The sequence below is a fragment of the Pseudochaenichthys georgianus genome, chromosome 19, assembly GCF_902827115.2.
Source record: "Pseudochaenichthys georgianus chromosome 19, fPseGeo1.2, whole genome shotgun sequence".
In the NCBI taxonomy this organism is placed as follows: Eukaryota; Metazoa; Chordata; class Actinopteri; order Perciformes; family Channichthyidae; genus Pseudochaenichthys; species Pseudochaenichthys georgianus.
Window position 1 is genome coordinate 14,819,919 of NC_047521.1, and position 72,089 is coordinate 14,892,007.

At 42.7% G+C, this 72,089-nt stretch overlaps 1 protein-coding gene across 17 annotated transcripts; it reads right to left on the reverse strand.

Annotated features, from left to right (window-relative positions):
* Positions 1-1,017: 1,017 nt before the first annotated feature.
* LOC117464675 (neurexin-1a) lies at positions 1,018-58,786 on the reverse strand. Of its 17 annotated transcripts, none has more exons than XM_034107224.2 (25): positions 58,479-58,785; positions 55,752-57,142; positions 50,208-50,225; positions 49,520-49,549; positions 37,139-37,440; positions 35,766-35,789; positions 33,793-33,954; positions 30,790-30,861; positions 30,199-30,423; positions 29,427-29,574; positions 28,278-28,408; positions 27,005-27,257; positions 23,276-23,479; positions 22,150-22,176; positions 18,650-18,772; positions 17,722-18,103; positions 17,323-17,513; positions 17,018-17,191; positions 14,953-15,072; positions 14,063-14,244; positions 13,163-13,334; positions 12,130-12,219; positions 10,657-10,973; positions 4,341-4,419; positions 1,018-3,700 (listed from the first exon to the last, which is right to left on the reverse strand). In XM_034107224.2, the coding sequence occupies exons 2-25, from the start codon at positions 56,482-56,484 to the stop codon at positions 3,399-3,401; spliced, it is 4,461 nt and encodes a 1,486-aa protein (XP_033963115.1). In that variant the 5' UTR covers positions 56,485-57,142; positions 58,479-58,785; the 3' UTR covers positions 1,018-3,398. The 17 variants fall into 17 exon arrangements, with proteins under 17 accessions (XP_033963115.1, XP_033963114.1, XP_033963116.1 ...); XM_034107223.2 differs by having other exon boundaries at positions 58,470-58,785; XM_034107225.2 differs by lacking the exon at positions 58,479-58,785 and adding an exon at positions 58,360-58,431.
* Positions 58,787-72,089: the final 13,303 nt, after the last annotated feature.

Consider the following 72,089-nt stretch of genomic DNA (forward strand, 5'->3'; position numbering starts at 1 on the left):
TGATGAAGCAGGAGGTGAAAGGGAATAGGAGAAATATGTTGGAGTCTGCAACTTGTCGATATTTTTGCTAGAAACTATAGATAGCCTATAGTTCCACATTTTGAGAAACAAGCTGATTCACTTTCTGGCAGAGTTGGATTTGGAGGTCAGCACCACTCTCACTCTCATACTTAAATATACCGCAGGATCAAGCAGATGTTAGCTTAGCTCTTTCCGAAGTAGGGCTGCAATTGATTATTATTTTATTATAGATGAGTGTACTTTCTTGGATATGAACACTAATGATGATTAAAGGGAGCTGTCATTTCCACCCCTGCGCGAACACAGACATGGTTAATCTTTGTTCAAATATTAAGGTTTACATTTCTAACAGCAAAGAAAAAGCTATGTTTGGTGGGGTTACTTTGAAAATGTATTCCGTTGCAATTGCTAGATAATTCTTAAGAAAATCTAATGAGTAATCTGAGTACCAAAATATAAAAGTAATGTAACCTGACTATTTCCTATTACTTTTGAAGCACTTCAATATTAAATGCACTGCAAGTGAATACAAGAGAAGAATAAATATCACACGTTTTATGTATTTAAAGTTACTTTTTTTTGTATCGTGATTATGTAATCCCGTAATCCCATCACTCCCTAAATCTGAGTAAATTGCAAGTAAATTACTTTCTCAATAAAAGTAAAACTCAGAAATTAAGTGTGTTCTAGAGCTGGGAATTGAAACATTTTAGTTGAAATAAATTAAAAATATTAATGGTTAATAATAATTTTTTGGAGATGCTGTCAGTTTCCTAATTTCAGCAGTGTATCAAACCGGATGGAAATTTCACCAGGAAGTGAAGAAGCATAATTCCTAAAATGATGAACTATTACTTTAAGATTTCCCCCCTAACGCAATATGAGTTACTTTTAGTTTTTCCAAATTAGCCTCTGATCTCATATGGCCTATTTAACAGTCTAGTATTTAGGCCTAGTATTTTTGTCTGCAAGCTAATGGAGGCAAAAACCGACAAACAGAACACAGTCCAGGCTCACTTGGGTAATATTTTATTTACTCATTAATCTTCAAAACTATTTTTCATAATAAATTTCCACTTTATGTTCATCAAAGAACCGTAACAATAAAAATAAAAGTAAATACTGTAGAAAAATTGTACATATAGAAAATAAACATGGTTAATGAACACCTAGATGTAGTATCCCATTGAGACACTGCCTTTGTTTCCGATGGCAACACAACAGAGATAGAGGGGAAAGAAAGCAGTAGACACAGAAGGAACTGGGAGGGTAAATAGCGAAACATACTAAACAAGGGGAAAACAAGAGAAGGGAAGAAAAAGGAGGTCAAGGCCAGTAAAGGAAGGAGAGAATAAGGAAATATGTTAATTTGGACAATATACTTTTATATCTCACAGGCCTTTTTCATATCCTTTCTTTCCATCGTAATTGTGCATGCATCTCACTGGTTGGTTACGCTGCTTGGAAGATCTGGAGGGGCTTGTTCATGTCATGGCACTGTTTGTATTGATATATCGTGGAGCTACAATTCTTGAGCTGTGGAGGGCTCAGACACAGCAAAAGTCCATAAACAGATAATTATACCGCAGCCCAGATCGGAAACCCATCTGTCTGTGTATTGGTCATGTCATGAATAATGATGAATCTGTCAACCGATAGCATGAAGATAAAAGGACGCAAAGAGAAAGAGAGAAAAGGGAGAGCCAGTGAAATCAAAGCAACTCAGGTCGTCATATAGTCAATGGCATCATGAACTGGCCTCTTCTATCTATTAGCAACACATGGTAACATTTACTTTGTTCTGTTTTTGATTATTTTCCTCGGCTGGGTTTTGCTATAAAAAAAGGTGGTTGGTTAGAGCAGGTATAGTGGGCGTGGCCTATAAGACATCAGGCTAGAAAACAGGACGTGGCCTGTGGTGGACGCGCACATCCAGGCGTTGCACTTGAGTTACATTGCAACCCGCAACACCTCCCTTCCCCTCCTCCCACAAACAAACAAACAAACAAACAAACCTACCACCTCTGGACCACCATTTCACTGCACAGCTCAGAGACTCAGGCATGCAGCACACTCGAGATGGTCACACTTTGAACTGAGAGTTGATTCACAGAATAAATCATGGTTGAATCCCACTGACTTAAAATCCGTTTGAAGTGCGTATTTAGGAATACTTCAAGCCAAGGTTGTAAGTTTATGATTGTGGTTTGTCACCTCTGGAGTTTCAACGCGGTATAAATCACACGGAGTAAGATAATTCACGTGCAATAGGAGCCCCCCCTCCCTTCCCCCAAAAGTCTATACTTTGTTCTTCATATTCGCCATTGCCGTAACAATGATCATAATGGTCATTGTCATTTTCACCATTGTCTTCTTGTATAGTCTTCAGTGTCACTCATGAAGATATGGTGGTTCTTTAGCATTGCAGGTATGTGTATGTCTGCAGGTATAGATTGTTTATATTTTCTGTGTGTGCATGTGTGCTCTATGTATGTGTGTGACACTGCAGTCATGCATGACTCGTGTCTGTAGGTAGCATCTGAAGTCTCAAGTATCCTGTCCAGGAAAATAGCTCTCCGCTGATTCCACCTTTGTCATTTAGAGGGCGCTGTAAAACATCAGCACCACAGCCCATCCATTATATTAACGGCACCAGCCCTGCCTCTGTCTATTCACTCATAATTCACCGTCTCTATGGCTACACCCTGATTTCCCTGTCCTGCTGCTTGGGTTGACACTTGGATCGAAAGTGTGCTTGTTTCTTCAGCGTCATCAGTGCTTCATCGAGTCCCGTCTGCTAACAGGGAGGAAGGCCAAGAAACTTGGAAGAGACACTTGGTGCTTGGCTTGGTGCTATTACGTCATCTTTGTTCTGGTGCTCTGCCTCAATGCACTCAGTCTGCCATGTGCTTTACATAAAAGTCTTCCTTGACCTCTCTGAGTCCAAGAGGAGAGGTCCTACTGTGGCAGGCAGGGGAGTGACTGGTCTTTTTATCTGGCTGGCCCAAAATGGTTCTTTACTGGGAGTTGAACTGGTGCTTTTTTAAAACCATTTGGAATGGTCTTTAAGATCATAAAACAAGCCTCTCGCAGAGGCTCTGCTCATTGGTAAATACTGTACAATAAGGGTCCATGCCCTCAGGCCAGTCTGTATGTGTGTGTGTATGTTTGTGCTTAAATGTACGTGTGCTTGAATGTGTTTATCTTTGTGCTTGCCAGCATGTGTGCAGATGTGGTTATTGGAGAGTAAACATTAACATCAGCATGTCTATGTTGGTGTGTATGTGTGCATCATTTTGTTTTGGAGAATATATCTATTTATGTACATATACCGTTATATATAAAGGTGTATGCGTATATGTTGGACGTTTTCCGCCTCAGACGTAGTACTCCTTGTCTTTGTTCTTCTTGTTCTTGGAGATCTTGGCGATCCCCAGCGGTTTGTCCTTGGCGCTGCCATTGGGCTGTGTGGCTGAGTTGCTGATGTAGTTGCGGCTTTCGTCCACGTGGTAGGAGCCCTCGTCGCGGTTACGGTACTTGTACATGGCGTAGAGGAGGATGAGTATGCAGAGGGCCGCGGCTGCCACGATGCCCACCACCATCCCTGTGGTGCTGCTGCTCTCCCGGACCACCTCAGACGGACCCGGGAATACCTTCCCATCCGGCAGAGGGGGGCGGGCTATGACGGGGAGAGGGGAGGCACGCAATGTTACATTACATTTTATGGCACACATTATTAATTTGTACTACATGTAGAGGTGATAAATGGAGGGCTGCCGCAAGAAGATACAATGCATCATCATGATGAATTATTTGACGGACACTTTGCATAATTCTTCATGCTGGCAAGGGAAGGCTGCAGCTTAGAGCCAAAGCAGTTTGCATATTATCACATAATGTGAAAACAGATTATATTACACCGTGTTGAGAGGAGGGCCAGAGCACAGGTGCACATTATATCAGTTTTATTACACACATTTGACATTTTATGACACACAACAGCAGTGAGGGGCTGCAGTGTGGTGATATACAGTATGACACCATGTTAAACAATTGATGGGAATTTTCATGCGAATTCCTCAGGCTGGATGGAGGTAAGGGAGGGGGTAGAAAAGAAAGAAACTGCTACTTAAAGATATGATGAATAATAAGGGATGGTGAAGGGAGGAGCTGAAAGCAAAGTAAAGGATGGAGAGTGTGGAAATGAAAAATTCATTGTAGCGAGCGACCAAGCGGCAGGAAAGCACTGAGCGACAGCGAGAGTAGAGGACAGAAAATAACTCAGAGTCAGTGTGATGTGGGGGTAGGGGGAGTCTCACCTGAACTGGGGTCACAGGGGTCAATGTCTTCATCGTCGCTGGGACACTCAGCGGACGCCACCAGCAGGTCGTCTGCAGACTACAGAGAGATGATACAGAAAAAAAAGCAGGAACATAAACACACGTTTATAGACACAAACAGCCGATGCTCTGCACCCCTTCTGTTTGTTTTCTACATGTGTGACGATCCATCGCCCACCCGTTTCCCCGTTTGCAACAAACACTTTCGCCTGCTAGGCCCCAAGCAATGGCAGGCGGCCAACACCAAAGTACCAAGGAGAGAAGAAGAAAGGAAAAACATTGCATTCTGTTCAGAGCCACCAAGGGACAGTCAGTTATCATCTCACATTCTCTTGGCCCTCCCCCTCTTTGTTTCTCCTCATGCCTCTCTATCTTTCACACCTCCGTGCTTCCCTCTCCATCTGATATTGGCTAGTGCACATAGGTGTTGAACAATGTGCAGTGTGAAGCCAAAGAGAGGAATACAACTCAAGTTTTCATGGAAACTTCCACTTAAGCTCATTCTGGTTCATTGAAATCACATGTATTCAACACTTCTTCATCAGCACCATGTCAATAGCCCCCTTACATTCACTCTCTAACCTACATCGACCAGCTAATATCTCAACAACCACTCGTTCTACGTGCCTTGCTCCCTCTCGATGGATAAGGCGCCCTTCCTCTCCATCCTTGCTCCTCCTGTTGCCATGGCAACTCTAAGTTCAGGCTGTTAAAAATGATGGGGAATAAAAAAAGAGGAGTGTGCACCCTCTGTGGGACCAGGGCATTGATTTGCCATTCCAGCCAGAGTATGAGAAAAAAAGGGGGGGGGGGGGGGATTGAGAGATATATGGACGGATAAAAGGAATTTTAGGGGAATTGGGGAGAAGGAGAAAGAAAAGAAGAGGGGATAGGAGGAGCAGGAGGAAGACTTCAAAGTGCTGCGGTCTTTACTTAACACCGTGCTAATGTGCTCCGCATATTCATGAACTACTGTTAAACATCGCCCGCCTTGACGCTCCGCTATGAGAGATGCGAATGTGTGTGTGTTCAAACACACTGGGCGCTCAGTGCCAGCACTAAATTAAAATTGGATTGTGATGCATTGCAGTAGATGTTAGTAACCCTCAGAATAAAGGAGAGCGCGGCAGAGCTTTAAAAGAGAAGAGCTCTCGAGGCAGATTACAACCAGACCAGAACAGAATCTGAACCAAATCAAAGCACTAAGTGGTCGATGATGTCTTAGCTGAAACCTACAGGCAGTGTTTCAAACAGAAATTCATTACGCTTTCTTCTCTGTCCTTGGTTTCTTCATTCGCTTGCCTCTTGTTTTTGGAAGAACATACAGTGTATTACGTAAGATTAGGGGCGCAAACCACTTAGTGTATTCATCTGAAAAAGCCTGCACTGGCTTTGTGTTGTGTGGTCTCGTTTCTGACAAGTCTACTGTGGTTCAGATTGGCCTGAAACATATATACAGTTATTGATGCTTGACTCTGTCTCTTTCCTCCACTGCCTTTCCAATCAGTTCTGCCTACTGGGCTGTCAAATGCTGGGAGCATGAGCTTAGCCTCTGGAATGCAGCCATTCGATAAACCTCTGTGCTTTTGCCAGGATCCAAAACCAATCAGCCAGTAGGAAACACCCATTTCTGTCACTGATCAATGTCGAGCCCCCATGCTCGAATATTGATCTGAAAGACAGCTATGTTCCCCCGAAAGGAATGTGTTCTGAATCCTAAAATATGCTAAAAAAAGCAGACAAGCAAATATAATAAGGCCCCTCCTCTGATCTGTGGTCAGCTGACCTCCCCCCACCATTCAACCGGCAAGGTGTCAAGGGATTATCGATCCACCTATCACATGGGAAACAATGAACACGAGGCAATCTAGAGACGTGCCAAACACAAATTAAGTTCAAAGTGGATGTACCAAAGAGATATGCCCAAGAATCCACCGCCCCTCACTCTCACCCTCCTTCTTTGTCTCCATCTTTTCACAGTCTATCAATAGAGCATGCTGACATATTAAAGGACACAGATCCACAACGATAAGAAGGGAAAAAATACACACACAGAAGGAAAGAGAGAAGAAGTACAACGAAGAATATCTGCATGCTAAAAGAGCAAAATCTGTACCTGAGCAGCCGAACAGTGCCAACGACCGTCAATGCCTCCCTGACTGCCTAGTTCACACATAGTAGCTGCACTTTGTCCTCACACACTCTTGTAGAAGACTCAACAGATTGTCTGCTACTTTCACAACTGGAAATCCAACACACATGCACACACACAAGCTCTATAACAGCCAAACATGCTCCATTGCTCTACTTCTATTTAGACACATCTACACAGGCACACCAGCGCACACTGAATCAGGCTGAAGTTGGCAGGCTGATGAAGAGATCCTGGCGAGAGAGGAGAGAAGCTAGCTCCACTACTGCAGATGGTGAGATAGACTCATACACCGCCTGCATTAACAGCCTATCACTGGAGCTCAAACACAGAGAGAAAGGGAGGAGGGAGGAGAGAAGAGGGGGGGTGGGGGTTGACGGGTAAATATGGAAAGATATGGAGGGAGAGAGCAAAGGAGAGTGAGAAGAAAGAAAAAGAGAAAAAGTGAGCTATGGGGAGGAGTGAGAAAGTGTCTCCAGGAGATGGATAGCGAGCGGAAGAAAAATGAAAGAGAGAGATGTGGAGAACATAGCATGAAAAAAAAGGACAGGGAGGGAGGATGGGATGTTCAGAGGGCTTGTGGAAGTGTCTGGGTCAGCTGATTCCTGATTCTCTTCCTTGGAGACTCAGGTTTCTTCTATCAGTCTTCCCATAAAACACAGGTACACACACACACACACACACACACACACACACACACACACACACACACACACACACACACACACACACACAATCTTCTTCTCGCTGGTGCTCAGCTGTCATGCATTATTAATCTCTTCCACTTTTCAAAATGCCCAACAAAATACCTCAAACAACAAACTGTGGACTTCAGGAGAAGAGGGACATAACACATTCCTAATGAACAATGTACTGCCGGTACGAGTGAAGCCATGGGGCGATTCAGGCAGATCTGCTTCGAAACACACCAGAACACAAGGCGTGTGTGTGAAATCGATAAATGGCTTTGCCCCGGAGCCCCTTTTTGAAGGCATCCCTTGCTGCCCCTCCTCTGATGCAATGTGCTGCAATTCATGCCTATTGTTCTTAATCCACTTGAGTGTTTGTGTGTGTGCATTTATCTGTGTTCACTTTGTACGTACGTGTGCACTGGTTGAAGCCAGGTTGGTTGCCAGGCAACACTAGGCAGCCTTAGTGGATAAGCAGTAGACTCTTTTATAACGAGACCAGCGCACACACACAGTTTGGGGGCCAGAAGGAGTGATTTGACGAGCTAACACACACGCGCTGCATCATATTGAGCATACATATAGCTCTGACCTAGTTCTCTTACAGTCATATTGACTCCAGTGTGCGACTCCCCTGCATCCCATATGTAGCACTGACATCAGCATGTCGCCAGAGCAGGAAGAGTTTACTTAAAAAAAACATCAACACAGAGCGATTGAGAGGCGAAGGTGTGAAAACGCGCCCGTGCCAACGCTGTCACTCGGCAGCGCTATCCCTCCTGCTCACGCATCCATTATTGATGCCTGAGGCTTAGCTCACAGCTCTCTGCGTTCTATTATTTATGCCTGAAACAGCTGGCGGTTTATACACAGAGGAGCTATTCTCTATGGGAGTCTGGATTGGGAGAGCGAAAGCAAGCAGCAGGTAGTAGTGGGGCTCACTATCTCCATGGCAACTTGTATCATTGGGAGAAAAAAATATATTTTTCAGTGCGGCAGGCAGAGTTTTATAACACAGAAGAAGAACTGCAGTACACAAACGCCCACAAAGAGCCTGGCCACATCGCACTAGTGATCTAAACAAAAAGAGTGTGTGTTGTACCTGCTGATAATGTTTCCTCTGACATTAGCATTGACTACAGTTACATCCACTATAAAAATGCCTCAATCCAAAATGATGTGTTTCTATTGTAGAGTCCCTGTGGCCTCAGTTTACTAGGCGTATATTATGGAAAAGCAATTACAGCCTCCATTAACACAAACATTTCCCCTCCTGTAATTGTAACTCCTGAGAATGAGCTGTAGCACAAGAATGAAGTGTGTATGTGAGCCTTTTATTGATGAGATGTTTTTGGCTCCCCGATAGCTTGCATGTCATAAAGATGATGTTACTGGGCAAATACAAATACTATGTGTAAATTATTTACAAGGAAGAAGACCATTTTTTTTGCATTTGCTGAGAAAAGGCATTGCAATAGAGACATTTTGATTCATTTGAAAGCAGTTTTCTTATTGATAGTTGATTGTTTGGCAGTGTCAGAGTAGACACACATTCTTGCATTCCATAACAGTAACAATTAGACAGAATTGTTTACAAGTGAAGTAAGAAGTGATTAAAGCATTATTTAGTTACTTCACTCCAAAGAGCAAAGCAAACTTACTGATGATATAAAAAAAATGACCATTTAATCTCAACCTCACCTAATGGTTCGACCGCCCCTTTTTACTTGTCCTTGTCACCTTAAACTTGCTTTTAATTATATATTTATAGGGAAATTACAAAGTTAAAAAACAAGTGCACTAGAAGTAACACCATATTTCCTATTAATCATAGGATATATCCACTCAGCATTCTTTAAATAATAATAACCAACCCAAAAGAGTAACCTTAGAACAGAGATAGGTTAATCATTGTGATGTCTAGCTGAATCTTGAGCATTTATCATGATCAACAATGCGCTTAGATCCTGGACTACCTTAAATTCATCTTTTTGATACATACAAAAAAAAAATCTATATCTTTTATTTGTGTTTTTAAAGGTCCCATGACATGGCTATTTCTACTGATCATAATTCCATTGTTGAGGTCTACTAGAATAGATTTACATTGTTCAATGTTCCAAACTCACATTGGTTTCTCATACAGCATCTCTGTAAAGTATGTGAATTCACTCTCTGTCCTAAACGCCTCGTTGGAGCTCCTGCCCCCCCCCTCCCTGTGAGCCCACTGTGCTCTGATTGGTCAGCTCGCCCACTCTGTTCTGATGAGTCCACCACCGTTACAGCGGAACATCAGTGTTTATGTGTCACAATGGTGTTAGCAACCAGAAAATGACACCAGCAATGAAAAACAGATGAGAATGCTGCGTGGGGTCTGGGTGCCGCGTTGGCGGGACGTTGCGGGGCTCGCTGCTGCGCCCTTTGAGGCTCGAGGAGCGGACAGTGTGAGCTGTATTACTGGTTGCTGCGTGGGGTCTGCGAGACAGCGAGACGCCGCGGAACTCAGCCAGGCTGTGAGTGTGTGTGTGTGTGGAGATCCGCGGATGAGAAAAGATAAGGCTGAGTGAGTGTGTGTGTGTGTGTGTGTGTGAGGAGCTCCGCGGATTGGTCCATTTGGACCTGGGTATCGTTACGTCACTATGAAAATGGAAAAAATAAAAATCTCCAACGAGGCGTTCTGGGGCAGCACAGACAGGTCTTTTCTGTGTTAGAGTTTTACTCGCTACAGGGTGCACTTTGAGGGTTTGTGACTTTGCAGACCGTTTACATGCATACAAAGCTACATAACACACAAGGGGACGGACGGGTAATAACTGGAAAAGCATGTCATGGGACTTTTAATGTCCTCTTGTAAAACACCTGAATTCTATACAAAATGTGCGCTATAAACTCGCCTTAAGTGTAGTTTAAAACAATCCCACTCCTCATGACACATCTTGCTTCCCTCAGGCGCTAATCCTCTTACTGAGTTGGAAAAACAACTTATCAAAGCACATTATCACTTTTTCATTACCAATTGTCACACCAAAGGATGATGAAAGTGGGTGATAGGACACATCAATCTGAGGAATAACATACAAGTTTATCTCTGACCACACAAAGCAGGGATTTATTGAGTTTTTCTTTAGGGCTGTCAAAATATCAGATTTGTCTTCAGCCTGAAGAATTTTAGATAGCAATATGATGGGGATATCTATACAAAATGTATCTTCAACTAGTCTTATTGGGCTTTTGTCTCTTTTTTGGAAAATGAATTACACTCAGGATTCAAGTGTATGGAGGTGGAGAGATCATCTGTAATAATAACTGTACAAATGTGTGGTTTAAGAGGTGGTGGGTGTGTAATATTTACACGACACAAATATTTAATTCATCAAATATCCCGGTTTTGTCAATATCAATATGTCCCAACACCCCTATTCTCCATACACACGCTGTAATAATGAGCTCTGACCTGCTGAGTGGCACCCTGTTTCTTGTTGGTGGCTGTGGTGGTTGTGATGTCACTTATGGAGGGGGCGGAGTCAGACCGGTTCCCTCCAGCTGCAGCACTGGACTGCGGCGTGATGGAGGAGGATGGCATGTCTCCGACCAGCCGCGCGCTGCCGTCCACCTTGATGTGCGGGTGCCCCTCGGCGGCCATGTTGAGGATGCGGAGGCCGTTGTAGTAAAGTCCGGAAAGCTGACCCTGGAACATGCCTGCATTGCGCTCTCCTCCACCTCCACCTACACGCACCGTCGTCTGGCTGTTGAAGATGGTCAGCTGGCGACCTACATGGACACACACACGCACGCACGCACACGCACACGCACACGCACACACACACACACACACACACACACACACACACACACACACACACACACACACACACACACACACACACACACACACACACACACACACACACACACACAAACACGCACACCAGGAAGGAAGGAGGACAAAACACACGCGAATACAGTCACACACACATACATACCAGTGGTCACATACGTGCATACATACACACACAAGAGTGTTTGAGTGTTACACAATCCACCACCCCCAAGCCATGGTGAGAGGATGGGATAGATTAAGCATGGCAGAGCAAATTGAAGCCGTGGAGAACCGTGGAGAGAGCTGAGACTGTGAGAGATAAGAGTGGGAACAGAAAACAGAGAAGAAGGAGAAGAGGAAGAAGGGGGGGGGGGGGTGAAGAGACTGAGAAGTCGAGGAGGAGGAGGATGAAGAGGCAGCAGATGAGAGGAGTCAGAGGGTCCCGAGAAGACGGGGCTGACAGATGGTTGCTATGGTGATGGCTGTGCGGCACAACATTGTATTTGAAGGAGCAACAGACAGGCAGACAGAGATCTAGAGAACTGTTGAAACAGCCCTATGAAGCATGCACAGGTTATAAGCTCTAGGACTGCTCACTGTTAAAGGGACTAGAGGCTATTTAAGGAGCTCTGCTGATGTTTAGGAGGAACACTTTTACACTTTTCTTTTTTTCAAAAAGCATTGCTCTATTAGTCATTTCAAATTTACATAATTCTTCCGTGTCACAATACTTTACATATACTTTAATTTACATTTTAGTTTTCAACATATAATCTTTAATAAATGCTTTATTTTTTACAATTTGATAATAAACAGAATTATTTACCAGTCTTAATAAAGCATCTTTTATCAGTACTTTTACTATTTTCTGATTTATTCACATTTATATCTCTCCATCGTCCCTTTAACCTGATATTATCAGATACACACTAACAAGATACGTTCACAGGCACTACAGTTTACACAGTATTACACACTACAGCTGCCCAACTTTTAAATACTAGTTTTATTTTTTAGATGTTAGTTGATGGTGCACAATAACGTATATTCAACTGTCTTGTATTTTTTAAGCTCAAAGTTTTAAGGAATTTTAATCAGGGTTTTTACCTTTGTCGAGTAGCCAATCGTCAACTACTCGACCGAGCCGATAGGGGATTCGCTGTCTGGCGATGGCCAGGCGCTCGTTATCAATGTTGCCTTTAATTTAGAGATGAAAACACAGTAGTAATTACGCACATCCATACGTGGTACAGGAGCTGGATACAAAAAGAACAGCAATGAAAAGAAAGTAATGGTCTGCTCATTGTTAGCATGTCACTGCGTTAAGGTGAGCTTTATGTGCTAAGAGAAGAGAATTTAAATTCATTACGTTTCCAGTGAGCGGACTCTTACTCTCTGTTCATTGGGTTTAATTTAAAGAGACATTTCAGGGGTTAACATCTGAAAGAGCACAGGGAAATAATGTTACAGCTGCCACATACTGTCTATATGACTGTCTGAGTTTAGAGTTACATACAGGAAGAACCCTCACACACACCTCAACACAACTAGCATTTAGCATTTTAACTATCAGCTACCTGAAGCCTCGACCTCATTGCGTTAAAGACTGCTATCCTATATTACCACTTTAAATATAAAAACAAAAACAAATATAAAAACAAAAGGTATGTTCAACAAAATACACTTTTTATTCTTATTTTTTACTCTCTAGTTAACCATTTAAAAAAGTACGACATGATTTTAAATTATTGTTTGTCCAAAGATGCACCAACTGTTATTATTTTCTTTTATGGTGAGAAAAACAACTGACACCCGAATTGAATATTTTCATAAATTACCTTTAACGCTATTTAACAGTCCTAACATGATACATATACAAGCTATTGAAAAAACTATCTTGTTTTATGTTTTAAAAAGTCACGTTTCATTATCAGATCACTCATATTTCATTTCAAACACAATAACATCAAACAAAGTTGCAATTGTATTTCTCAAACTCAGTGTTTGGGTGTAAACATGTATAGGATGTGATTCACCAATCAGGAGCTTGGCTGATTTTCTAAGGTGTAGTTAGCTCTGTCCCGGGACAGGCAGCGCTGTGGTGGGATTGGGGGGTTGGGCTGATGTGGGCGGGGCCTACCTGAGGGATAGCGCTCGATGACTGGCAGGTCGTCCAGTTGAAGGGTTGCATTGCCTCCACTGCGAGTGAATCGAATTATGTGATACTTTCCATCGTTGACAAACTTGGAGCTTTCCTCGATGTTGATGTCATCAGTGCCGACATTAAACACTACTCTAATGTTGCCTTTGTCCTGAGGAGGAGAGACACGGAAAGGGATATCGTTTCTTTGTTGGTTTTTCAGGACTCGGTTTATTGTGTTTAATAAATCCTAAAAATATGTGCTCCCACTTGTTGCCTGTGAACTTGTGTTAAAGGGGACCTCCGGGATTACTACTGCATATGTAAAACAAGTTGTATAAAACATTTGGATGCTCAAGAGCACTCAGAGGATTGCCTCAAGTGTTGCACGAGTCAGCGTTAGTTTGGATGGAAGAGAAAAAGCTTGAAAATCTGAAATAAAACTGGGGGTGGATTAAGAACACGGGATGTCTGTAACCCGCTGCTCATCTCAGCTTTAGGCTGTTGGTCAAAGGCTAAACTAGCCTGTTTAGCAGAACACTCCTGAATCTTTGATTCTGCAGCGGAGTTGCATTGTTTGAAATATTTTAATTTTTTATCTCTGGTTTTGCTGCATTTGTTTCGACCGTTCCCCCACTTTTTAAAAAACTGTCCAATGTGAGTCCAATTATATTATTGGAATACATTCCTGTTTCTCCGGTGCCCTTTAATTTCTTTAGACAGCCATTTTTTCCAGATCCCTCTTGTAAAGAAGATAATGGTTCTCAATGAAGAATGTATGATTAGTATATACATTGATATCAGGGAAGAGCAACATGTAAATCAACTTTAATGATTCATAAGTATGAAAAGAAACATTCTTCTTTGGGATTGTATTTGAATGCAGGGGTGTGCACTTACTATCTGCAGCTGAAGGTAGTCTCCGAGACCAGACGCGCTGTCAACCCGCAGCAGAGTGGCGTGTTTCTGTTGTGTGCTGAACCCCAGGGCCAGGCGGTCTGCTCTGGTGCTGGGACGCTCATTAGGGGGCCACGTGTAAACCACCACGCCTCCATCACGGCCAAAGATATAAGTGGTCCCAGCTGTCCCACACGGATAATTATGTTTATATGCACGCATGTGGATATGCCATACACCGTTCTATCTGGCATCAGATTGTACTGCAGATGGCATCTATGCTTTTTCTCTGCTAAATGTTTAATACACAAGTAATAATACAACTGAAATGTCAGTTGACTGGCCCTTAACACTTATCTGGTTCCTCGTACATTCTGAGAAAGTATATCCCAGAATACTTGGTAACGTTACTGCAGGAGGCTGACTGCAAAATGTAACTCATAACAATAACAGCATTCAATGGTACAGTAGGACTCGCTGCAGGGTGACTCAATAATCATCAAGTGTGTTCCTCGAAAGGCCGCTGAGGATAATGTGTTAATCGTATAACGAGGGCATTATTACAGAGAATTACAATAACCAAACTGGACATTTAGCAGGTGCTGTTTTTGTGCCACTTATGAATCAACAGTTGACAGTGCCCTCACCTGGTGGCTCTGATATCATGCACACAAAAACATGTTTGATTCAGCGTTTCCAACCAAATCTTGTGATTGCATAGATTTGAGACATGCAGTTAAACATTAAGGTGTGTTTTCTGCAGTTTAGAGACATTTAGGGTGAGGATTGACGCATAGTGTTGCTATAGATTCTACAAAATGTGTTTATTTAACATTCTTAGTGCAGCCGTCCACACCGAGTGCTGAGGGAGATCATGGAAAGCAGAGACTCACCATCATTGCATAGCGGCCCAGCATACGACGTCATGCTGCAGTCGCAGGTGAAGCCCTCCCACTGCTGCAAACAAACTCCCTGATTTGAACAAGAGTCTTCTTGACATGTAGTGCTGGGACCTGCAGTGACAGAGAGGTGGTGGGGGGGGGGGGAGTTGCAAAAGTCAGGATACATACTTTTATGATTTTGTCTGGAGCCCATTGTTTTTTCACAACAGTATGCCAGTACTGTCTGGTTATTTTTTAGACCGCATTTCCTTGAAACATTTTGGGTAGACTGTTGTTGTGCTGCAATGATGTTATGATTAGTAGCGTTAGTAGGAGATCTTTATGAGACTACGATATGGTGGATAGGCTCCCATTCTTTACACTGACAAAATATGCTTGATCATGATTATAAACTGAACCGAAACCGAACTGGAATCTGTGTTATGAGGTGATAAGAGCCAAAAATGTGGAGAGCATGCAGGAGGTGAGCCTGGATGAGTGGGGCAAGGACAGGAGGAGCGGTTAAACATAAGAAGGCAGAGTTATGTTTAAAGGCCTTCATCTCAATACTCTCTCTTCAGCAGTCGGTCCCCGTTTACTCCACGCCTGGTGTTCAAAACACACAGGAGGACAATGACTACATTTACATGCCCACTATTGTTACACTTTATTCTGAATTTGGCAATACTCACAATTCCACAAGTGATATATGGTTTGAACATACGGAATAAGGCCTTTTCTGAATGTAGCATTATCAGATTAAGAAATATGTGATATTATTCAGGTTTTACGAGCCTTCTTTGTGAAGTGAATACAATTCATTCAGAATATGCATCCTTATTGTGGTTTTAACTTTAGTTATGTTCATTTTATAATGAAAAAACATGCCAGAAAGAGAAGCCCCATTTCTATTCGGAATGAAAAACACACCTACTTTTAAACATCATCGAAGACTAGAATATGAACAGGTTTTTAAATATTCCTAAATAATCGCTACCTCGTCAAAAAGGTGGCTGATGTAATGAAAGAGGGAATGTTTGCACAGTAAAATAAGTATGCCCCCAATGGAAAAATACAGAAACAATCCTATTTAGATGCCTGCAATGCTAATATGAGTTAATTATTTATTTTCATTAGCCATTTAAATTGCTTAATAGGAATATTGTCTATTTCAGAATAAGGGCATAAAATGAATATTTAGTGCATGTAAACGCAGTTAAAGCTCTAAACGTAGTTCTCTTCTGATGTATTTTTAACATGAGGCGTGGAGGAAAGGGTGTGAAATGATTCACAAATGGAGTATTGAAGGTTAGGTTGGGAGTCAGTAGGAGGGTTAGACAGCATGCTTCTAAGCAACCCGGGTGGTGGAGCTGTGTCGACTCAGGTCGGGCGGTGGTGATGTCACTACTGTGATGAAGTCACTACGGTGGCTAGGAGAGGACAGGTCACCTTTGACCTTTGACTCTGGATCACTGGGATCCACACAAGACTGGACACCACTGGGTAGTTTCAACACACACACACACACACACACACACACACACACACACACACACACACACACACACACACACACACACACACACACACACACACACACACACACACACACACACACACACACACACACACACACACACACACACACACACACACACACACACACACACACACACACACACACACACACACACACACACACACACTAGGTTTTTTCCACTCTCATACACGTGTCTCACATGATCACACAAAGCGATATACCTTGCAAGTCAGCTTTCATCAATGTAACTTTTGTCAGCCAAACAAAAAAGCAAACAAGCAAATTAAGTTAGATGGTTAGTCAATGCACACAGATGCCTGTTGAAAGAGTGGAAGAAAGAGAAAACACAATGTGCAGAAAGATTGAGGAGGAGATGAGAACCAAAAGAGTAACATTTACATAGAATAGACCAAAAGCTGGGTTAGTGGGTTATCCAAATCACACAGAGCATGAGGTAAATGGAAAAAGAAAGAAAAAGCAGGAGGGACACGGGACCGGGACAGATCTACGGTTGTGATTTCTGAGTTTGCACCTCACCTTCACAGCCTCTCTCCACTTGTCCAATGGTTGCAAGTGCATCAGCCAAAAGGTCAGGGAGTCGGCCATTTAGATCAACTGTTGCTAGGCAACCCTGGAAGCCCTCGCGGGAGTGGACCAGCTTCGGCAGTTCTCGGTACATCTCTTTGGAGACGCCCCCGATGTACAGGTCACCTGGGGATGATCAAAACAATGAATCAATATATAAAACATGTGTTATTTATAACAGAGAAAAACTGTGTATGTATAAGTACATGTCAGCTCCTGTTGTTGAGGTGTTATCACTGCTTGCATTTGTTGCATACCCTTTAAGTCGAGGTTCTTGGCACCCATGGTGGTCTGCGTGGTGACTTTGGTGTCAATCTTGACTGTGTGGAGATTGTTAGTGTCTCTGGAGATGTGTACGTTGTGCCAGTGGTTATCATTTAGAGGACTGTTAGAGTTGCCCTTGATCAGGTGTGCTCCATTGCCCAGGTCAGAAATGTAGTGTAGGTAGCTAGAAAGGGAACCAAAAAGAAGAGAGGAAAGAAAAAAGACAAATTAATCATATTCATAATGAAGAACAACACAGGGTCATACACTTCAGGGCATCTGTCTTCAAGAACCGTAATTAATTAATTAATTAATTACCATTAGCACATATTTAACTGCATATTAATAATTTCCTTTGCAAGACATTGAGTAATGTAAATACCACAGCTCACCCTTTAACTAGCTCTATCACAATGAAGTCGTTGCCGTCTCCCCTGTTGTAGAGGACCAGGCCGTCGGGGGACGTGGTCTTGAACTGCATGAAGACGTGCATGGAGTAGTAGGCCTGCAGCGTGGGCAACGTGACGAAGCTGGAGCGGGAGCGGAAGGTGACGGGGTCAGCCACGATGCTCTTATAGCCAATAACAGCGTTGAGCTCGCAGTAGTCGATGTCGCCGTTCTTGCACAGGTCAATGTAGGGCATGCCGTTCAGTGTCAGGCCCTGAAGGTGGCCGATGAAATTGGAAGGCACGGCAGGCATGAAGCGCTTCTCCGTCACAATACCCGTCTCCACATTGTGGAACTCCAACTGGGTGTGGTCGCCCGCCATCTGACCTGGTGGCGGGTAAACTTCAGAGGTGAGGGCTACGGACACTTGGGTTTCAAGTGGAACTGTTCCAACAATAAAGCTAATTCTCATCCTATTATTTAAACAGTTGAACTAACAGTGATCACAAACTAATTTCAACTGCGAACTTTCCCAAAAAGTATATAGAAAGTATTCATGCAGATTGCATATCTTTTGTGAATATTGCAAGATCATAATCATTGGTAGAACTTTATTTCCCACAATGATCGCTGTGTAGTCGTAAAATGTTCAGAAGCAGACAAAGTATGGTCCATACGACACCTTATTCTATACTAGTGTTTTGATGTACAGTTATGATTAAAAGTCATTATTCAGAATAATTAACTTACACAGGTACAGAAGTTGTCTACTTTTTTTTATAAATCCCTTAATATTGGTCTTTTAGCATAACATACAATTAAAATCAACCACGAATGTGTCAGATAGAACATTTGTATACAAAATACAAGCAGATGAGATTAATTTTATGGTGAAAATCTAAAAGGGATAAAAGGTAATGCTGCTGTGGTTACCTTCGACAGGCTGCAGGTCGTCTACGGTGAGTTTCAGGCCCTTGCCACGCCGGACTACTCTCACCGTGTGCCACTCATTATCATTGAGGCCCAAGCCCGCAAAGATGGTCTCTGGACCTTTACCTACACATAGCCCAGAGCACCGTTAACATAATGCACACAGAGGTGGAGAGAGACAAATAGAGACAGGCAGAGCAGGTAGAAATCCAGAGACAGAGACAGAAGAAGAAGCCAGGCAAGTTGAATTCAAATTTCAGGACAGGAAGGGAGGAAATGGAGGGAAATAGCTGAGGAAAGGGTGAACCATACATATCCTGGGGAGACGAAAAACCTCTGTGTCAAAACAAAGATAGACAGACAGGTGACTTTGCAGATACAGCAGGATGGATGATGTGACACAGATACACAGAAAGATTAACATACATTGATGCCTAAGATGGAGACTGAGTCACACAGGCCTACACTGAGAAAATCCATCTTTGGACACATCACACAGCAATGATGACCACCTACTTCCTACACATGCAGAGACAGCACATGTGCACCCCCATGACTCCTTAACTGCCCTTGCACATTTAACATATAATTGCCTGTGTCCATATGCAGGGTCTTCCCTTTGTTTCTTCACAAGACTGCACTACCGCAACATGACTCATGATGGCACTAGACACACAGCGGATCAGCGGAGAGCTCTCCAAGGTGCTGATGTGCAGCAGGATGGAAGAAGCTGAGCTGTCCTCTCATGATGTCTCTCTCTCTGCATCTACCAGCTCAGATCTTCACATAGTCCACTGGACACAGCTGACAGACTCACTGTCCCTAAAACCTGGGTGTCCCCTAGATCCTGCTCACTACAAGCACCCCACCAATCTTGAACACACACACACACACACACACACACACACACACACACACACACACACACACACACACACACACACACACACACACACACACACACACACACACACACACACACACACACACACACACACACACACACACACACACACACACACACACACACACACACACACACACACACACTCCATCTTCCTCCAAGCCCTGTTGATTTGAGTCAGCCTGCTTGTGGTGACCTATAGGAGGTAATGATGGGGGAGGTGAGAAGTCAACTGACCCGAACGGATTCTGCTGCAGAAAATGTCAAGCTTGCTTTCATCACTCATGGAGGCAGGCAGGGGCGCACACACACACACACACACACACACACACACACACACACACACACACACACACACACACACACACACACACACACACACACACACACACACACACACACACACACACACACACACACACACACACACACACACACACACACACACACACACACACACACACACACACACACACACACACACACATATAGGTAGAGAAATAAAGGGAGGCTCGCTGACATGCAAACAAAATACGAAAAGTCAATTAAAATACTTCAATGTGTGTGTATTTGCAAAGCTAAAATAGTGTGTTCAGAGAGGACACAGGGTTCCCCTGAGGAGACTCAGCTGTGCTCTGGGCATGAGCCTCTCATCCTTTTACCATGGATCACTGCCTAACACTGAGTGAAGGAGAGAATATGTGCATGTGTGTGTGACTTAATAAGTGTGTGTGTGTGTATTTTTGCATATGTAGCCAAATAATCAAAGAGCAGAACGCAGTGAGAGTGAGGCAGTGATCTGTGTCAACTGGGAACAGGAAGAGGCAAAAATACATGCGGATAAACACACACACACACACGCGCGCGCACGCACACACACACACACACACACACCACACACACACACACACACACACACACACACACACACACACACACACACACACACACACACACACACACACACACACACACACACACACACACACACACACACACACACACACACACACACACACACACACAGCACCTATTTTGGGTCAGTGCTAACAGTGCGTTCAGCTGCATGTTGGGCTTGGTTTAATGTAAAGCGAGTAGTGGTGGCTGTGGCGGGCAGCAGACAGTCTGAACAGTGCTCTGTGATGTGAAAAAAGAAAAAAGAAAAGTGACAAAAGGGAGTTGTTTGTAGCAATGCAAATGCAATTCAAATCAAAAGACACAAGCTAGTGGAGATTATAAGAGCGGGATAATGAAAACAAAACGACTAAAAGCGTTTCATATTTCATTAGCTCCCAATAACAAATGGCTTTTCTGCTGGATAAGCCTTGAATCTCTCCCATGCCGAGGCTTTTATTTGACTGCTGAGTGGACTCTTCCAATGGTGCCTGGCTGTTTAATATTTGTATATCAAATGTTTAATTTATTGTATGCACACGGTGTGCCAGAAAAGTGGCTGCCTACTTAAATGTTCATTGAGACAACCGGTCTAAAATTGGCCGACAGACATGCGGGATAACAACAGTGCTGTGTGGCTAATAGGGTTTCTATGGCAACTGCAGTCGTCCATTTCACCACCTCTTTGCCGTCACAGAGCATTCGTCTCTCTCCCTCCCTCTCCCTCGCTTTCTCTGTGGTCGTGACAGAGAGTAACTCCACGTGAGGGAATTAAACTTCATCAGGGATTCAGCTCCACTCACAGCAGCATGAACAGAAATCATACACACTCGTTCTCACACAGGATAACACACCTAAACAAACACACACACACAGATGGGCAATGAAGAGAATACAAAATGCAAAGGCACTCACACACAAGCACACCCTAAATACTCTAAATGAAACATTACCCCAAAGTCCCTCATGTACAGTTGAGAAAGAAAACAACAAGCAAACAAAGAAAGCAACCAGACAGCCGTTGGGATGAAGGTGCGTTGGGGAGAAACAGAGCGATAACGTCTTTTGTCTCCAGCATGAAGGAGAAGTAATTACCCCGCAGCTCTAAGTTACATTCATCCAGCAGCTACGCTTCCCAGCGTACCTAATTTTACCTGAACACCTCACCCCTCCCTTCCTCCCCCACCGTCCTCTCTTCCGTCTATCCTTTTTTGCTAAAATGGCCGACCTGGAAAACCCTGGCCCTCAGCAAAAATCGCTCCACTCCTGTGGTGTAGCTGAACATGCACAAACACGCATATGTGCACCTCCGCCTGTCCAACACACACACACGCACACACACACACACACACACACACACACACACACACACACACACACCACACACACACACACACACACACACACACACACACACACACACACACACACACACACACACACACACACACACACACACACACACACACACACACACACACACACACACACACACACACACACACACACACACACACACACACACACATATGCACACACACAGGGTACAAAGACATGTTGAATAACGGATTACGATCAGATGGACTAAAACACAGAGTGGGTGAAAAATGGTCAGACAGACACATTAACAAAACACACACACATTGTCACACACACTCAGGAGGAAAAGGAAGGGGGAGGTTAGGTGAGATGGAGGATCACTTACTGGCTGTACAGTTTATCCTGATACAGTCTGGAGGGAGAGCAGAGCAGAGGGTTAATGCTGCACACACACACATGTTCCCCACGCCCTGGGGACGCACACATCGACACACCCTGCACGCCACGCATTATATACAAACTGCTGAGAAAACACACACTCTCCTTTGTCACAAGACCTCAAGCTTGACAGTGTATTTTCTTACAAAATGGAGTTGCAAAACGCAATTTTAGAGCCAATAAAGTGTGAAAATTAAAATCTTCACATTTAAACTGTTACATATTACAAGGAGAGCGGTGTGTCCCAGCACGAGCAGCGTGCTCATTGGCTGCTCTGGCCTGAGCGACAGTTTCAGTCACCAATCAAAAGCACCAGGAGACTGAGATGGGTCATGTGTGTCAGTTTGTCTGATGACATCGAACACATCCCATAATTGTTGTCGCCCATCCAGAGCACAAATCTCCGTGAATGGTCGGAAGATTTAGCCCCACTATTAGAGGGCTTTTTATTTTACCCATGATGCATTGGTGTGTCGAGTGGCGTCAACCACAGAAGAGACGTGGCTGCAGACAACCAGAGACCAACACATGCACCCCTCTGTTAGTGTATGTGTGTGTTAGCATGAGTGTGTTTGAACTCATGTGAAAGTGCTTGGCTGGTCGGAAGAGTGTTTAAAAGTCGCAATTAAGTGTGGGGTGTATTATTTAAGTGTGTGTGTGTGTAGTTTGTGAGTCTTTGTATTGATTGTTGAAGGGATGCACAGGTCCACTGGGAGTGAGCAGAGAATGCAGCTTTAGGCTTGACCCTCTGTTCAACACAAAAACAATACTGCTAACCTTTAACTGTTTATTGTGTTTGTGTAGGCTTTATATACACCATTAAGTACATATACATTTTAAAATGTTACTGCAGAAAAAACAGTGAAATCCTTGAATACAAGATATTTGCAACATAATTATCTGAATGACTTATCAAGAAGAGTGCTACTCACAAGGGACAATATATTATTTATCAACATTTAATGACATTCCTATGCAAGAAAAAGCCAAGAGGCCAGTTTTAGCTGCATTCCTCTGTGTGGAAATCAAAACAATGTTGGAGATTGTACATGTTTGTGTGCACGTGTGTGTACCTAGGTTGACAGTGAGTCGGACACGGCCCCCATCCAGCTCCAGACGAAGGGTGTCTGCGGAGTTACGGGATGTGGTTGCCATGAGAACCCCGTAGGCCCGCTGGGAGCGAAAGCGTAGCGAGACGTCCTCCGCCTCGGTGTGCATCGCCACGGGCAACTGCACCTTCATAAACTTACTGCCGTCGTACGACAGGATGGTCGCATCTGTGCAAGACGGGGGGGGGGGGGGGGGGGGGGGGGACAAGAAACGAGTGAGAGAGGAAGAAGGCAGAGGAAGACGGAGACGGTGATGGAGAAGAGTGAGGTGGGTGGACACATTCAAAAGAAACAGTAACAGATTGACAGGGAGAAAACACACAAGGTGGGAGGAGACAAAGGGTTGAGTGAATCAGATTTAAAACATGACAAAGTATGTTGCAGTGTGCCTACACTCCCTTGTTCCCCCGCCGGCCACGTCATGTTCAAACTCAAAAGCAGCTTCAAAATTACTCCATCACTTAATTCATCATCACTCCCTCATGAAAAGGGATGTAAAAATAGCTGCAGCTGGTTGGCCGGTTGAATCAGAATGCATGGCGGTGAGTGTGTTAGCCTCCGCCGCTGACATCCCAGACCCTGGAGTCATAATGTAACAGGCTCAGGTGATCCCGCTTTAATGTCTTTTGCATACTCATTTACATATTGATAATCTTCTCTCCATGCTACCTGCTGGGGCCAATCCCCAACCGCTAAACTGTTTACCTCTGAGAACCCTGTTTTTTATTGGCCAATTACATACACAGCTAAACACACTCTCCGTGTCTCTATCTCTCGTTCTTCTTCCCTTCTTCTTATATCTCTCTATTGCATTCCTCCTTTGCTTTCTCTCCCTTTTGCTCTCCCTGTTTCCGTGGGAGACGGTTAGAGCCAAGGCAAAAACAAGAGAACAGGAAGAGAGGGAGGCCTCATGAATACTGATGAGCTGAGAAGGAGGGAAAGAGGGAGATAGTGTGCGTGTGTGTGTGTGTGTGTGTGTGTGCGTGCATGTCAGAATAAGTGAGTGAATTTAAGTGTGAACAGAGGAGGGTTTAGTAAAGTGAGAGCAGGGGGAGAGAAAATAGGGACGGAGCAAGACAGATATAAAGGAGGGGGGAAAGGGGAAGAGCTCTTGGCTAAAATGCAAATGAACCCTCATTAACTTGAGGAAAAAAGGAGGTGGTTGGCCTGTTATATCACAGATAACATGACTAGCAGACACACACACACACACACACACACACACACACACACACACACACACACACACACACACACACACACACACACACACACACACACACACACACACACACACACACACACACCACACACACACACACACACACACACACACACACACACACAACACACACACACACACACATTTTCCGATAAGGGAGACAGCTGACTACATTTTCCTCACCGCAGCACCTGACTCACAAACAGGAAAATAGAGCAGGGGGGTTGGTGAGAAGAAAGTATGGAAGCCCATTAATGCCAACAAAAATAAACTGTGTTGCAATCCGTCCCATTTTCTGACACCTGTAGCTCACACCAGATCTGCCTTTCAAACTGAATAAGTAAGATAATACGATATTATGAATGTTTTTGTTGGTAATGACCCCGTTTGAATAAATAGAATCACAATATATTATTACCTCCCCTCCCTGTGTTACTCAACTCCATATATTATTATTCAAAACAATTATTTATTACTTTTAATTCAATCATTTAGATTTATGAGCTTATAATTTTGACTGATAAGTTTTGACTGAGTATCTTGTAATTTTGACTTTCCTTATTGTATTTTTTATTTTTGTTTATCAATCCAAAAGGTGAGTTGTTTGAGAGCTAAATTAAATAAAAACTTTAAGAAGTTTTGTTCATTCCAGCTGTAGATTGACTTAGAAAGGAGGGTCAAAATATGAAGATTTGATTATACTGGGTTTTAAAAACATTGTAAAAATGCGTTTTGAAAGATTATAGAAATATATTGGCCTTTTGGTGGTGACAAATTAAGACCAAACCCTTTGAAGAGTTAAGATAACATTCTTAACATTGTATCTATTGTGTTCTCTTCCTGCCAGGAGTTGGCTTTCATACATAAAGCAGGACAGCACAAAAAAAATGAAGCGTGAACAGCTAGTGAGCAGGAGGAAAGAGCTGAAATGTGTTAAGGGGTGTGCAAATGTGTCGCTAGAAATATGTGTGTGACTGCTCGACAAAATAAAAATTCATCTTGGAGCCAGAGCGTGGCGACCATCTTTGTTCATTAAAGAAAAGAGAGTGGGAACAAAGGCGAGAGTGAGAGAATGAGGGAGGGAGAAAAAGGGAGGCAGAAACCGCAGGTAGAAGGCGTAAACACGGCCAATCACTCTCTCCATCTGCTTCTCCATCTGTGCTTCCTTTAATCCACTGAACCACCAGTTAGTGACCCCTCAGCGCACACAGAGAGGGATGAAAAAAGACATAGAGGAAAGGGAGATGGAGCTAAGAGAAGGAGAGGCAGTGCATCGCCACGATAAACCTACACTGCGGCGGTTTGTCCTCAGAATTAAAACATTTTCATATCAACACCTTGCAGAAAGTGTACGTGTGTGCTTATATCTCCTGTAAGATGATAGGACATCACTTGAGACGCGTCAGCAGTTGTAGCACAAACAGCATTTCTTCTCTTCTTCTTGTCTGACTCCATCTTCGCTTCTTTCAACAAGCCTCTATCAGTCCCTCTGCCAATCTTTCCCACTTTCCACATCTCTCCCTCGCCCTGAATTCATACCTTTTCTCATAACTCTCTCTCTCTGTCGGATTTTCTACTCCCATCTCCCATTCCTCCTCACCTGCTGTCATATGGCGGTTCAGGACCGGTGCTTCCACCCTCCTCTGTCACAGCTCCTGCTCCCTGCACAGTTCCTCTCCCATCGATTCCCACTCCCTACATCCATAGAAGTCCAATAGTCCTGTCTGCAGCTCTGCATCCTCCTCTTCTCCTTCACCCCCTTTTCATCTTCTCCTTCCCCTGTCTGCAACTTACTACCCTCACTCTTACGCTTTGCTTTTAATAAAAGATAAACATAAAAGGTTATTGTCTTTTGTTGTTTTGCAAGCAGACTCATTTTCTATCACCACCTACTTCCTACATTCCATCCTCTTTTTATTTTGTACCTTCCTATTCTCCATCACCAGGGAGGAAGAGGAGGGTAAATTCACCTGAACTCAATCTGCAAGGCTTTTCATTTGGACAGTTTAGCCACATTTTTATGTGCCATAAATCTTTAAGACGGTACTTCTTGAGCGCACATCAGAGTAAGTACTATCAAGGTGATGTGATTTGTTAGGATAGACCTTTACAAGGAAAAAAGTCTTGCTTAAATGTGTAATTATTTAAAGGTTAATCTCCCGATATAACTGGTGATTTAAAAATATATTTTAAGTGATTGATGGTTGTTATTTCTGACATTAAACTTTCCACGCCATACAATCTGTCTTCTGTCACTCATCTCTCTGGCATCACTCAGTGTTCTCAAACCAAAAGGTAAATGACAATGTCAGTATGACTTTTGCATCGTGACGTATTATGACTTTTCCCACAAAACCTTGCTGTTTGGTGACTGCAATTAGCCAGTGAAAATGTGGCATTAGAATTGTTGCCAAATTACAGTACAGGCTGCCACAGTGTTATTCTTGTCCTCTTCACCGCGTCATTCTCACCTCTCTCGCAGGAGCGTCCCAGGTACCCCGTCCCGGAGCAGTCGCACACGTAGCGGTTCCAGCCCTCCCTGCAGATGCCGTTGTGCTGACAGGGGTTGGACATGCACTGTTTGGGCTGCTCTCGGGAGCACGAGGGCTTCACCCCCACCGCCCTCTGTGCCTCGGCCAACCTCCGGATGTCTTTACTCTGCCCGTCCACAAACAGATCTCTGATGCAGCCCACGTAACCGTAGTTCAACAGAGCCGTCCACACCTGAGGAGGGAGGACGCCAGGGGTTGAGGTTTTTCACAAGAAGACATTTGACCACATCTGGCAATATTTAGTGAGGAACTGCTGTATGTTTAGTTTTAAAAAGCTTGTTCAAAGCACAGTTAAAAAGTTGAAAATTCCAGCTATTTTTTGGCTTATAAAGTACACACGTTCACCCTCACACACATTTTTAAGATTAATATGTATAAATGAGTGTGAAATTATTGCTTTTCCTCATATCTTCCTTAAACAGTGAAATTATGAAATAGAAAGCTAACACTTATCTGAACTTTGAGCTACTTTATTTAAATGGCGACTTTTATATTTATTATTTAAATTTAGTTTTTTTATATCTCTTTGAGTCTAAGTATTGTTAGTGACAAAAGGTTAACAACATATACTTGAAAGGCTTGCAATCAATGACTACTCCAATCTAAACCATATATCATGAAAGGATTTACATTTAATAAGCAGGGTCAAGGAAGCTAACACCACTGACTGGATAACTTTTTTCATTACTAAATATTTGGGCGATTATTCACTAAATTAAATAGATGCTTTAAATTTGTGTTTAATACAATTATTGAAGAGAGTACAAATATGCATATCATCATTTTCGTGAGTTCAAGATAACATCAACAACTCAATATACTCAATTCACCATAATGTAATCCAATCCAATCCACTTTATTTATATAGCACATATTAAAAACAGAGGGTTTCACCGAAGTGCTTCACAGCAGACATAACATTATAATAAAATATAATATTACAATAATAGATAAAAGGCACACATAAGAATAGATAAAAAGGCATACATTAGAATAGATAAAAGGCACATGCTGTAAGGGCTATGGACAGACAAATAAAAGCATAACAATCGATAAAACATAGCTTAAACTGACTCGAAAGCGAGGGAAAAGAGGTGGGTCTTGTAAGACTAAAAGCATTCAACTCCACCTTTTCAGAAGCTATAAGCAGAAACTTTGAGGGTAAATTACAACAGCACACACAAACACACACCTCTGTAGGGAAGATGAGTCCAGCGCGGTCTTCAGGTAGCCCCCCGAGGTACAAAGTCTCGTCCAGATCCAGGATCTCACTGTCTCCCGGGGCCGTGTACGCTGTCCTCACACTGTTCACCGAGATAGTTCCTGGAGTCACAGCGAGGCATAAGAACAACATCAGTAAATAGTTATGACCTCCAATGCGAACATCCTCATCACAATCACCACCACCAACATAATGACTACCATTATAATCTTCATCTTCATCATCATCCTCATCATCCTCATCTTCGTCGTCGTCGTCATCATCATCATCATCACCATCATCATCATCATCATCATCATCATCATCATCATCATCATCATCACCACCACCACCACCACCACCACCATAATGACTACCATTATAATCTTCATCATCATCATCATCATCATCATCATCATCATCATCATCATCATCATCATCATCATCATCATCATCATCATCATCATCATCATCCCTTGTACTCCTACTTACTTCTATAATCAGAAGAAATATAAAAACTACACAGGCCACAGTAAGCTCCTTTAAGAACATGCTGATTTAAAAGTGCTACTGTATGTCCAACATTTTGTTACAAATAAATCATTAAAACGTTATTATTTAGACATTAGGACAGTTAAAGTAAACAAATGAGGTCCCAATAGAGAAGATTGGCAGCCTCTACTCTGGGTTTCTAGATTGTAATTAATACTGGCATAACAACTATCATTATATTGTGTTAGGACAACAAACTAAATCCTGTGATTGTACTGCATGTCAGAACTGAGATCAAACATAGGAAGAGACAACAGAAGGCATTGCATGAGTATGTGTAATGCATCCCCCCACGTTAAGTATAGGTTTTATGTCAAAAGTGGTCAGAACTTTTCAAAACTTTAAGTTGACTACAGAAAGACAGATGCTGCCAATTGCTATAATTAGTCTCAGTATATTGGTGATTATATAAACATATTATAAAAATGGACAGAGCAATTTTATATAGATTTTTGCCTACACAGCACCCTTACAACCCAGTTAGATCTAAATACAGACAGCATCCGAATGGCCTTGCTCTCGCCAACGCGCTATCCTCCCCCCCCTCCTTATCGCCCGCCGTGGTCAGGGTTAGAGCGGTGAAAGTACCTGAGCGTCCGTCCCTCTGGAAGTCCACATGATACCACTCTCCGTCGTTGACCTTTCTGTCCATTGCCCTGGTCTTGGTGGTTCCTGAGCCCATGTCCAGCAGCAAGTACAAGTGCCCGTCCAGCATTTCAATGGCGAAAAAATCCACCTGCAAGTGAACAAGACACAGTATTAGTATTCTGTCAAAAGCAGGGATGTTGATGGCTGGCAATAAAAATGCAAATTATAGCTGCAAGTTACAATAAGGCAATGGACTCCGGTTTAATCATTTACATTCAGGTTCTTTGTTGAATGCCAAATTAAGTGAAGAAAAGTAAACTTGTTTAAAAACTATATTAGACATCAAGGGAATGGGAAGTTAAGGACTCTTTAGAGTCGTAGCAGGGACAATCAGGAATTCAGTGGTTTCTAGAAGAGGAAGATGAAAAGCAAAATGTCTGACAGCCAGCTTGGATTTTAACAGCCACATTTAACAATAATGGGCAATCATTTATAATTGTACATATTTTTATGGTTCCCAGGAGTTGTATCCTAAAAACATTTATGATTAATTAATTTGATCCATGTACACATAAATCACATTTTGTATTTGTTAATAGATTGTTGAAGATACCTGCATAACCATTTGTGATTATAGTGATAGTTGGCATAGTAAGACAAAAGTAATACCTGGTAAACATCAGCATTTAGCTAAAAGCAAAGCCTCACTATGTCAATGGTGTAGATTTAGACGGTGTGTTTTAAAAAAATATATACTGTATAATATTTTCACCTTGAGTGTAGGAGGCGTGCGTGGGTCTTTGCGTTCCTGCTGTCGGGGTTTGCCGTGGCTGAAAAGCATCAACCCGTTTGGCTCTGTGGTCCTGAAGTCGAACGAGATGGATCCCGCCTTCTTCGCTGACCACTTGCTCAGTGCCACGAAAGACTCAGGGGTGTCAAAGGTCACGGGGTCCAGCGTAGCCACACTCTCACACTTAAAGGACACCACCCCACTAACCTGGGACCAGAAAAGACAGTTAAGGGGTTTAAGCATTTAAAGCTGGGTTGTTAAACTGATGTCTTGTGAACATCAGGATCAGGTTCCTTTGTAGCCTGGGAATAAAGCCAGTTTTTCTCAAGCCGTGAACATGACAACCTGCCAAACATATAACACCATTTTCTTAAAATTAATACAGTATAAGTCCCACAGTGCCTTTCAGGAGCTTCTGAAAAAAAGATGTCTCTGTATAAGAGGATAATGTGTCTGCTTAAGTTGTACATTGTGTTGAAAGTAAGGCAAGGCAAGACAAGGCAAGTTTATTTATATAGCACCTTTCAACACAAGGCAATTCAAAGTGCTTTGTACATACATGAAAGTACATACCTTCATCTTTGGGTCTCCCTGTTTAGCCAGTTTCGACAGCTCCAACCGTACGTCGTTGTTCTTGTACACCACCTGGAGCGGGACAAATAAAACGATACATTAATTCAGGATGAAGACTTTTTCTTCACCTCTGGTCAATCGATGAACCCTACAGTGTAAATATTGCAGCACAGAATTACTATTGTAATCTTTCTTTGTTTAATTGAAGCTAGCAAAAATACGCATTGATTGACCTTTCCAGAGGTCACAAAAAGAAGAGAATGCTGAAAAGATAAAGAGGGAACAAGGCACTTTATATAAGGCCAGAAATCCATGAATCTTTAAGTCGGGAAAGGTATAACTGTTCTGTTCTTTTTTTATGAAAATGACAACCTTAAGAGCAGCGAGCCACTCATCTTTTGATAACACATTTTTCCCCGCCACTTGAAAGATTGCCTTTACTTTCTCTCTTCTTTCCTTCTCTGTTTCACTCTTTCTCCTCCCTTACACAGAACGCTCTCTGACTGAGTGTAAAAAGAGCCTGCTAGTGCTGAGCATTTTGATGTTGAGAGAGACAAGCACACAGGCTCTGCTTTATTTATCCAGACCTCTTTTTTGACTTGTGAGCATCTCAGTAATATTAAGAAAAATATTCCTCCGTATGACTTTTCTTGACCTCTGTTCTTGTTTATCATGCACTTTTGTTGTGCGTAGTGCGTAGGGCAAGGGAGGGTGGATCTGCAATAAAAGTGCTGCAAGTGTGCAAAACGGTGTTAGCGTGCGGGCACCCGCATCAAATGCACAAAATGGTTGCAGCCGTGATCGTTCATGTGTGTGATTCACTGCATACATCTTAATTTGCTCACACGGATGATCATATCATCGTATTAAATATGTAAATGTGCCAGTGGAGGGTTCACTCTGACAGCGGCAGCCTCGTTTAACCGCCATCAGTCATAATGAAGCAACACAGAGCGCATTCACCACTGATACAGATAGCTCTCTGTTTGGCACATCATCTGTCGGCTTGTTTGCTTGTTTGTTTATGCCTCTGTGTGAGTCTGTTCCAATGAAAGAGAAACTCAGACATGGTGTGACTATAATGGATGTTAGGATGTATTTAGGGGTTATGTGTTTTAGGTGCTGTATATGCATCTGTATATTTATTTCTGCTCGACTATTTCTGTCTGTGTGTGTTTTGGTGGGTATATTCGTGCATGCACACAACAACCTAAGTTTGCGATTATGTGTGTAGTGAGTTTTGGTTTTTGCAGTGTGTGTTGCGGCCCATTTCAAGCACAGCGGATGGATGGAGCGTCTCTGTGGCGTAGCTAATTAGCATTTTTGCGCTTAGTGCTGTATCTACTCCCTCAGCGACGCTGATCACTGATTCTCTCTGATGCTGGGAAGGGTGTGTGTGTTTGTGTGTGTCTGGGAATGTTTGTATGAGTCTGCCAAATGGCAGCATTTTCTGTGTGTGTGCGCTTCATAAGATAATGTGTGTGTATTATGTTTGAATGATATGTTACAGAAAGGGAAGGCCGGAAGAGAGAAAGAAAGTTATTTTTACTGAAAACCTAGGTGTATACATTAAGCTGTGCAGCTTGTAATTGTAGAGTGTATAATTGTTTGTATTGTTTAATATTCAGTAAAATTATATTGTGAAGAAATTATTATGTGGAGATAAAATTCTCCTTTAACACTAGAACCGCGAGGGGTCGCTGTATACCTAAAACCGCCAACGGGTCAAATGTACCCACTAATAGAATACATTGATTTTCCAGGTACAATGTTCTTTTATTTAGTGTGAGTGATGAAACTTATACCAATGGAATCTGTGGACTCTCAGCTTTCATATGCTATCTAGTGTGCAGATAGCATGAAGTATAACATATCGCTAACAGTGTCTCTCTACCTATCTATCTATAACTATCTATCTATCTCTATCCATCTATAACTATCTATCGATCAACAACTATCTATCTCTCTATCTATCTCCATCTTATCTCTAAGGAACCGCAGTAAACAACAGGCGTTGCTATAGCAACGCGTCATGTTTATGTTTTCGCGCGAGATCAATAGCGCGAGAATCACTGCATTTTCTATAAGGTAAATATTACCCGCTAGCGCTGATGGGTATAAATGGCAATTTGTTGGGCATTTTTTTCAATCTGACTTCATATTGACCATTTTTAACACCAGAGGGTGCTACATAACACACTTTCAGGAAAAGTCACGGACTGGGAGACTTGAATATTTTATTGAAAAAAAAGTTAGATACAATCAAGAAACAGATGCGGGTAAAATGTACCCGTTGGCGGTTCTAGTGTTAATTAAGTCTAAATGAATCATTCTTCGCAAATTGTAGTTATAAACAAGCATTACTTATTAAATAAGTCGTTGTACATGTTTTGTTTAATACAAAGCAATTGGGCTATTTTATTTGTGTTTATGCAAACATCTTGATACTGAAAGAAATATCTCATTAACCCAATTGTGCCAATTGAATTTACTTCAGTAAACATCAGAAAATATATTCAAAATCGGTCAAAACGTTTGTCTGAAGAGTGACTTTGTTTAATTAAACTATATTTATTGTTTGGGAACATGGGACTACTGTTTCTTATGAATGTTTCATTATATCTTTCTTAAAGAAAACAGTAGTCCCATGAGCCCAAATACAAGATTATGTTATGATAAGAAAGAAGCTGGTTCAGACGTTACAAGGAGCACAATCAAGTATTAAATCAAACATAGGTACACGTATGCACAAAATAATCAAATGGAAGACATCACATAAACACAGAATTGTACCAATACTTGCCTAAATGATGTCTGTGGCAGATTTAATTAAGTTTGACCAATCAGAACAGGAGATGTGGCATTGTTCCTTATGATAATAATAATAATCATAATAATAATAGTCTCATGCACAAATGGGTTAATACCATGTCATATCAATAGTAAGAGCATGTCAAACGTGTTATATACTACACACATAAGTGATTCATGCATACATCCCACCTCTTTGAGACAGCCCATGAAGTTATTGCTGACTGGAGAACCTGGCAGGTCAGCAGTGCTGGGGCTCCCCCCCACGTAGAAGAAGTCGTCGGAGCCCAGCATGGTGTAATCCTCCTGGGTGTAGCCAGTGGTGGTCAGGATGCCGTCCACAGAGATGGTCACCTACACAACAAAGCACAGGGAAAGGACACGCTATATACTCACACCAAATAGCAGCGCTAAGTGCTAGTTAGGCGCTGACCAGCCAAATTAGCCCCCGTTACTCTGGTAACCAGTGTGTATGCATTGTGCTTGGGAGAAGGCCTGATTGGTTTGGGGTATTGGCTAGTTGTGCTGTCAGGACTTTGTTTTGGTGTGGATCAGTGCTATCTGTGGGGTGTAAATGAGTCGTGCTGCCTCTCGCCTTTGCTGGTACATTAGAAATATGTTTCCAAATGCCACTTTTAGTTATACACTCTGAAGCTTCATCTACCACTTGTGCACTATGAATGGATTCAGACTACTTGGTCTGACTGCTTCTGCCTGTCTAAGTCTATTGTGCAGAATGATAACTAGGTGTGTTATTCATACAGATTCACTGATACTCAAAGCTTCAGACTGTGACTCTTCACACAAACTACAAAGCCAATCAGCTACTCCGTCCCTGCATTGTTCTGACTTTACAAAAACTTCTATGTCCGCTAATTCAACTTTTACATTATTAGTGTCCCTCCTTATATCTCTGCCTCAAGCAGGAGATGCAGATGTGCCTCCTAATACACTAACAACAGCTTTCCTTAATGCCCCACTTAAGTGGACCTGACGCTGGTGTTCTTATAAATTAACCAGCCTATTCTGCTGTATAACAGCCTGTATGGGGCTTTTAGCTAGCACTGGTTCCCAACCCTGTCACACTGAAGTCACAGTTAGTGGTATGTTATGTTATCACCCTGATATTCTACAGTACATTACTGACCATGTCCAACTGCCCATACAGATGAGCACTTTACTTTACCACTAATGTAAGTTCTCTCTCACTTATCATTGCCGGACAAAGTTGCCCAGCCAGGCAGGTGTTAGTAAAGTCTCCGCAGGCTTCTTCTTGCTTTGCAGTAGGTGTTAGTACTATTTATTTGTTAGTAGTTGTTAGTTGTTGCACTGCTTGCAGCCACAGTAGTGCTACTTGTATCAGGCCAAGCTGTGTTGGGTTACTGAGGTTAGGGTTAATGATGTTAATGCTGTTAGTAGTTGTGATGATGTTATGTTGTTGTGTTGTTAGGGTGAGTTGTGATCATGGTGTTAGTTAGTTTGTGGTTTGGGGGGTGGGGTTTATTAGATCAGCAAGTTTGAATGATATGACACATGGACGAACACACACATATTAATGTACACACACGCACAGGTGTTAGATGGGTTATGGCTCATTCCACACGTACGCACACACACATAAAGCATGCGGCGTGTTCCTCTCTCTGCATGCAACCACTGGAAAAGAGGACACAGTATGTAAGGAAATCAAATCGAGGACATGATGAATCAGAAGCACTATGAAGAACATGCTGTGGCAGAGTGGAGGACGTACAATCCAAAGAAGAAAAGAGGGGGGGTGGAGGGATCTCTCTATCCATTTATGGATCAATCAGAGAGGGGAAGGGTTTCTGAGTCACGCCATGCAGGAAGGTGGGCTCGCCATTTGCGTGCAGGTTAAATATGAGCCAATCAGTACACGTCTACATGTCAGTCACAGATTGATGGGGTGACAAAAACGGTAGAGAAGGGGGGGGGGGGGGCGGGGCGGGGGAAGGAATATAAAGAAAAAGAAGTGGTTGGCAAGGAGGGGGGGGCGGGGCTTTCTTAAGCGTAAAAGATTACCAACCGCATTTATCCTTTTATTGGTTTAGTTTTGTCTATGGTTCAAAAGGAAATAGACACGGGGCAAACCCAAACTAAGAAACAATTAGAATGATATCTACCGAACAATGGAGTTTGTTTACCATAGCGTGTCCAATGCCTGAGTGCTTTGTAGGAAAGGGGGAGAAAGGAAAGCAAAAAACTGTGAACAGTACAACTTTCGGGAAGAAAAAAAGGAAAGCTAGAAGGCCTCTGGTGAGGTTAGAAGGTTGGTTGGAGCGGTTTCGCTAGGAGAAGGGCACAGGTTAGGTTAGTAGTATGAATCATTCCATGGATGGTGGTTAGTTTCACTAGCAGGTTAGTAAAGTTAGTAAAGTTAGTAATACAAACAGGCAAACGGTAGAGGCAGGGCACAGGTGGGTTACAAGCACTTGAGTGCTAGTGACCCTCGACGTTCTCTAGTTCACTCTGTCTCTCATTCGCTCACAGACACACACACACACACACACACACACACACACACACACACACACACACACACACACACACACACACACACACACACACACACATCCACACGCACACACACACACACACACACACACACACACACACATCCACACGCACACACACACACACACACACACACACACACACACACACACACACACACACACACACACACACACACACCACACACACACACACACACACACACACACACACACACACACACACACACACACACACACACACACACACACACACACACACAATTGAAAAAGCACTCACCTAGAGCTGAAAGCAGTGCTGGGCTGGTGGTTAACCCACTGTAAACTAAGACCAAAACCTCAGGTATTTTCTTCCTACCACAGCATCACTGCAGATGGACAACAGACCACTGACCGTAGCTTCTACATTGATTAGTTTCCTGCTGCGGACTAAGGTCTTTTCTGCTGCCCCTGAAACATCTGCAGCAGTCACTGTGGTTCACCAAAGTCAAACACACACTGAAACTATTCAAAAATGGATTTAAAAATAAACACTGCCACTGTCAATCACTTTTCAGTTAACAATTATATCTACAAATAAACAAATGATCGTCTATAACATTTTGAAAAATAATCAAAAATGCCCATCAGTTTGCCAGAGCTCAAGGTGATGTATTAAAATACTTAAGTCTTTCAAACACCAAAATATATTTAAATTACAATAAATAAAACAGTAAATCCTCACAATTGACAAGCTAAAACAAGCAAATGTTAGGCATTTTGGTTTAATAAAGGGATTTTAACTGCTGCCAATTAATTTATATTGATCTCTAATCATTTAATCACTAACTGAAATCCAGTCAAGCTTCCATCCATTCGTTAATCTACCATGTTTTTGTCCCTCCCTAAGACCCTTCAAGTCTGTCTTCCTCAAGGTTAACAATATGGTAACTACTCTCATATCTCCTCGCTTCTCCTCCTGATCGCTTGGTCTCTCTCTCCTCCACCTCCTGTTGTCTGGTTACCTGTCTCAGGTTGCGGGTGACCTTGACGTCGTGCCAGGAGTTGTCGTTGAACTTGCCGTTGACGGGCTCCACCAAGGCCTCGAAGGCCCCGGAGCCGAGGTTGATGACGAGTGACACGGCCCCGTTCTTCAGAGCTAGGTTGACGTAGTCGGCCGATTTGCCGGTGTGCAGCATCAGGCCGTTGCGCTGCAGAGTCTTGAAGGAAAGCGTGATTTCATCGCTGCTCGACTGGATGGGGTTGGGTGAAAGGTCGTAGCAGAAGAACTCGGAGCCCTTGAAGGTTGCAACGTAATCCTCTCGAGCTGGGTCAGAAAGGTGGAAGAGGGAGGGAGGAAGAAAAGAGAAGTGTGGACTTTTGTTAAACATTATCACAATGATTACTACAAATCCCAAGCTACCTCGCTTCTTTCCACACCGCTCTTCACAATATGCTCAAAGATGATAACATGGAGGTTGTTCAGCGAGTAAAACAAAGCTCTGCCTGGTAAAATTTGATTTTGGATGTGCAACATAAAACTTTTTGTTCAAGATGACGAGAAAAACGTTGTTATTGTCAAGCAAAGCCTCATTGACGCCAGCACTTGGAAGAGACACTTCCTTCCATACCTCTAATCGTACATGGAGTGGTGTGTAAACAAGCTTTGATCACTCATGTGGGTTGGAGATTAAACAGTGTGGCTGAGAGAGAGACAGTCGTGAGTCTGTAGTGTTCCAAACTCGTTATAAAACCTGCCATCCTCCCTTTTGAGAGAACAGCTGTGCTGGCAGTCTGAAGTGATGTGGTCTTGTTTGACAACATGGCTCAATCCGTGATATTCGTCAAAAGCCAGAGTGTGTGTGTCTACGTTTGCAAATGGTTAGGAAGGTTTGGAGAAGGTGAAGATGGAAACAGCAGCCTGTGAGCAGTGCGGCAGGCGAAGCGAGCAGAATTGTCCAATTAGAATTCAGAATAACAAGCAGCCAATGGCGACTTACCTTGCACACCCTCACTGACCCCCAAGGACATGAGACCAAGGTTTTGCAATCCATCATCCTTAAGCTCACACTCTCTTATCTACTCTCTCACACCTACTCACAGCCATAAACGCAAGCCAGCAGAGGAATAAATATGCACACCTACACACACATCTGCGGAGAAAATGATCGTACTATTGTGCCGGCATACACAAGCAGGGGCGACATTATCCGTCTCCTTCACACCCATCCCCCCCCCAAAGCATCAACCTTCCTCCGCATCCGCTCTAGCTTTCTTCTCAACACCATCCCTGTATCTCTCACAACTCTCTTTAAGCTTCACGCAAACATTCCTCTCCGCTCATCTCGTTGGCCTCTTTTTCTCCGCTCTGTGGAGCCTCTGGCGTAACCACCGACTTTTAGTTGACGATAATGAGGAGAACAGAGGGGGGAATTCTACACACACACTAGGTCAGGCTGGAGCAAGACAGACACTCGGAGAGGGAGTGGTGGGTTGCCACCTAATGAAGAGACTGAAGTGTAATAGGTTATTAAGGTAGTGAGAGGCACAGAGAATGGTGTTAAAATGGAATTGGCGGCACTCAAGTGAATATAACATGGAGAGAATAATGAGGAAAAAGTGAAGAATAAATCACAATCCAAAGAGCAATTGTCGCCGCCAATTGTCTTTCTTCGCTACGAAAAAACCCCGACGTGTGAATGCCAATATTCGGTATGAGTGAGAAACAACAAGTTGTATGCCAGCATGTGTGTGAGCTCCCCCTGGTGAGTGTGATTTCTTCCCTCCCAGCATGTTAATTAAGAGTGTGTGTGTAAAGAAAATGTGTGCAGCTTGCGTTCCAACACGTGAATGTGTGCGGACAAGTATATGCTCCTTATATGTGTATGAAATGTGCGGGGGTGTGGGTGGGTGCTGGTCTCTGTAAATATTGGTGTGTTGCTGTCAGAAAAGCTATTACCAACTCAGGGCCTCGGGCTAGTCTTTACTGAGGAGCGAGAGCGGGGAGGAGGAGGAGGGACACACAGACACACACTATACAGAAAGAAAAGCCACAAATGCTCACACATTTACACAATCCCACTGACACACACAAGCAGACAAATGTAGATGAGGTGGCGGAGAGAGGGTGCGGGAGCCACGTTGTTCACAATGAGAACACACACAGCCGTCCGGCAGCATTCTCGCGGTAATTTACAGAGGTGCCATTAGGTTTCAGTGCGGTGCTCCACTATTCTGTTGCTAATTTACAGACATGTCATTAGAGCAGACAGGAGCACATAAAGCATCTGCATCGATCTGGACGATCTGGCCCGCAACAACAACGCTCGTACACGCACACAAATCAGGCAGGCAAATGTATATTGGATGACACAAACACAATGATGAACATGTGTTGCGAACGCATGTATTCAGAGCATACGGACATAACTAAACGCACCCACACACACGAACTGAAACACTCTCAAGTGGGCAGGTTGGAGTGGATCTGTTGTAGCTCAGATTAATGGAGTGAGTCAGTATTAGCTCAGAGTAAACAGTGAGACAGACACTGACATACACACCACATGTCACACTTCATCCTGTGGAGAGCACTGTCGATCAACGCAGGGAAACAGGACGATGAAGGAATACAGAGAAAGGAAAAGGAGGGCAGAGGAAAGGACATTTCTCAAGCTAGAATATTTATTTTCCTTGGAAGATTTTTAAGCACTATTAGAATACTGTTTATATATATCAACTTTCCTATAGTTGTTAGCTAATGTTTTTTGTGAGCTTGATGTGTGGTTGCATGGTTAAGTCTGACTGTACAAATGATTCAATGCTCTTGATATTAATGGCACTTTGCAAGTAAAGGAAAGGAAAAAGGCTTCTTTCAATATATTCATGATCTAATTTTTGTTTTGTAGATTTCTTCTTGGTATTGATTTATTGTTGGTTGTTTGACTTTTTATGTTTTTTAACCTTGAACAGTGTTTTCCTATACATTGGTCTTGTGGTTATATGTATGTATGCAAGGTCTGACTGGAACTGTTAAATCAGGATTGGTAATTTGACAGATGATTTACTGACAACACCCTTAAGATTAATTGATTGAGAAAGTTGTTTTTTATTTAAAAAGAAATACCAGACATTTCAAAGCTCAATCATCTGCTATATGAAGTTTTGATATTCTCTTATATTTATAACATTGTAAATTGAATACAAGGATTTTGGCCTGTAATTTGGTGTTCTGGTCAATTCTGATGGGCATTTTGTTCACTATATCCTGACATTTCATAGACTTAACAATTAATCGAGCAATTGAAAAAACGATTAACAGTTTAAATACTGATAGTAATCTTTGGTTGCAGCCTTATCTGGCTGAAAATGTTTTTCTTTTTCTCTGCTCTCCCTTGGAAAACAGATCTTGATCTTACTGAGACTATCTGATTGAATTAAGTTACTAAAGGAAAGGACAAGATAGAGAGGGGAGCAGGAATAAAGGAAGGGGGAGGGGGCATAGGAAGTGGTTTACAAAATAACCGAGGACCTAGTATGGAGGCTATAGTGGGAACAGGAAAAAGGATGTAAGATGGAGGATGATTGGCATTGGACTTTGGAGGCTGTCATTAAACCAGTTTTATAATGAATAAAGCAGCATGTGGGGAGGGAGGGAGTGAGGGGGAGAGAAAGAGAGGAACACTGATCTGGTGGTAGCTGCTACTGGGACCAGCTGCAACTGCTCCGATCAAACACACATCACTTGGATTTATCTGTGTGTTTGTGTGCGTAAGGCGAGTGTCTGTGTGTCATATGTCTTTGTCTTTCCTCCTCAACATTTCACACACTAATTTCTCATTTCCATGGCAACCCCGTGTTACAGGGGCTATAGCAAATGTGTCCGTGCATGTGCGTTTCGGAGGGAGAGGGGAAGAGTGATGGGGAAGGAGGGCGAGAGAGAGAGAGAGTGATTGAGTGAACAGTACATTATCATGGACAGCTGTACTGAATCAAAATGGCGGATGGAGGCTGGGAGCACATCAGGGGAGCCTATATTATACGGCACCTGATGGAAGGAGCAGGGTGGAAAAGATGCAGGGTAGAGAAAAAGGGGAAAGACGCAAAGAAAGGGTTTTGAGAGAAGAAGGAATACATAAAGGGAGACGCAGAGACTCATTGAGATGGGCGACACAAAATGGAAGAGAAAGAGGTAGAGGGGTAGAAAGAGAGACAAGGAAAGGGAGTGGCATAGAGCGAGGGATGGATGGCTAGAGAGAACGAAAGGGAGAAAAATGCAGGTGTATCTAAATCCTAGTGTAGCAAGCCTCAATCATGGCAGCCCTGTCATTCTGGAGATAGCACACTGCAATTCCCCTGCACCTCGTTTTTAGCCCACCATGCAGTTCTGCTATCAGTTCCTCTCAGACTGTGCACACACACATGCACGCTTGCACACACACACACACACACACACACACACACACACACACACACACACACACACACACCACACACACACACACACACACACACACACACACACACACACACACACACACACACACACACACACACACACACACACACACACACACACACACACACACACACACACACACACACACACATGACCAGTCTAAAAATGTATGCAAATGTATGCTAACATATGCATAGTCTCTATATTAAGTTAAAGTGTGAAAATCCATACAGGCAAGTTCACCAAAGGCTATGACGGCCGTTTCCATCTTTATTCAGTGATATACAGCAACTGGCTCTAAAACGGATTGGGCTATCACATCGCAGCCAAGGGAGCAATGCTGTAGAGGAGGATATTACTGTCAGGACACAAGTGACAGATTCGCTGTCTGCAGCGTTGAGCTCTTATTCCTCTTTTTGTTGTATGGGTCGGTAAATTGAAAGGATTCATCTCCCACAAGAGATATACAGTTAAGCCCCATGCCCCCGGTATCGGGGGCAAAACGCAACATCTTGCAAGAAACAGCGTCTGAGGGCTTCTTAACATTTAACAAACTATGAAAGTGTCATACCCACTTAACGGGAAGAAACTCAGCTATCAGACAATATTAACCATTTTTAGCTAAACGAAACACAAGGGTAATAACAAAGGCTCTGAATTAGCCCCGAGCGAAAAAATGCTAACGCACTTAGCACAGAACTCACGGTAACCCCATTACTTATCGGATCTGCACAAACAAGATATCGATTAGCAAACTGAGATTCCACAGATTCCAGAAATATAAGTATCATCACTGAGCGATCAGAACTCGCGACAGGGGAAGCAAACCCAGACATCACACAACGTAGCTTTACGGAGCAAACACGGGAGAAATGTCTTACCTTTTGCTGTTTCTGATCAAAAGTTTTGTTCAATGGCATTACAACGATAAAAACGCTGCTGAAGGTTAATCCATAGGTTAATCCAATGTGTCTGAAGTTATTACTGATAATCCATCTTCATATTTATGTCAATAACGGAGTTTTCATATATAGCTGCTATGATAGCTACCAGAGTGTATGACAGCTTCCGGTTTTGGCATTCTGGCTACGCATCACTCATTCACCAATGGGTAATGTTTAGATGGATTTTAGGAACCTCCTTCTTGATTCTATTGGCTCTAACGGTTAAAAAGAGGTGTCAATCATCAAAATCAACCGAGGGGGGCCAGAGATATTGAAAATCCACCCAAATGACCCCAGAAGTGGTTTTTTTTTGTTGCTAAACCTCTCTAAAAAGGTCAAATGTCACTTGTTTTGCATCAATCTTGATACAGGGTACTTATATGTTATAGTTTGGATTCCTAAAGCTTTTAGTCTACTATCCCATCATTCAAGGGTGGTTTTCACTATAAGTAATGTTTTTTCTTTGGACGGACACTATCATTTACATTTTTTTACTATGTTCAATCAGAATTTACTTTAAAATAAAATAAAAATGTTATATTGATTCTGACTCTTCTACATCCAACTCACAGGTTTATCATTGCTTTGAGAAAAAAGATTATTAATGTACCCCTATTAGAAGTGAAGTTATAGTCATTTGTTCTGGGAATGTCATTTTCGAGCCTGAGGCCTTAAAAACAGGTTCAGGGCTTAACTGGTTAAAAACACAGCTCTGACCATTATTTTTAAGATCTATTCATCTACGTACAGGTTAATTGGTTAATTGTTTTGTCTATAACTAACAGCAAACAAGCAAGTCGCTAAATGTTTTGTCACTTGAAAGATATTGAATTTATAATAGTTTTACAGAAGGAAGCTATCTTCCACTGTTGAGAAGCTGTAGCCATCAAATTATACACATTTTTCATATAAAATGACTCACCAAATTATTGGTTTCAACATAAAATGGTAAAAAAGAAAGGAGAAACTTGGAAGAATTTAATATGATTACAAAAATATACAGTCTAAAGGAGCACTTTTGCTTAGTAAATACTAAAATACATTAAGGTTAACATTTGTTTTTGAGCAGAAATGGTCTTTCCTAAGTGAATTTTCTTGAGACTCAAACGGAACATAATAACATTTAATTTGTTAATCCCTTTGAATTTCGTTTTGAAAAAGCAAAACAATGAACAGCACCCTTTGCCATTATGATCAATCTTTTATTACTTGTGCTTTTTTGTTTCTTTCATATCCTCATCTCTCTCTCTCTGTCTGTAGCTTGCATTTGGCCTCCTCTCTGGTACCCAGGGAAACCAGCTTGTTTCCATGACAATGTCTGCAGGCAGAACAGTGTATTTGTCTTAAGCTGGATAAGATCAGAGTCGGTTTCATCTGTGTTAGACACACACACACACACACACACACACACACACACACACACACACACACACACACACACACACACACACACACACACACACACACACACACACACACACACACACACACACACACACACACACACACACACACACACACACACACACACACACACACACACACACACACACACACACACACACACACACACACACACACACACACACACACACACACAAGACCATGCATCATACATACAGTGTGCCGAAATTAGGCACACTAAAAAATGTGCATACAGACAGTTAAATACACCCACACAATAAATAGCGTTGCTCCGATTTGCATGCATGTAAATCCACACACACACATACTGCGCCCTCACACAAACACAGCTAATTAAACCCCTTACAGCAGGCAGCAGGTTGTTAACAAATAACAGGAGCATAAAGACCTCTTTTCATAAAGGTAATGTAATGGGTTTTTAATGAATGCTGTGGCTATTTCAGTTGTTGTAGTTATTCCAGACAAGCACCACAAGTTAATGACTGTTTGTGTGTGCAACGCCTGTGAGTGTGAGTGTGTGCTTTCCTGTTCATGTGTTTGTTCTTGTTTTGGCAAACAGCAAATAAATGAACTTCAAATGCCAGATGGGGTACTGAAGTGAATCGCCAATTGGGCCACTACCCTCAGCACCCTCACAGACATAGCGCAGAAAGTGCTGGAACAGGTAGATAATTGGAGCACCGACGTGCCTGTTTTCTTTCCTTTTCTTTTCTATAAAGGGAGTGTGTGCAGGAATAAGGTATCTGCATCACTCATGAATTTTGGCTGATGCGAGACTGTGTCAAGTCGGGGAGCCCAATGAGAGATGCAGCGCCCCTGCTGAGAAACGCTGCAGTCTTATCTCCCTTCCTGTCTCCCTCTGCGTCTCCGACCTTCTCTTTCCACCTCTCTTTCCCCACTTTCTGAATGCGCTCCCATCTTTCCTCACCATCACTTTTCTACACTCTTTTCACCCTATCCTGCCCACCCCTCCCTTACACAGATGCAGCGAGCCTCCGCTCTATCTTTTTCCTTCATCCTTGGTAAACGGGGAGTCCGTTTGATGTCTTTATTTTTAGGTGTTAAAAGGGTGCATCAGCTTTGTGTTCCTCCTATTAACGTTGTGGTGAATGCGCGAATATGTTAATGCTTAGTTGCAAACTGGATGGTAATTGCGTACAATTACCAGTAAATGTATACATTTACTGGTGGGATTGCTTTACATTCCCCATGGTGAGTTCTGTAACTGTGCATCTCTCTGATAATGTGGGGTCTGTATGTGGTGCTGTGAATTTCATTACAAGAGCTGCATAGGTGTTAAGCATTAATGAGTGTTGTAGTACAGACTGTAATGGGTGTTAGTAGCAGAGAGCACAGGCAGGATTAGTCCCATTACATGGAAAGTGTATATGTAGACAAATTGTGCATTTTGCAGTTAAAAACTTTCTTGCAATTACTTTTATCACTGCTAATGGCCAGAGGGGGCACAACTTAGTTTTAACAGTTGTTTTTTTTAATTCACAGCTGATGATGCCATCAGTGGCCAAATTCATGCCAGTCACTCGGGCAGGCAGCCAATCACCAAACACTTGACTTTTAACACCAAGCGGCTCTCTCTCACCTCGACTGCAGTGCTGCTCACTTGCCCATCTTGCTAAACTATGAAAGCATTAAAGCTACAGTGGATAATGTGTGTCGCAAAAATATCTTTCATTGACAAATATGCAGTACAGTATATTACAGTATTATTTAATTAAAGTTGTAGATGATTTTGTATATTTTTGGTGTTTTTCTTACAACAATGAAATATGAATAAAGTCCCCTTTATATCCTATTTTTTTGGCTGGCATTAGGAAATATTGAATTTTTTTTCGAAACAATTACATTTTATAGTTAATTATTTATTAAAACGGTTTATTTTATCTAATTTCTGATGTTGATTTGGGCACTACACCACTTACTATCATAGTAATGGAAAATCTTTTCCAGTTTAGTTTCAGTGCCTGTATTATATTCTCCTATAGTGTGATGTATTATTAGGTAATGATGAGTAAGAGGGAGGAAACATGATGTACTTTGCTGGTACTGACTGGTTCCTCTTTTCTTGGCGTCTGCTAGCACTCCCAGTCCCACATATGGTGGAGTCAGCACAGAGCCCGCCCTTTTTTTATGTGTGTGTTTGTGTGTGTGTGTGTGTGTTTATGAGAAAAGCACGCAAATGTGTATGTTCTGGATGAAAGAAGGGTGAGGGGAAGGGACAAAAACAAAAGAGGCAATTATAAAGAGATCCAAACAGTGTGACACTGAACATGTGTGTGTATGGAGTGTGCGTCCATCTGTGTGTTTTTGCCATAAGACAATGTGTTAAAATGTGCCGCTTTGATTGCCGACGCTTTATGAGTCACAAATGATGACTCACAATCCACCTCCCTTTAACATACACTCATGCACCCGCACAAAACACGCAAACATACGGGAACACACGCACCTCGTTCTCCGTCCTGCCTTCTTCCACTGACCGTGAAGAATGTGTGCAGGCAGCCTTACTCATGCATATTTACACTGAACACACACTCACTCACCTACTCAGCGGGCACTCTCTAAAGGTTATTGCGCGTGAGTGTGTGTGAGTGTCTGTTTGTCCGTCGGTTCACGTAAGCGCAAGTGTAAAGGTCACTTCAAGCGAGGCGGACCACTTGTCTATGCCACAGATTATTGGATTGATATCGAGAACTCTTGGACATGCAGACAAACCACCGTTATTAACCGGACAACCTCGCCTCAAGGCTAAAAACATATAAATAAATACCATAAACGAGCATTGCTGCCAATTCCAAGAGCCACTCCTCAATCCTATTCAGAACCTACAATCGCTCATTCACCCAGCCAGGACCCTTCACGCTCTATTCTTGGCCAGACAGAGAGAACAGAAAGGGCAAAATCTGCTACCATCCAGATTATTGCTGCTCAATACTTTTCAAAAAAAGCACAACAAAAATCCATTTCCCCCTCTTCCTTTGACTGCTCCATACTTATGGAAATCCAATTTGGTTCCCTCTTTTCTTTCTTCCCTCCACAATTCGTGCATTTCCACCCTCTCAAAGTGATTAGTGATCTGTGGGTATCGTTTCCAGGGAGAATGATAGCTGTGTTTTATGGAGGAGGGGAAAGGTCCAGGGCTCCTCATCAGGGCTGATGTCCCTTGCAGAATGACGGGGCTGGGAGGGCAGACGGGAGCACCGCTGTCCCTTTGCAGATACAGCCAGTTGCTCTACATCACAGGAGAGAAGACGACTCTCTTTATCTCTCCCTCGCTTCCTCTTTCCCTCTCCACTCCCGCTATCATTCATTCCTTTAGCTCTTCTCTCACAGGCAGGCACAGTCGCTTTTTCTCAATTTCTCCAGCACACACACACACACACACACACACACACACACACACACACACACACACACACACACACACACACACACACACACACACACACACAAGCAGACACACAGGCCATATATCTTTCTACGGCCCCCCTCCCCACACCCAATCCACCCCCTCAAAGAAACTAATTTCAGCTTTGCGGGCTCCTCAAAAAGCCTCTTTACGCTGAGCTAACCCAAGCTAGGCTTCATCTGCGCCATTTGACAGCCTTTACTCCTTAGTATGCAGAGCAAAAACACACTCGCTTAAACACACAGTTTCTGAAACAGACTTCAAAGGTTTGAAAAATATATAAAATAATCAGCTACAGCGATACATTCAGCATATCACAATCCAAACATCCGTAATAGTGAGAGCATCCACTATACACAAATATACTGAATACATTGTGTATTAATGTCAGAACATGTTAATACATGTCGGTCCTTAAGTAGGTGATTTAAAATGCTGAGCATAAGCCAGATGAAGCAATTACATTTTCCCTGCCACCTGGATGATTCATGCCAGACATTTTAAAAGGCAGAAACTTCGCTGTAGCATTCTACTTAGCAATCAAAACACAACAAAAATGCTCAGGAAGAAATATACTTGTCAGAGTAGAGATGTCTAACTGTGATAGATGAATGAAGGCATCATTTTTGCTCTATTCAAGATATTTCCATCCACAAGCCTGGATGAGGTTTCATTAAATAGGAATGGCGAATACATGGCTGTCACAATGGGAGACAGCCGCCATCAGGTCCTCTCTCATCCAATCAAAGAGCACAATAGACGCAGATCAGCCAGTCACGGTCAGGCCTGTCTTTTATGTGGGTCAATCAGTGTATTCATCAGCGTCATGCGGAGCCGACCGATCCAGCAGCACCTACCTTCACAGATTTTCAAAAGCACCATAGGCCGGAGCTCAGCCGCGTTCACACGCACACTTTAGTATGAGCACGCTCACACACACAGCTTACCTTACCAAAAATGAAACATTCCAATTCAATGGCAACCGAAAAATGAGAACTTGAAGCGGAACCACTCTAAAGGTCAGCATTACTATACATACAGGAGCCTGTCAATGAATTCAATTTCAACACCACCCACCACAGCCCATTAGCCATACATGGAAAAATAAATCAAGGGGTGGGGGTACCTCTGAGTTTTCCTAAAATCACAGAGGGTGGTGTCCCAAATAGTGAGAAAGAAGGGCAGGAAGGAAGAAGAAAAAAGGGGGAGAAAAAGGGCAAGAAAAGAGAGTTGAAATTTTGAGCGTGTTGATCGGTGAACAATTTTCAATAGGTAGAACAGTGTTACTTTTTCGGAGGGTGTGAATAACACTGGACACACCGGGGGTTGAGGCAGTGATTTAAAACACAGGAAGATCGGTTGAAAATCACATATGCTCGCCAATGAGCAGAAGCCCATGTGAAGACCAGCGACAGCAAAGTGAGACATGCTGGAAGCCGATTAAAAAGCCATGGATGAATGTGGAGTGTTCCTCTGAAAACTGCCACAGTCAATGATTCAAACCATGATGTAAAAACACACATGCACATGTATGTATACATCACACACACTAAAACACTCCCATTCTCTCAATCAAACTCTTACATACACATGAGAGAAAATGAAATGAGGTGGAAGAGTAAAGACCAATTTCAAACCATCCATGGAAGTCAGTCGGTCAGTCGGCCCTGAGCTCCATTTCCATGACCTGGAGCCTTGCCAAGTCTAACCCAGCAAAGCACCGTCGAGCCACAGCCAATCGAAAGCCTCCGTCCCCCATCAGCAGCCATGGTTATATTATATATCCCAGCAGAAGCTGCTCTCAGGCTCATCACTCTCTTCACAAATCAAACCAATTATTTTTTTAAGGGCTATATTTAATTTATTATTATATAATTGCTCCACTTGCAAATGCCCAAATCATCTATTTCAGTTTAAATTAAAACTAAATTTCCTGATGAGACCAAATGGGACCGTTTTATAAAGGAAGAAATCTCAATTGCAGAAAAGAAACTGACCTTAGTTCAGTGCCTAGAGAGACAACTTCCTCCCGTTCCAGGTGGTGATGAAGTGGGGGGGGGGGATACAGGGAGTTGTGAGTGTGGGGGTGAGGAGGTAGGGGGGTGATGGTATAGCAGAGGACAACAGGAAGTGAGGTAAGAGGATGCCATACCTTGGTCGCCAATCATCAGGTGTGCCAGACCTTAAAGGAAGACAAGAGCACAGTCAGCACAGCAAAGGATCATGGGGCGTGAAGTGTGTGTGTGTTTGTGCATATGTGTTGTTGTCATACAGGAGTTTGTCAATGACATGCTGGTGAAGGCTAGATTTTTCTGTGCAAAAGTGTCTGTGCATGTGTTGCTCGTTCTCTAAATTATTCCAAATGTCTAAAAAGAAGCTTGCATTGAAAACACTTACTCATCCTAGGCTGCGTTCCTACGCACTAACAGGTACGCACACAGGTCTGCACAGTGCTGCTCGTATACAGTATGTGTGTGTGTGCCTACAGTATGTCTCCATAACCTTGAGGCAAGAGCCACTTCAGATGAATGCACATGGGATGTGGAACTTACCAGATGTCAGCATCCAATCTCTACATACCCACTCAGACTTACATACATTTACGCTGTCTACCGTGATCTGTATTCCCACAATAGAGGATTTAATGAGCACATGAAGGCCAGAAAGAAGAAAGTAAAGGACAAGACTGCCATGAAAAAGATATAAATGGGAGAAAGAAAAGATGACAACAGAGAAATAAATCTAAGAAAAAATGAAAAAGAGGAAGAGGTGTTTGAAAAAGTAAAAATAATGACAGACAGATCGACAGAGAAAGTCAGATCGATAGAAGTGCAACCTACCTGGAGTGTAGCTGTGCTCTGGGTAGGTGTTGCGGCCGGGCGAGGAAAGAGAGAGACAGACATTCATTAACATGCATGCTAAGCCCTTGGGTTACCATGGCTACTTACTGTACATGCACACCTGTCCAGGGTTACCGTGGTAACACACATGCAAAGTCCACGCAAACGTCACAATGAATACCATGCTGCACTGGTAGCCAACACAGAGGTTTGTCTGAATATAAACAGCACAATCTCTCTGTCGGATTCCACATGTGTACATATGATTTTTTTTTAAAAGGGGGTCACACACATACCCACCCACACTTGTAGATACAGAGGGTGGAGGGGGTGTGGGCGAATATATACTCTCCTACCTGTATGTTTCGATTCAAGAGCCGTTTACCCCAGAACTTACCTTGCAGGCCGCTTCCTCTCCCTAGAGCCCCCCGACAGATAGCATGCAACACACACACCGCGCGCATTCAGTCCCACAACCTCTCTCTCACTCTCTCCATCTTTCTCACACGCACGCACACGCACACACACACACACACACACACACACACACACACACACACACACACACACACACACACCACACACACACACACACACACACACACACACACACACACACACACACACACACACACACACACACACACACACACACACACACACACACACACACGCACGCACTAACATTGAATATGGCAGTATTAATGATGTGAAATAGCAGGAAAATATCAAATATGTAGGGGTAGATTAGCAGTGCAGGAAGACAAGGGGCATGCATGGTTCAATACTGGGACACAGTGTGTGTGTATGCGCATGTGTGTGTATGTTTGTGAAATTGCGCGTGAGTGTGTGCTCATCTGAGTGTTTCTGTGCCTCTGCCCTTGTGCTAGTGGCATGGCAGAAACAGGTGGAGCCATTAGCATGCTAACAGCAATTTGCCCTCAAGGACAATGCAAGCCAGGCCAGGCCTAACAAGCCCGGTTCACTCTGCCTTCACTGGAGGGCAGAATGGCTTGACAGTTATTACATTTATGCATAGGCCTGCCCACAATATCTTCACTACATCTACAAAATCATATTATTTTTCTCAAAAACTGATATATAAGATATTGATGTTCTTTAAAACACAACCCTTTCCTGATAAGGAATACTGCTATGGAATATGTTCAATACTGTCAATCTGGGGATAAAGAATGCTTACGCTATATATTTTTTTGCTTATACTAAACATTTATTATAATTGAACCATGGAGATATTGTGTAACTGTAAACGTGAACGGAAACTAGCGCTGCCACAGTCAAATAACTAATGTATTGGTCCTAACACAGTCCTAATGATCCCTTATTTCCTCTAGCAAAACATACTCATTCTGTGTAAAAGATCAACAACCGACTTTTCTTCCCTCTCATATTCAGAGGGTTATAATTTCATCTCAAAGCTTTATTGTGCAGTGAGGTTGACGGCTTCAAAAAACATAATAATTTCAAGGTTCCATATAAAAGATAACCTTATACAAACCCTGCCTCGCTGACAAAAGAAGTGCGCAGTACTCATGACTCATAACTGATACCTATTACCAAAGAGACAGCTATGTTCCAGTACATACATTCATTTTAATCACTGAATATTACTACTTTTTTCTTCATTCAAAGAGGGATTTTTACCATCGCTCTTATTGCGTTCTCTCTTGCCATCAACTCAATTTCTTTAAGACACAATCTTTCTCTTCTCCAGAGTGCTTTAGTGCACCTGAAGAGAGGTTTCTGACGTACGATTAATTGGGATCCTCACTGGTAATGTTATGCGTGAATATTATTAGCTCAGCCTGCAGATCGTGTGGTTGGATATTTCCCACTGACTGAGCCCTCAACTTGTCAGACCAAAATGAACAGCAGTACATGAGGCTAATTTAAAAAATAAAGCATTATATACAAAAACACAGCACTCCAAAAAAAAGTAAACCCTCCACTAAGGATACACCATCTGCTCTATTCTCCACTTAAGACCTCTCTGTAAGTCTGAACTATTTTCAAGTTTGATGATTCAGAGAGGTCTGTGAAAGGACCCAGGCATCGGAAATAATCTCAAGATGTTGTTGCACTCTGTCCGTGGTTTATTTTTTGTTAACTGGCTCCATTTACTGCTGTTTATTTCTGTCTGGAAAGCTTCGTGTTCACTGGAAAAGTGAAGAGATATGATGAAGTATGAAGTAACCTTTTAAAACCAGCCATTAAGCTACTTTCAATTTCCACCATCATCTAACGTTATACTCTAAAACCCTGCAGCAATTTCTACCCAAACTGTGAATATCAGCCAGCCCTGATAATGCCGTATGATTTCACATTATAGCAAATGACTAATACTAAATACAGCACTTCTCACCCCGTGTACATCCATCCAAGCACACCTCATAACTGGAAACACTTTATGAGATTACTATTACTGACAACGGCCACTACTACAAAGGGAAAAATATATATTTTTGCCCACACTTACTCACAATTGAAAGGTGATTCCTAGGAACATATATATAAAACACAGACCAATAAATATCCTTTTGTCAAGCAGCAAATTGCCAGTCCAAAGCAGTTATTGTAACTAGAGAGAGCTTTTATATAAAATGTCTGCACCTCTTTATTTGCCTGGAGAGCTGCACCGCTGCGAGGTGCCTCAGTGCTGATGTGACTCATGGTTGTGCTGCAGTCTGCACACTACCAATGTGTTTCTCCAGGTGTTTGCATGTTTGTGCTACATGTGTGTGTGCAGGTGTGTAACCAGAGGCAAAAAAACAGCAAACTGGATTAGACCGGCTCGGATCACTCGGAACTCTGAGGGCAGCACAGAGTTTCTGCAGAGCTGATCACAGATTCACCTGTCACTACACGAAGAAGAGAGCACTAGGGCTGCAGAATTTTTATTTAATTTTTTGATTTATCGTTTAATAATTTAATGTAATCAGTTAATCTTTAAGTCTATAAAATGCCTTTTCTTGTCAGAACAACAGCCAGCCTATAAAGTTGAAACATTTACAAAAATACAGTATGTAAAGCCACAGCTGTTTACTTGCTTTACAAGTCATTTTAAATGTAAGACTGCAATGAATTTCATCATGAAATCATTTTCTAGAATAATTGACTAATCATTTGGTCTCTAAAAGGGAGATTTTAATGCCTGTTCTTTAGTCTTAAAAGATTTGTTTAAATGTCTTATTTTGTCAGTACAAATCCCAAAGATATTCAGTTTGATTTTTAGTTTTCAGTTTAAAGAAAAGAGTGAAATATTTGACAGATCTTCTTTCATGGAAGATCATTCTAACCATAAATTGATTGACAAAATAAAAATAAATAGTTTTCTGTCGACTCATTAAGTCATTGTTTGAAAGAAATGATTACTTTCATCATCCGCAGATTATTTTCTCGACTTATGTTTAAGAATTTTGCACAGCCCAAAGTGATGTGATCAGTTAGCTTGTTTTATTCAACATTCTGTCCAAAACTCGTAGAAATATAATGTACTATCATATGTAATTTGACAATACACATTGAAAAACTGGATTGAACAGTTACTTATTTTTGAATTTCTCTCTGACTAATTCTACTTAAATCATAATTATCTCTCAGTTAATTCCAGCACTAGTGAGCATAATCAACCAGCTACCCTCCCCACCTGCTTGAATACTTAACACTAGAGGTTAAGTATAAGTAAGTACAGCCATTATAGCCCTGAGGATGCCTGTCATACATAAACATACAAACACACATACTCCTTACCACACACATGTATAAATACAGCCGATTTGTGTCAAACATGATGCCTGAAGTCACTACAAGCTGAGGCAGCTGTCGGCAGCTGCAGGCAGCTCTAGGCAGCAAGGAGCTAAGGAATGGGGGTAGGGAGGAAGGACGTAAGAGCAATGACGGAGAAACACTGCTGGCATGAGGTCTCCCTATTAGTCCTGTCTCCATGGTTACCTAGGCCATCCCAGTGTCCACTAAATGCTAGGGTGTGATACAGTGGGTAGCTAAAGGGAGGTGTGATGCTGACAGTGGTGCTGGGTGGAGTGTGAGGTCAGGTCGGTGACAAACGGTGACAAGCGCATATACGGCAAGGCCAGTCTTTGGCAGATGCATTTGTGTCATTTAAAAATGTAAATCGCTGAGGCGAAAGCTGGAAGGTATCTCTGGCGTCGAAAAGAAAAAAGAATAGGAATGGGGAGCGCTATCGATTAAGAATGCAGATTGGCTCTGAATGAACTGAAGCGAATCTGATGACACACACAACTTAGTGGGGGAGATGAAAGCATTTGCAGTACTGCCCATAACAAGGTGGCTGAGTTCATTAAACAGCTGTTTCATTTTTCTAATGGCCAACATTACAGTGCCCTCTATAATGGAACTTGTATTGACTACAGGCTTGTTTGACATTATTAAAGGAGGGCGTTCTTGTAGAGTTGAGACATTAAAATATTAGTGAAACAGCATTTATCTTCTGCCACTTCAACATAAAAGTTTGTTTACTTTCAAAGTTCTTTATATTTATAAAGTACTACTGACAAGACATGTTTTCCTCTTTAATACTGCATAAGAACACACACACACACACACACACACACACACACACACACACACACACACACACACACACACACACACACACACACACACACACACACACACACACACACACACACACACACACACACACACACACACACACACACACACACACACACACACACACACACACACACACACACACACACACACACACACACACACACACACACACACACACACACACACACACACACACACACACACACAGGGCATCTTATCAGGCTGCACGCTGTCCAAGTTATTGGCAGGCCATATATTGTATACACTTCATTTCACCCTATGTATTGTACCTGTGAAGGCCATCTTGAATCAATGCAAATCCATTAACACAAGCAGCCAGGTGTCAGCCATGTAACGACCACCGATTTCCAGCCTCTTAGCCTAGTTCCAATTAAAGTCTTTCAACACGAGCCAACAACCACATCCATACAGGATCCATATGGTTATTGTGTTTTGCCAAACACACCAACTGAGCCCATCAAGGCCTTGACACGACCAGCCAGGTTTAAAGTGATTTTCGGGTAACTTGTCTCAAATCTCCAGACTCTTGAGCTTGATGGTCTGACTGCAACAGCTGTTGTCAAGCACTCAGCCCCAGCTCAACTAAAAGGACTGCACTTGTTGTAAAGAGGCTTCGTTATAGAGGTTCATACTAAATTAGGAGTCATTGGCAGCCATGAAAGATCAATATCAAACATATTCAGTATGCATCTTTTGCACTGTGAAGGCTGCAGGTCCATACGCACCAATTGAAAGGCAGCTGTGAATAGTGCTTCAGTGTAGATGTCTACACTGAAGGACTTTTTGAGTTGGAAGCATAATTTTGATATGGATCCACAAATGTAAGTGTGTGTATGTCTGTGTGCTATTGTGTTAATGTAAAGGATGAGATGTACATATGATGGGTCACATGGTTCTGGGCCTTACCTTCGCTGCAGTCGTTCCCTTGAAAACCGGTGTCGGAGCAGTCGCAGACGGCCTGGTCGTTGACCACGCTGCACACCCCTCCGTTCTGGCACTGGTGGTCCGGCCCACAGCCAGCTGTTACTGTGACGCCCCCTGAGCTCTCCAACGTCGATTGTGTGCCGTTGATGCTCACCCCCGTGATCCAGCCACGAAAGGGGGGGTGTTCCCGTACCGAAGGGGATGTGAGGCGCAGCGGCGAGGAGTGTAGCTCTGGCGTCACGCCGCCTATGTAGGTGTGGCTGAATACGGTCATGTCTCTTCTCTTGCTCTTCACTTCCGCCCAACCCTCAAGTCGTCCGTCCACCTCCAAAGAGGTGTTCCTCCAGTCCCTCTTGACACGCACTGCGTGCCAGTGCCCATCACTCACAGCCACACCTGATTGCAGTTCTGCTGGCTCAGCACAGAAGATTGAGAATCGCAGGCGGAGGTGGCCGTGGAGAAGCAACAGTTCAAGAAAGTCACAGAAGCCCTCATCATCCAGGTAGAGCAGCAGGCCCTCCTGGTTGTGAGTCCGCAGGCTGAAGCTCAGCACACTCTCGCAGCAGGCGTTCCACACCGGAAACCGCCCCCACTGGCTGGACACGCCTCCAAACTCCAGGGCTTCCCCATGGGCCTGGCCCCCCACGCTGCACAGGCACAGCCCCAGGAAGAGCAGGGGGGCTGCCGCCCACACACACACCGCCATGACACTCATACACACACTCGCGCTCGCACTCACACACACACTGGAGGAGATAGAGGCTAGAGCTGGGGTGTTCCCTCTAGCCTACAGCTCATTGTGACAACTGCAGGGCACTTGGTGGAACCCTTTCTTTGTGGCTCAGGTGCACCCTGCTTTTGTGGTAGTGCTCTTCACAGAGCGAGGCTTCTATATGATACAGCCCCGGTGGGGAAAGGGGTCAAACAGCAGCTCCCTCTGTCCTTTCAGCACTCTTGTCGAATCTTCTTCTGCCTTGGTCTGATGTTTGTGTGTTCTCTGATACGTTCAATGCCTCCTCTCCATTCACTCTTTCATTCTTCACTTCTGACATATGAGATTCCAGGAGTGTGTATCTGTGTGTTCATCTGTGTGAGTGTTAAATAAGTGAAAAATGTGAATTCCATCTTTGTGCCCAAGATAGGGCCTTATCCCCCATGAAGCCAACTCCCCACGGAGTATGATAGTGTGAGTGTGGGTGTGTGGCTCACACATTGGTAATGAAGAGAAATGACGCCGTCATAGCTGAACTTCACCCCTCCTCTCTATCCTAGTAGGGCAAGAATAAAAGAGTGTGTGGGCAAATATCTGTGTGAGTGTGTTTGCGTGAGGTATGTGCGTATTTCACTGCCACGTCATCACTCTCTCCAGCGACCTACAGAGAGAACAGAGACGGCACAATCAACCAGGGGCACACACATGCAAAAAACACGCACGCAAGCACGCACACACGCACACACACGTAAACAATTATGCACACTCTCTCACACACACAAAATACGAGCCTGCTATTATTCTCAAATTACCCTCTCCTGCATTTTTGCTCACACACACACACACACACACACACACACACACACACACACACACACACACACACACACACACACACACACACACACACACACACACACACACGCACGCACGCACACACACACACACACACACAGACATCACATTGTTTCCTTACAAATGTAACAGGCCCAGATCATGAGTGTTTATGAAAATAACTAACAAACACAATAGCATCAAGGATTTGGAATAAACAAGTACAGTAGGCACACACAGAGACATGCACAAAAAGCACCTCCTCAGTAGATCTCCCATCATGCCGCAGGAGATTTGTATAAGGTGGCATACCTGCGACCGCCTTATCATGATGAGAACATGTTTTTTTTATCACTTTCGAAACTTGACGTAGACAGTATATGAAGTGCCAACGAAACCGAGTGTGCTTATTTTAAGTTATTTATTAAATGATTGTATCGGAGTTATTAATGTTAATAGCGGTGGCCACCTTGCGCCTCTGTCAACGAATCTGTTCACAAAGAGCGGGAGCAGCACCGCGCGCTGCGGCGGATGACTCGCCTCGCGTTATCGAATTAACGTCTCCGGAGCTCATTTCCAACAACTGAACACATTCTCACCCAACATAACAAACATGGGTTGCAATGTACACACACACACACACACACACACACACACACACACACACACACACACACACACACACACACACACACACACACACACACACACACACACACACACACACACACACGCACACACACATGCACGCGCGCGCGCACTCACAAACAAACATACACACAGTTGGCTACACGTAGCCTAGTTTATTCTCCGCGAACCTTTGGAAGACGAAAAGCGGCAACATCACGGTTATTGATAGACGGGGTGAATGAATGCGGTTGAAATATCGATTGTCGATTTGCGGCCATAGCTCCTCTCCATTTTTTCTCCCCCGCGCCCGCTCCTTCACTACACTGGGGTTCAGTTTCATCACCTGCGCGCCCTAGCATTTAACTACAGCTCAGCTAAGCGGTAACACGGTAATTACTCCTTTTTATCACTCACTGTGTTAATCTACATCCCAACCTGTAACGGTGATGTGACAGCCCCGCCCGGTTAATGAACAGCGGATTCCCTCAATGCAGGCACATATCTAGGTTAGAAAGCCGACCTACCTCACGCACATCTGGTGGTTCCGTGACAACAGTGCTGCGCGCGACCCATCGATTTCCCTTTCCATCTGAGAAGGATTTCAAAGGCGCGAGAGAGTGGAGAGCATCGGCGCGCCTGGTGGTAGATAGAGCCGGTCTACCGAACAGGGACAAAATTATCACAGGCTCGCCTCCAGGCGACAAGGTGCTATTGCTCTCCCCCTCGCTTGCGCTCTCTCTCTCCCTCCCCCTCTCTCTCTTTCTAGCTCTCCTTCCTTATCTCTCTCTCTCTCTCTCTCTCTCTCTCTCTCTCTCTGTTTGACTCAATGTCTCTCTCTCTCCGTCCTCTTGAGAGGGAAAAGGTGCAGTCTGATGCTCTTCGCGAGACTCGGCAGAGGGAAAGTCACGTGGACGCAAGAGAGAGAGAGAAGGAGTGTGTGTGTGTGTGTGTGTGTGTGTGCGTGTGTGTGTGTGTGTGTGTGTGTGTGTGTGTGTGTGTGTGTGTGTGTGTGTGTGTGTGTGTGTGTGTGTGTGTGTGGTAGAGGGGATGGGCGGGGCTGCGCGCTGCTGCAGCACCTTGCACAGCGCGCATTTACCGCCCGCACGAAACAGAAACGCAATTACCGGAGGCAGAAAATAAGGCGAGAACCGGGGTAGAACCAAATGATTAAATCCGTGAGTGACAGTGACGATGGCCGTTACCAGTGCTTCAGGAGCGTCTGCAAGCAAGTCAGCGATTCAATGAAGTGTGTAGGGGGTGAAATGAAAAGGAAAACAGACATCCATCTGTTTCTGTTTCTCCCAGTTACACTCATACAGAACACACGCCTAATTCATATGAACAGACGAATACCCCGCACATAACTAAACACAACGAAGATTGTCACTGTACTTATGCCCATATACGCTTTATATGTTGGACAAAAAACAAACAATCAATGAAATCCCAATTTTACAAATACAATTGTATAACAAACTTTTCAGCAACCGTTTGGGGAAAGCTTTTTGCAGTTTCACCTTACATTGCCCACACTATCAATTTCATAATAAAATGTTTTTTTCCCAGTTTGGTAAGAAAAACCTTAACTTGCCTGCACTGAGCACTGACCTCAGCTCTAACCAGCACATTTGGGATAAACTGGGATGCCAATTGAGAGCTGAGTGGAATCTGCAGCCAGATTCGAAAATCTCTTGGATAGCCTTGATCGTTTAAAAGAGTAGCGGCTGTTATAGCAACACATTCATGCCCAAGGTTTCTGAAATGTGTTCAACAATTACATGATGCCAGTGAAATGGTTGAGCATTCACACACTTTTAGCCATATAATGAATGAGATACCACCGAGGTTTACCTGTAATTTGGTCAGATATGAAGATTATTCCATGAAAGATTATTATTTTTAATGTATATTTAAAAATATATATTAATATTAGGAGATAAAATGAACATTTGCATAGATATACAGTACAAGCTAAATAGTTGTTTATTTAACAGTGAAGGGTTAATACTATTAGTAAAAAATAATATAATATATACAAATAATAAGAACAAATAAATGTAAAGTAAATAATAATAACGCATTTAAAATATGTTATGTATTTGATTGTTGTGCCCTAGACTACAATTGCTTGAGGCATCAGGACAAACAGATATTGTTCAGGTGTATACTTTTGTGTATAAAGCGTGTTTACATTGCTACATGTACAAATATGCTAAAAATAATCCCACAATCCAATGCAAAATCATCAGCAAACACACACAGAGAAACACACAGGTTTTTCTTTTCAGCCTGGGATACAGCTGTGAGGAGCCCAGCTCAGAGGTGCCCTCCCTGGGCTCCCTGGGACAGCTGCTGCTGCTTTTTCTTTCTCTCTCTCAATCTGTATGTCTGTCTCTGACGAGCAAGCACATCAGAGTTCACTCTGCTTTATTCTGCATTAACACTCACTTTGGACTAGTGGAAGAGGAGTAGAGCTATACAATTGGCTAGTGAAGGTTGGGTCCTCCAATAAAAAGAACAGCCCTGAATTGATCTGAGTTCCCAATTCAAGATACACTTGACTATACAGACACGATGAATGGAGCAGCATTCAGAACATAACGGTTTTTAGCCGTCCACTCAACATTTACATCGCTCCTGTTTTTGTACTGTAGTTGTGATTATCTGTTTGCAGTGGGATTGTACAGGCTGCTTGCTGTTTTAGTGACATATATGCGTGTGTGTGTATACATTTGCTCCAGCAAGGCCGGCAACTGGCAGGAAGGCAGCTTTACCGTATGATCCACGGTATATTGTAGGACCACACAGCTGGAGCAAGATGGCTAACATTGATTTGAGCGACATATATTAGAGCAGAATTTGATTACCACAGAGACCAGGATAAGCATGCAGTTGTGCACTTTTTCCCCCCTGTGTGCTCTTATGTGTGAGGGGAGTGTTGGAGAGGGAAGTGGGGAGAATGAGAGGAGCAGGAGGAGGAGTTACTATGGAAACAATCTCAACATCAGCACCTGGTATCCAATTGGACTGTCCGCCACCCCTCCACAAACCTTCTCAAAGTCTACTCCTCCTCTACTTCTTCCCCCTTCCTTCTCTCCCTCCCCCAATCCCTGGGCCAGGCTGACCTTTTGGACCAAATGGCATTATCAAATAATAGCGTTCTTCCATCTCTTCCCTATGCAATGAGGAAAAACACGGAACATTCTGGTGAAACACGTTTTCAGCGAAGAGCAACATACAAAAAAATCACATGAAGAGATCATTAACTGCTGAAAATTCAAATGAATGGGAAAAAAGGTTTTGATAAAGGACGGCACATTTATTCTAGCTTGGAAAATCAGTTAGGCAGAGAGAAAAAGAAAGCCTAATTAGTAGAATAATAAACCCATTAGAAATGAAAGCAAATGCCGTGGAATGTCATTATAAACTATTATTTCAAAAATATATATTGTATCAAGTAATGTGTCAATTGAGCCTATACAGTATTGTCATCTTGAAATATTTAAAGTAAATATCTCCCATTGCAGTCAGATTATTTCATCCCCTTTGTGATAAATCAGCTAATTTTAACACATTTATTGATTTAGAAACAGGTTTAAAGTATCTCATCACACAGGCACCATTTGTCTTGTTTAGTGAAACAACATTTCCATTACTCTTTCATGGTAAGACTTGCTTGTGCGGAGAATTTTATATCAACGATTTTCCAGGAATATATTCACAATGGAAAAAACATCCATTGTGAGAAAGTGATTGCTCGAGTGACGGACATTCTTTGAGGCCATTGTGCGAGCATTGCTTTTGCTTGACAAAATCATAACAGAGGATATAATTACATGCATTAATCCTGTATGATTGATCAGTGAACTTCAGGTAACTTAGTTTTTTTAAATGGATCACAGAATGACATTTCTTTGTAACTGATTAAGATAAAAACGAAACAAGATGGTCAGGCATAATGGAGGCCTCATTCAGCATGCCGCAGAGCAGGTTATCTGTTTCTACAAGAGCCATCAAGGCGCGATGTGATGCATCATCAGCCTGTAAGAGGCACGGGGAAATGCATTATACCATGAGCGTTTTAAATTGCTGCGACTCTATCAGCCAACATTAACCGTGACAGATATGGGCCGTCTCTGATTGCATTAGTCTTTATTGAATGATGGGGCGGAGGAGCTCCATTCTGTACATTCCTGCAACCACGTTTGCTCTTCCTCTCCTTACTTCCCCTTCTCCTTCCCCTCTCTGACAGGCTGACAGCAGGCAGCGACCCCTGACTCTTTGCCTACTCAGCAGAGAGAAGGTCACTGTGTGTGTGTGTGTGTGTGTGTGTGTGTGTGTGTGTGTGTGTGTGTGTGTGTGTGTGTGTGTGTGTGTGTGTGTGTGTGTGTGTGTACATATTTTCTTTATATATAAATATACATATGTGTGTGTATGTGTCTGAACTGCCAGCAGAGAGAATATACAGCCAAAAATAAAAACTCATCTGTCAGCAGCCAGTGTGTATGTGTTTGTGTACCCATATTTTGTGCTTGCATTTATGTCAGTTTGTGCTACAGTGTCTGGAGCTTGAGACGGTGAGGTTTACCTAGTGTGCGCTGCAAATGGTGACACGAGGCACAGATGGGGGGTGAGGAAGGGAGGAGTCGAAGTGCCACATGTAGAGAAATCTCTGTTTTTTAATGGGGGTATGGTATAAACATGCATGTATAAGACTCGCTGTGTCATTTCAACACTGTGCGTACACACTGGCTTGAGCATATGATTATAAGAGTATCCTTTTATGAGTCAGACAAATATCCCTGCTGTCACTCATACGACGAGGGTAATGTTTGTGTGTGTACAAGTTGTACAGATGTGTTTGTGCATGCGCATAAGTGAGTTAGTGTGAGTGTGCGTGAGTGTGTTTGACAGGCAACCACCCTTTTCTAAATGAGATTAAATGGGAGGTTTGTCTCTAATCGTGTTGTAATGAGTTTCTGTGTAGCTCATGCATTTACTTATTCCACTTGCCAATAGCGCAAACAGCCACGTGCGCATGTGTGTGTGTGTGTGTGTGTGTGCAGGAGTGCGTCTCCGTGTGTGAGGTAAGAGAGGTCACCTTCCTGCAATCTTACTCTCATTCATAACAATAGTGCTGACCTGTCCTCATCAAAGGATTTCTAAACTCAAATAACATTCGCCCATGTGCACAAGCATGCACACATGGACGCCCACACACACGTGCACAAGGCTCAAACACACACACACACAAGCACAGGAGCAAACGCACAGTCCATCTGTGTATAGATCTGTGTGTCATGAGAACTCTCAACAGGCATTAGCATTGATCATCTGACGAGCAGATGGAGAGTGACCGACAAGAGCCAAATAAAGCCTGTCAGAGTGTGTGTTCCAGTGTGTGTGTGGGTGAAGAGGTTGAATGAGAGGAGAAAAGGTGTGTGTGAGGGCTTAAATGTGTGACCAAATGGAAAAAAACCTCAAGATCCATAGTTCATTAGCCTTCGCGCCACTGATTTACGATTATGTGTGTGTGCATGTGGGGCTTACAGTGTGTCTGTGCGCATCAGAGTGACCATAAATCTTGACCTGCGAGCAGCTAGTGGTTGTCATGGCGATGCAGCCTCTCTCAGCCTGGGGCATCACATGCCCTACAGTAAGGGGTCAAGGGTCAGAGCAGTTCTGTGGATTGGAACAGACTTTAAGAGCGGCTAATGAACAGAGGAACCAGCAAAACTGAACACATCGTAATCTTTCACCTTTAGCCTCACAGCCTTGGAAATGTCGTGATAACTGCCAAGCACACATGGAAAATACTCCAGCGCCATAATGCCCGAAGCTAAATGGAAGTCACAGAGCTAGGAAAGGGTTTAAATAAAGGGGATACACTTGTACACACATCAAGAGCAGCACATTGGGATTTCACACACTATATGGCCAAAATTGTTCAGAAACCCAAACATTACACTTGCCTTTTTTCATGGAAGACATTTTGACACGTTGAAGGTATGATTCTCAACCTTTCATAGGAGTCCATTTAATGTTGATGGAAAATGTAGTTAATTTAATAGATTCAATCTTTAGTGCATGCTGTTGTTCTTACTGAGACGTTATTTGGATGACAATCACGCAGTCGACAAAAATGGAGTACACAAGATGTAATGGACGAGGATACATTATACAGTGTTTTGGTTGACGTGGATATTGAGCCGTATTCATTCGAGCCAGACTAGTATAAGGATGAAAATGCATCAGAGGGAGGCTGCGGCTGCATTAGCCTTGGAAGATGAGATTGCTGGCAAGGAATCAAAAGCTTGCTCCAAATGCATTCTGGTACATGTAGGCACTGCCGGCATGGCTCAATATAGCACACACTTAGAAATGTATTTCATCAATTGACTACTTTTGCCATCAACACTGATTGAACATCCACAAAAAAGGTTGCACATTTTCTTTAGAATGATAGTTGAACTTAATTTGGCATTTAAAGTTTTGGACACTTAGCCGTCATTAATATTATGTGTAATACCTAAACAAAGTCAAATTCATCTCTGCAATGGAAAAGGCTTGCTGTTAAACATCTCATTCCAAAACCACGGGCATTAATCTCCTCGTATGACAAATTCCACTTCTCTGGTTTATTTTCTCAAAAATGTCAGGCACAAGAGCGACAGTAAGGTTGAGTATGGATGTTGGGTGATAATGCCTGACTTGTAGCGAGCGTTCCAGTTCCTATTAAGGGGTTGGATGAGCGTCAAGGATATGTGTAGGCCATTCGAGTTTTTCAACACTTGGAAATCCATTCCTTTGTGCAGGAAGGCCTTTTCATGTTGAAACATGAAAAGGCCTTCCTTAAATGGTTCCCACACACACATTCTGTTGTCTGGATCATCATCGTATGCCACAGCATTAAGATTTCCCTTAATGAAAAACAGCCCCAGACGAGAAGCACACAAAATATAATTTTTATTGATTACACACACAGAGTGGGCCATTTGGGTGTCTGAGTGTGCAGGAGAATCAAGGTACAAGTATATGCACTCAGACCAATGCGGAGAGGGGTAGCATGAATTAGGAAGTGTGAGCGGCGAGAGGAGGGTTACTATGACAACAGGAGAGAATGTTCCAGGTGACAGTGAGATAGTTGAGATGCTAATTGTCCATTTTCAATCCCCCATAAAGTTTAACGGCCACTCTGCCTCCACATGTTATTCTAACTCAGTCACAGAGTATACCTCTGGGATGTACAGCTATTCCTCTGTCCCTCCCTCCTTCCCTCCCCTCTTTTTCCCCTCGTTTATAATGACACCCCATCCTCCTGGCACAGAGGGGGAGACTGTGTAAATATCATAGGCGATCTGGAGCATATGTGCTCATCTCTCATGAGGCCAACCAACACCTGATCATCAGACTCTCTTTCCATCCGTCTCTCATTTCATTTGCCTCGTCCTTGATCTCCTCCCTTCTCCTTCTTCACACCCGTCTCCCCTCTCCTCATTTCCTTCTGTCCAAATCCATCTCCCTCTAAGTTCCCTCTCCATGTTTACCCCCCGCCCCCCTCCATCCTTTCTTGCTCATTCCCTGCTGTTTATCTCTACCGCCGCTCCCTCCCAATGCAGTGCGTTTAGCCACTTTGTTCCCCTTTAAGATTAAGATAATTAAATCAGCAACTAAATGAGAGAGTGTGCTGCTGGCGTCACCATGGTAGCGCTTTGATGTTCTATTTTAGCGCGATAGTATCAACACCAACTCATCATTCCCAAACTACTGTTGCACACACACTCACACACATATAGGGACAATTCATGCATTCACACCACCACCTACCACTTCCCTCCTCCTCCTCCCCCTCCTCCTCCTCCTCCTCACAGTCCTCTTACAGTACACACAAAGACAGATTCGACGCGCTAAGCTCCACTGTCTTATTTCCTGTCATCCAACCACAGCACTCTTTACTGTTGATCTCACCCACTTCTCTTCTTCCTTCCTTTCCCTCTCTCCAGACCTCTCCATCTCTCTCTTCTCTAATCTTATGCCGCTCTCCCTCTCTCTCCCCCGCCTCCTTCCTCCCGATCAGCAGGTTGCTAGGCAACTGCGCTCCATTGATCTAGAGGAGCACTATGACAAGCTCCCATAACTGCCATGAAAACACACAGGCACAAACTGAGGCACACACATGAACACACACAAAGTTATTGGAGATGTCTAGTAGCACCTTTAGAAAGAAGGCGTCCTCGGTAATCTGATAAGGACAAGGAACGGAAGGAGAGAAGGAGGAGGGACAGATTGATACAAGTGACAGAAGAAAAAAAGGAGGAGAGAATGGCTCTTTATGTTGCTTACCTACTCAAACCCCCCATCCACAGTCTCCATTCTCAATCCCTCTTCCTTTAGCTTTTCCATGTAAGCCTTGCCATCCCTGGAAAACCATTACCTTCACTGGTGGCCTGGTTAAATGTCCAATCTGACCCATCACAAAGTCATGGCCACCTCATCACTGCGAGCTGCAAACTGGTTGGCTTCCATTTGGGCCTCCACTTCAGCGCTTATAACACATGCTGTCACAATACAATGAAACAAAAGAGGAGATGGTGGGTGAAAGAAAGGGACTCACTAAGCGGTAATAGGTTCAAGGCGAAGGCGTAAATGAATGCATTTTCATTTTCATTTACAGATAATGAAAATGTCAATATCTGTCTAAATACTTTAGAGGGAAAAATGTCAGAAGATAGGTAATGTCAGGGTTAGTGATGCGATTGTGGATCATGTAAGACATATCTCATGTCTCTTATTTGCTTCTTTTGACAAGAAGTATATGATACATTTGATATCACTGTCAAACATATATGCTTCACATAAAGCTGGTTAGCTTTACTTCAGTTACAAAGAAACTCATTCTGGTTTTCCAGAGGGTCTATAGAGAGATTAAACAACAAGATATATTGTATTCATTATTGAGTCTCAGGTGTGCTTGAAAAAACAGGTGTTAGCCTTTGCAGAGCTCTTTATGCTAAGCTAAGCTAATGAGCTGACGACCAACACTTTATATTTAACAAAAATTGAATAGTATACATTTTCTCATCAAAAACTTAGCAAGAAATCGATTCAACAAAATGTCCTAAAATGTGGAGTTATTTTCTTTAAAGGATCGTAATTTGTAGTTAGCAGAAAGCAGCTGTGGTTTGGAAGGTGGAGCGGACGTCCACTGATCAGAAGTGGTGTGATGCCTACAGTCTACATGTGGAGTGACCTTTGGGTAAAATACAGAACCTCAAATTGCTCAGTGAGTGTGGGTTTGAATGTTTCTTGTTCATGATGAATGTGTGTGTTAAAGGGTCAATGCTGGCTTGCAAAGCACTTTGAATGGTCACGAAAACTAGACATGCACATGTGCTATATAAAAGCATTTATCTTATTATTAAGATTCTCAGATCATTCAATTAGCAGCCTTGTGTAAGTGATATATATAATCAGATGAGTGTTGAACACATGATCCACACTTACAACCACTGAGAGGATATTCAGTAGTTTCAGTGCACGGAGGAATGCATTTATTTATTGATTACTAATTTCCTAAAAATCTAATTCAACAGCCACCTTTTTTTTCAAATGTAAAGAGATGTTACACGTCAGAAACACCTACGAGCTCTTTGCTGCATCCTTTCTCTCCTTTAAGCACTTTATCAATGTAACGTAAGTGTTCATTATGTACTCTGTGTTATAGAGTTATCAGTTGTCCACTGAATAGATGCATTTCAGAAATCGTTTTAGGCATAATCTCTTCCTCTCAAACCTATAGTTGAGGCTTAAACAAGGCCCTACAAGATTGCCTCACAAGGTCGAGGTAGAGAGGGATGAATATCTGTTCCAAAATATGTCCTAATCTTTGATCCAATGGTTGCACTGTAGGTAAAGTCAAAAAGAATACCAACTTCATGAATAGCTGTCCTTTTAGGAACCATGAATGTTTGTGCAAAAATTCATGGCAATCTATTCACAAAACATGGATTGAATTTTTTGAAAATAACTTTCAAATAAAAAATGATTCTGCCAACATGTTTAGTGGGTTGAAGTTGAATAGCTAAGAAAATTAACAACAAAGAGAAAGCATCGGATGTTCTTTTTCAGTTTAAGAGCAAAGGAAAATTACCTTAATTGAACATTGTGCAAAACAGGAGGATACACTTTGATTAAGGAGGACAAAGGGACCTAACTGTCATTCAAGGTGCTTAGGGCAAATTATTTAATTTGAACTGGTTTGATCTAGAGCTTTGAAATAGTAGCATGGTTTACGGTCTGAATACAGCAGACACATATTTATTGAGAAGAGAAAGAAAATGTTCTTTTCTGCGGCTACCAGCAAGGAGTCTGTCAAGTGTCCAGACCAAAATGTTCCATCTCGAGCCAGAGTGACAGACTCCCTTTCATCATATCAAATCAGTCCTCTTCAGCTGCCAAGCTCAACATATTCACTGACAGCTCAATTATTCTTCGTCAGCTTCACACTATACCCTCTGCTGCTAAATTCAACACACCGTTGAGATCAGAAAAAGGAATCAAATAGAGTAAAATAAAGAAAACTTTCATGAATCTCGATCTCTTAAACCTATTGAAGGCAGTTCTTCTCCCCCACTCGAGTTCTCTCTCTCTGACTTCAGTACAGACTCCATCAGCTCTATGCTGGCCCTTCTCCAGCAATTATCTGGTTGGTTCCACTCTGACGCAACTCAGAATCCACTCATCGTCTTCTTCGTCATCAGCTCCTGCTTCCTCTGTAAGAGCGAAACTCCCTCTCTGACATCTACTCCTACTCATCTTCAGCTTTTAAATCTGAGCTCCATCTCCTCCGTGGCTCTTCGGCCAGATTGCCGCCAACAACAGTTCTGCTCTGATATGGCTATGACTCCACTTTGAAGCCAAGCCAGCTGTCCACCAGCTCTGGCTGTGACTCATCTCTGCTCTTAAACCTAAGACTTATACTTGTGCTATTTCCAGTCCAAAAGCACAGTGGTAAGACTTAATTTTCTACCCAAAGTTGTGTTGGATTGTCAACGCTGATGAAGCCAATTTAAAATGGAATGCCCATGGTACCCCAAGGAAAATCCAATTGACTTGATTGGTGTGGTTGGTGATTCCTTGCCTTTTCATCAATAATGTTCATATACGTGGTTTAGAGTGAGATACTTGATCCAACTCTTGAATAGGCCGCCATAAAACATGGGGCAGACATTCATGATCGCTCAGTGAACCATAATTGTGACTCCCTGACTTTTCTTCAAGCACCACCATCAAGTAAAAATTGTAGTAAATGTTACTGTGACCTTGCTAAAATGCAACCCGGATTGTAATTGTGTTTTTATTGGCATGTTCACCTTAGCTTGATAGGCTCTTGTGTATACCAAGTTCTGCCCAAATTGTTCAAAGCACGACTAACTATTTCAGGGTCAGCCTTTAATTTGACCAAACCCTTTCATACACTCTAAAAACAAATGCCTTGGCTCAACAAAGAAAATCAACGCAACAGTTTGCATCGATGTTTATTGAGTTAAGACAACTTCTAATGAAATTGTCTGAAAGCAGCAAAGGAGTTTTGCTGCTAGTTTTTTTTCTTAGCTTTTACATGTTTTTGCCTTTAAAGTTGTGCAGTTGTTTATTTCAACACATGATGTTTCAATGAGGAGAGAATTCATTTTGTTTGAACATTTATTGACACATGCCATATGATAAGGTGCATGAACACCTGAAATCACAGCTGACTGCAGGAGAGAGGAGAACCATTTTAAAGTTTGGCTGCAGCACGTTGATTGGCTGCTGGAGAATGAGGTGAAACGTAATAGGTTAAAGAGAACGCCTGTGATGAGCTGATTATATGCAGCTGCAGAGTGAATGTATGTACACCCAGTCTTCCTGAAAGAACTTGCGCTGAGCTTCATTTAAATCTTGAAAAAAAAGATAAATAACACAAATTTAAATTGCCCCACAAATAATAAATAAACACATTAGCCATATTACCATGGGAAATGGGGACACAGCAAATAAATGCTGCCATCACATCGAAGTTAGAGGCCTTTGCATATTTAAAACCAGTGCCAAATATGTAAAATCTGTAAAGTTGTTTTCCCCTGCCTGCTGGCCCAGGGCATGCTGGCTCCCTGCCTCCCAATTCCCATTATGACACCACGTGCATCGGTGTGTTCCGTTTGGAGTCGGCCCTTGCTTCTGCCCCAGTGCCTGCTCCCATCCAGGAGCCGTTCTCTGGAACTCGGCTGTCTTTTGGAGGTCCACGGAGCCTCCAAACGGCTCCTAAAAGAAGGAGTCGCAAGTGCAGGCTAGCAGCCCGAGCCCCAAGAGCCATGGTTCCGGCCCAAGTTCTGGCCCCAGCGGCCATGGTTCCGGCCCCAGCAGCCATGGTTCCAGACCCAGTTCTGGCCCCAGCAGCCATGGTTCCGGCATGCAGGTGAAAAGGTCGCCTGAATTCGTTTTTAGAGTGTAGAATACTATCGAGGTTAAATACTTTCCACTGCTACTAGACAAATAAGGGGTCATCGGTACCCACTCTATTTTCCGAGGATACAAATATTTTCTAGGACATTTGATTTGCTTCTTTTCAAAACATGACATCTAAGCCATTCATAATTTTAAATGGGCAAAAAGACATTATTGAAACACCAATAAACAAAGTATCCGCTAGTGTTTTTACTCGGTGGCTTTACTCATAGCAAAATTGGACCAAGCCAGATTATAGGAAACCATAACTTGTGCTTCTTCTTTTAGGTTTATTGTTACATTTAAAATGTTAATATTGACATGTTTTAAATCACGTAGATCCTATTGGGAAAGTAGTCTGACACATATTTTGCTATAACACTCTAAAAACTATCCCTCAAACATGCTGATAGAGTTATATAGACGTTGGTTTAGTTTGAGGAAGCTTAAGAGTATTAATCTCTATTGCAGCAACTGGATTTAAGCCTTATTTATACACATTTTCTGGGAAAATATCTCAAATCCCTTCAGCAATGTCAATTCCATGTGAGGAATTTATCTTTGAGTTACTCACCACATGTGCATTGACAATACATGTTGGATGATTGTAAAAGTTTTCAAAAGTTCCAATGACCCCAATTTAATTTATCTAGTTTAAGAAATTAAAAGTTATTAAATTATTATTGTTCAACTCCATAGCTGAAAGAGGTTTTAATATTTGATATCAGTCAATGAGGAAATGTAGCCTGCGGTTCATTATTTTAGATCAAATTATGATCAGTAGTAATCCAATTTAGGTGTATAAAAAGTCTCCTTTAAAAATAAAGAATATTTCTTTATTCCTAGTGTTGCAGAAAATCAAATCAGTCCACATCGACTGAGCTTTTCATTTTTTCTGAATAACTTTTCCAAGTGAAGGAACAGCTTTTGTCTTGAGTGTTTTTTTGGCAGAAACTTAAAAAACTACATTTCTGAAAATGTACAAAAGTCTATCATCACATGGCCTACAGATGTTTGGCTTTTGTTGCTGCTACGACAAAGCATTGAGATAGATATATATATGAAACCATCTATTTTATTATCATTTCCATTGTTACATCCTGTTTGAAGGCAGAGAGACAATATCAGTCATACCAATGTGAACATAATTAAAATAGTATCATTAGTCAATGCTTGTCCTGGTCCAACGTTTTTACAAATGATGTTCTTGCAGTCTCAGTGTAAAAACTGAGTCAAAATAGATAATATCGACTAGCAAATAATGACTTTCTTATCTTGCTGTCTTCCACATCATCATTATTACTTGTAATACCCAGAATAGCAATTCTCAGGCAAGTACAACAGTGGTGATGGATGTGGCTGCATTCAAAGAGCCTGTGAGCCCACAAGAGAAACCTCAGGAGTCATATGAGCAGTTCAGGATCAAACAGTCTGAAGCCTCACATCCCAAAATGGCCCACTCTGCTCACTACATACAGTGGACTTTTATGAATCGGCTTGCCAATTCCTCGCTGCTGAGATGGAGTCAGAGGTTCAAGAGTTTGTTTTGTGTGTAACCACCACTGCCTGAGTGAGTCAGTATGGAGGAGACCTTTGGATGAATTTTAAAGACCTGAATCGCTGCAGGAAAACCGCTAAATATCGGAAGTTAGTTAGAA

Bases quoted from the DNA above. Each gene is read 5' to 3' on its own strand.
- LOC117464675 (XM_034107224.2), bottom strand. From the start codon at position 56,484: ATGAGTGTCATGGCGGTGTGTGTGTGGGCGGCAGCCCCCCTGCTCTTC. The intron at 29,575-30,198 runs GTGAAAATATTA...GTTCACTTGCAG, and splicing joins GCACGCCTCCTACACTCAAG to GTGGATTTTTTCGCCATTGA. The intron at 3,701-4,340 runs GTGAGACTCCCC...TCCCCGTCATAG, and splicing joins CCCCTGTGACCCCAGTTCAG to CCCGCCCCCCTCTGCCGGAT.